Genomic DNA, 59,642 nt, shown 5'->3' with positions numbered 1-59,642 from the left:
GCTAACATGTACAAGTTCGAAAAATGCGCGTATTCAGCACCGTGCATGCAAATTGTATGATATGTGCTGAGTTGCCGCATAATTTAAAATTAACATACCTACTGCATTTTATTTATTTCGATTCTGAAGATTGATTGATTGACTGGTAGTTCAGAAATAAGCGTTAGGCACATAGTATTCTAAACTTATTTAAATAGTATTTTTCGTAAAAAAGAACGAATTAGAATTTACGTTTCAAAAAATTTCCCTGTTAAATATTTAATTTAATTAGTCGTTAATGTATTTTATGACATTTCTTTTTTCAAAAATAATTAAATTAAATTCTATGAGTAAAGCTTTTCCCTAACAAAAATATAATATTAAAATAGTGTGTGTAAGGTAAAGTTTGAGCGCCAGGTTCATCCCTCCGGTGCCGGGGCCTATATAAACTGGGGCTACGGATCACGGCACAGCATTCGGCGTGCAACAGGTGGACGAGGTGAGTGAATACCAGTGCCTCTCTGTAAAAATTTCTGTTCTTTTTTTTTCTTGTTTTTTTTTTTAGAATCACATTTTGAATCTAACTTTACATTTCGTGGAATCAGCTAGTGTTATTTTTCTTTTAATTTAATTCGAATATAACTTTTTTAAGTACAATAAAATTAATGTATCCAAGCTTATAAAAATATAAGCATTTTAATATAAATTCGTCAGCGATTATTGTATATTTTTGGCTTAAAGAAGTTATGCTAAAAGTAAAAATTTTTGCTAAAAGAAATATTAACTCTTTTTAATCTCGAAATAACACAAATTCAAAAGTCAACTTCTTTAACTAAGGTATTTAATATTTCATATAATAAAATTAATAATTATTAATAATAATCGACTCACACAATTAGCATACAAGATTAACCATTTATTTTCAAAATAATACCATTCGTCTCAATTTTATTAAAATCTCATTCTTGTATTTAAGAAAATATTGTAATCAAATATTATAGTAAAACTAGCTGACCCAGCAAACGTTGTTTTGCCGATTTTTTTTTTCTAGTTGTATGTATTTTAATGCCACATTATAAAAAAAAAATAAAACAAACAATTTCGTCCAAAAAATATTTTTTTTTTTTAGTTTGAGCAACCCTTATCGCTTGGGGATATGATGAATAGATGTTGTTCTATTCTCAGACCTACCCAATATGTATACAAAATTTCATAAAAATCGCTCGATCGGTTTCGGAGGAGTACGGTAACTAACATCGTGACACGGGAATTTTATATATTAGATTTCAAAACTGTCACCCCTAGTATAAACGGTTTCAAAAATGCAATGCGTCATAATTTAAACGGAGAACGGTCTTCCAAATTCAAAATCTCTATACTCATTCGAATTTGAAGAACTAAGGCAAAGGTTTTAATTTCTTTTTATTAACCGCAAGTTTTTTTTCCATTCGTATTTACTAAACTTACTAACAAGGTAGGAATATAAAGCTAGATTTTATATTAGTCGACAATAACACTTAGGTACTTAATAATAGAGTCGAAGTAACTTTTACAGCGCATTTTTTTCAAACTGTTCAACTGTGGCAATCTAGGGAACTATTTGCACCTTACTTCAAAACTTACTCTTCCGCAGAAGTTCTTTCTCCATGTTATTTAAATTATTCGTTTCAAGACTTCATTATCTTACTTTTTTTTAAGTTTTCAAGAAAAAGCTTAAGATTAGTCATCTAATAAATTTTAAAAATAAATAATAATATGAAATAACAATTAAAAGAATTACTTTGAATTAAAATTTCTATATATTAGATACTTAAATGAAATAAAATACAATACGCGACAAAGTAATAAATACGTTAAGAGAACCATATATTTAAATTAGTTATTATTTTGTTATACCATAATCGGTAAAAAAAAGGAATAATCATTTTAACGGACAATTCTACCAATCATTTTAACAATGGCAACCAACCCACAATTAATTTACTTCTTTTTCATAATCATTTGCATTCGATTTATGAAATACAAGTTATCCCAAAACAATCTTATGTCAATTTTGCTCTTAATATTACAAAACGATTTAAAAAAAAATCTGCATCTTCTCCGACATTCAAATGAGTCTGACTTACGTGCTCATAAAAATATATGATTCAATCTCCATCTAATTTCATGTGGATGATAGGCATTCGTTTGAAGGCTAAACCCGTGATATTTTAATAACAGTGTTTCCTTAAAATAAAATAAAAAAAGTATTAGCATATCAATAATAAATTTTCTGCTCATTGTGTCTATAAAGATGGCCAACGTTCACTAAAAACGTCGTGCTATGAAATAATTTACTAAATTATATGTCATGGCTTATAAAAAACCGTGACAATTGTCAAAATATTTTGTTACTTTTCCTGAAAGCTCTTAGTTATTTTGTCACAATTCTGTTAATTTATTTAGTCATCTAAGATAATTAGTGTTTTAAAAGATAGTATAAGATTAAAACTGGCTTTGACTATACTCCTGTTATAAAAAAATACTGGCCTTTTAAAACATGTTGAGGTTGAACGTTCATAAATTAGCGCTTGCTTTTGGATTGCCGACTGTCACTGTCACTTAAAATCTAATTTAAAAATTATAAGCTCCACACTCTACCAATACCAAATCAAAGAGAGCAAATCCATATTTTGTAAGTTCCAGATAAAATAAAACCAAAGGTCCTATCGACACAACTTAAAGTAATATTGCGAGTGTGGGAAAGAGATGCCACTCTACACCATGTATAGCACTGTCCCGCTTCCACAACCATAACAATATAACTTTAAAACGTAGTGATAGACCCTCAGAAACAAATACCATCAAACAACACACCAACATACTTAACTCATTAAACATTTTCTTTATCTGAACCTAACTTTAGTTTAAGATTGAAGATAAACGCCGCCGTATAACCTTTTGAAAGTTTCAACATGTTAGGTTGAGATCAAATGGATTAACCTGGCGCTGGCAAGTTAAGTTTGTGAATTAAGTCGCTTCGGGCGTTACGTTAGACCAGAAGAAGTTCACACTTAAGTAGGTTCTTGTTCGAGATTGTTAGGTTTTTATGTAAATAGAATTAAAAACAAAAAAATTAAAAAGACTTTAGGGAAAAACTACTGAGCCAAATTACAGACAGCATTTCACTTCACAACAGTTATTTTACTTCAATTAATGCAAAAAGTATCATCATGATCGAGCATTGGGTCACATAGTCTAAGGAAAATAAAAAAATACAGGAAAATTGAAAATCTTCCTCTGAGCTGACAATGAAGTGTTTAACTAAAGGATTATAATTACGTGCAAAAATTCTTGATTCTAATTTTGAAATAGTTAAACAAAACACAATCAGCTTGATAAAAATATACTTTCTATTGAAGTATTTATCGAGATTGTATTTAAAATCAATTTAAAATCAAAAGAATTTTATGATTTTCTGAACTTTTAAATAATAACTAAAAGCCATTTGTTTTAGTCCAGCAGGTACAATGCAGTCAACAATGAAGTTCGTCGTAGCCATGGTCATGCTGGCATCCGCCCTCGCCAGCGCTTACAGTAAGTAACACTCATTATAACATTAATACTAATTAGAATACAGACGATTTAATTAGAATATAGATGAGTTCAAAAAACTTCAAGAGACAATCATATAATATGAACTAACTTCCGAAGTTTTTTGTCGGTTTTCCTTATAGAAATGTCCTCTTGGAAATACGTACCAAAGTCAAATAACTGTATCTTTTCGAGAGTACTTACCTGAAAAATTCCTCCAGAATAAAACTCATGTTTTAATTATTAAAATAATTAACATTATCCTGAATGCGTTAATATAAACTCTCATTTTGGGAACCAAAAATCCGTGAAATCATATTTCTTTTTGCGTAAAATGTAATTGCATTGAAGAAGAGACGAAAAAAAAACCATCATAGTTTTATGCCTTAAACAACAAACTATCATAATATATGACATACAAATAAAATCAGTCCAAACTCAACCTCACAATTCAATAAATCACATACCCTCAGCGAGTAGACGAGTGATCCATTATTTATAATTATACACCGTAAACATCTCTTAGAGTGGAACTAATACACCTAGACGTTTCGCAGAAGCCTTTAGCATGAATAAGTTAAACATACACGTTGGATCTTCACATTATAAGGTGCTTATGTGTGCTTGTGCAGATTATTTTGTCTAGAGACTTGGTTAAACGATTTACTCTAACAAAAGTGTAGGGTTTTCCACCTGTTTCATAAGGTAATGTTGTTTGTGTATTTCTTTAAGAGATTCGGTGTTTGGTTTTATAACGCAGGAGTCAAAGTCGAGCGTCGTTATTTTTACTTATTTTCGTCTTTATCCCCTTCCACAATGAGTGAGGTCTTTGGGATCCCGGTCAGTGTATTGCCACTATTCCACTTTTGAAAATCGTTAAATTTACATTGAATTCATAAACTCGTAGAATTGGATTTGACAAATGCATTAAACACAAGATGATAAAACTCATCATTGTTTGAATGGACATGATGTTATACCACTTACCTTAACCATGTAACCACTTTTAATAGTTACGACTATAAAAAGTGTTTATAGTTTTACCACTAAAGTTAGCAGTTTAGTAGTTATTCCACTATGTCTTGAAATGTAACTGAAAGAAAAAAGTGAAAAAATATTTCATAAAAGTTTTAATATAAACACTAGAAAAGATAAGTGACTAACAATATCGATAATATTGATAGAACCTTCTAGGGGTATTTAAAGCTAGCTCCAGATGCCATTAAGATGCACTAATAAGATTTATCTTAAGGAAGTAGGCGTTCGAGATATTACTAGACAGTATAATAACTTTGAATATCTATTCTCAGGGATCTATTCTGTAGAAAATATGTATACTTTATTGCTTTCTATATTTAATAAGGATAAATAATCTCAGCAACCAAACCCAATCGAAAACAAGTCTAATGATTACCAAATCAGATCAAAATCATAGAAAACTTTCGTGATTGATGATTTTGACTCATATCTTTTGTTTAGAAACATCCTTAAAAATTAACAGGAAACAAATAACTCATTTGCATGCGAAGAGAACTTTCATTTTTGTACCTGCTGATCACAGCCCGCGATCTTAATGATAAGCTGAACTATATTCCTGAAATTGAGCGCTGCAAGCACACAAGTGAGTAGCTCAACAAAAGCAACAGAAGAATTTGAAAAGCTAAAGCAGCCCAAAGGTTCTGTGGGCCGAATTTGCTACAGGCCGTGCACTGGCTTAATCCCAATATGATAATCAAAGTTCTATAGTATAACTATAAGGCAAGTGCAAAAGTAAGCCGTTGGCTCTATTAGCTGCAGGCCCACGGTCCGAGCGTAATGAATTGCAATGTATTAGTGCACACACAAGTGTAGTCTGAGTCCTGCCCCGACTAGGATCTCTCATGAGCACCGGTGAGAATTCAATGGCCGAACAAAAAAGGATGTCATGATCAGAGGGGCAAAACTTGGAAATACCGAAAGAAAACTAAAACAAAAATAAAAATTTCCCTGTTGATATAATTCATTAATGCATCCAAATCGATCGTTACTCGATAAAATCTTCATACAGCGTTTACAATGCAAATGACACGCAAATCGGTTTAACGGATTACCGGGACATTTGTTCCGGACGCGATTCGAATACGTTATACAATATCGCGGTGAATCGTGAAAGAAGGTTGTATTCAACCTCAAAATGCTATTTACTTACCTTAATTTCAGGGAAGCAATTATGGTTTTTGAAAGGGTTGGCCGGCTATTGTGTTTAACTCAAATATCTCTCCTTTGTAGGGATAAATACAGTTTTAAGCGAACATTAGTGTTGGGCAGTCGCTGAAGATATTGTAAGGATCTGCGAGTTTCCTATTATATTATTTTTTCAATAAGCTCAAGCTCTCAGGAATATTACTCTTGTGTCGTAGGGGGTTTCGCAAATATTCAAGTCACATGCACGAAGGATCCAGACTCGGGACAAGTATTCGTGGATCACACAAACGCTTGTCGTACGCGGGGATCGAAACCGCTACATGTCGCGCAGAGTTTTGCGAGTCAGCCACAATTTCTGGTCTATCAATTAAATTGTTCACTTGTATTACTGAAGCAAGGGCCGACCATCACATATTGAAGGGAGATTATCCGAAAAGTAGTAAGGCACCTCCGATTTAAGCTGTGAAGTGTTCCTTTTTATAACAATTTTAAAAGCTTGAGATAGGCCGGCTAAAAATTATCATGTACAATTTCATTTTAAAGTTTAGTATGAATATTGGTGTCTATTGATAACGAAACCTTATTAAATATTGATATAATAACAATTTTTGGTTAATTACATGAGAATTTGAACTTTACTTATATTTACTTGTTAATTTGATTACTCTAGTTTTCTTCGTCTTGTGTTATTTTGATATAAATTGACGTGCACCCACGCGTGCGGTCATAGTTTATTAATACATAGTCCTTTATTAAACAAAACTGTTTAGTCAACATAACTTAATCAAACCGCTCAACGACAGCCATTTTTAAACTACAACCCAAAACAAAAAAGAAACAAAAGTTCTTCGCTTTTTTTTATAAACTGCCAGTACACATACGAATTCAAAAAAAGAATGATTACGTTCTACAGGGAGCCCATCTATTTGTGGATTCGGTGAAGTGCAGACTATCCATCAGTCAATTTGCGATATCGACGTACGACTTCATTTGACTAGTTTACTTGTGGTGTTCTATTTCCGAACTGTTTTTTTTTTGCAGGCCGTAAATAACAGTTTTGCGTCTTTTTTTATTTTAGAAAAACTTTAGTGATAAGCAGTGAATGTTATTGGGTATTTATTTTATAATCAGAAAGGTTTCAGTCAAACGAATTTATTAGTTTAATTTAATTAAAACTTATTTCTAGAATATTCTTTTGCGTGTCTCATATTCGCTGAATTACACAGTCTTGTTTGAAGCACCTTTAAACAGACTTTTAAACGGTCCCAAAAAATACGTAACTGCCTATTCTCATGCGTCCACTTTGGGAATAAGGAATCCAATTATTTCACCTTCAGAATCATCATGCATAACTTTTGCCCAACAGATAGCGACGTGAAGCTCCGCCGGGATGGCATGCTGAACCTGTACCCGTTCCCACGCGTGGGCCGCGTCTCCCGCAATACGTGGCAGATTCCCATCGATGACGTCTACAATGGTACGTTTAACATAAGATCCTACGACCACCTCTTAAAGTTTTCACCTGTTGATTTTAGAAGAGAGACGTTGGCCGTTCATTTAGGCAGCATGTACATAGGTGCACTTTAACAAGAGCAATAATATTATTTTAAGAGTTGGTGCAATGACTTTATCCTAAAGGTATGGTAAATTGCCGGATACGAACAGCCGACAATAGATCTCGATGGCATGAAATTGGGGAGGCCTATGTCCAGCAGTAGACGACGATAAATTAGATCATGATGATGATGAAGACTTGGTAGTGGGCTTTTTAATATTTGCATAACTGCTTTGGCTTTTAGATCCTGTGAGGAGACTCGTCAAACTCTGTGTAAACTACGACTACAAAAAAAATCCATCTTTTTAATTTGATTATGTGACTTTACAAAATTGTAATTCCAAACTTTTACGTTTTAAACGGGAACATGGAAGTAGTAGAAAATACCGAGATAAGGTATTAACAAGTTTTTTGTTTGGCTAAATAAAGCGCTCTTGTAATTAATTACGTGAAAGCTATATTTAACTTAGCCAAACCAAAATATCCTATTGCTATAAAATTGTATCTACCTATTTTTAGTCCTAAATGAAATGAATAACAATAGTTTGTAAGATTAGATCAACATAATGATGAGTCATTGCGTTTCACTACTAATTACCTAATGGAATTTATTCCTTACTATATTATCATCTCTATATATACATGTATAATTTACAATATTCGGGTACAAACACATTTTCTCTAGGTTTTGGAATCCATGAGTTTCTGGTACTTAGTAGACTTTTTCAGATGATAAAAGGGTTTCGCGATTTGTATTGCCTCACCTATTGCATAACCAATCGTGTTGTTTGTGAATGTACTATAATTAGACAGCATAAGATATTTATGATTGCTACACAGATTACGAAACATTCAGTGGTCGTCGCCAGCAGGAGAATCACATGAAACCGTTTCCCCGTAGCGGGCGCAGTGCCCTCCCCATGGGCAGCCCGAACGAGTTCCAGCCGGTAGCCGTGCGCCGCACCGAGAGCCCTGGCATGTGGTTCGGACCTCGGCTCGGCAGGTCCTTCAAGAGCGATGACGGTGAAAATTAAACTTTTATCCAATATTATTAAGGTACAGTTTGCAATTAAAGGTTGATGAACACAATCGAACATTAAACTCAAAACTATTAGAAACATTAACTCACTGTATCGCTTTAATTTTATAATTTACTTCTTACATACTCTTTGAAATGTGGCTATTTAGATTCTTAACCTTAAAACCCATGATTACACTCTTATAGCAAAGCAAACAAATTGATACTTACTAAAATAGTTTAATTACAAATGCAAAACTAGTACTGGAGCCTTCTAAATACAATTCTGTAAGCTATAAATAGAGACCAGGAAAGCAAAAAGGTATTTAATGAATTGGGTTTTTAAATTGTTTAAATGTTCAGATCCCAACGGAGTACGTATTCTTTTATGGTACATTTCTCACGATAACACAGCTTTTTAATTGAATAGATTCTTAACGATACGACTTTAATGTTACGGACCATGACATTCATGGAAAGACGTTTCAGTAATATATTGCTAGGTCACAAACTCACAAACCCTAAATCTTTATAATATAAATATAGACTTGTCTTTAAAGCGCCTACTTTTGACCATTAAATTTTGCCCGTAGACCTGACAATCCAGTCCTCCAATGACGTCAGCGAGCCCGAACAGACAGACCCCCTGCATGAAGAACGAAGGAAGAGGCAAACACTCCACTAGGCCCAGCAACGAACCGACACATGTTATAAGAAACTGCGCATATTATAGGCTTAAGTTCTAGAACATTCTTTGAGTTATCGATTCGTTTCATCAGATATTATGCCCAAATGATTTGGTACTTTCTTTGTATCTTGAGAATATTTATCGATTATTTGCCGTATATTATAATGTAATTAGACTACAGCTTAACTAGACTACAGCTTATCTTACATATTTATATTGATGATTATGGTTTCAGAATGTTGAATCAAATGTCCATGTAGAAATGACTGTAACCGCGGTTAAGTGGGAAGGAGTAATAGTTTATTATAAAAAATACAATTTATTTTAAAAGTAGTTTTCAAGACTTTATATTTCATGATAGACTTGTTTATTTTAGTACACGAGTCTTTGTTTAGGTAGTTATTTATATACTTATTATTTATAAAAAAAATAAAAATATAGTGTTAGAGTCTAGAATATGCGCTGATTCTTAAATATAAAATATGCCTATCTCCAAAGTAGTTTCAAACGAATTTGCCTACAGACCTAAGTAATTATTGTTTATATACTATTATTTAATTTATAACGAATAAACGTCGAAATTGTTGTAATTACTAGGTTATAAGTATAAAATAATAAATGTATTTAGGAATATTAGAGTGTTTATTGATAAAAATACTTAGATATTGCCAAATTTATTTCTGTGGCTGGGTGGGTTTTGTCTATGAAAAACCTGTGAAATAATTTTGGCGATTTATTATGAATTGTTTATAAAGTTCTAATTAATTGTAATAAAGGTCAGTCCGTAATTTTTTGTTTAATTTCTTATCTTATAACTAGTGATGTTCCGAGTATCCGCTGATATTTTTTTAATTCTCTGGTACGTCACTACTACATATACTCAACTCTCACAGAACTCAATTCTTTTCATATTTTCTCTTCTCTTCTAATCTTCCAAAAAAAAAACGGCTATTTTATAAAATCCAAAAAGAGAAAATACTAAACTCATTTGTTAAACCTGTTTTGTGCTCTTGTAAATCATTGACCGTTTTTCCATCAGTCTTACCGGCTTGTGAGCAATCCCTAGAGAGAGCAGGAGAGGGAATTAAAAGAACAACTAGTTAATTATTAATCTGTATACCTTGATCAAGATAACCTTAACAAAGTTGTTGTTAACGAAGATCAAGTGTGTATATACATAAGATCAATTCACTGATGCAAAAAATTATAATATCATGGTATAGTAGACATAAAAATGAATCGATTGTTCGAAAGAAAATGTCTCATACAATAATTGTAGACAATCTGGGGTCAACTAAATATGGGGGTAAGTAAAGCCACTTTAATAATCAACTCGCTGAAATGTTAACATACTCTTAGCTCATTAATAACTAAGTACATGATATTGCGCCTGATACTGTCAAAAAACGTTTTAAAACACCGACGTCATAAGGTTAAGGCTTGGCTAAAAATGTCGGAAATTGCGTCACGTGACGTCAGAACAGAAGAAATACATAATTATGTGATCAAACATCCGAACCTTTTACACTCAACGCACTATACTCTTGACTTTTGGGAGCAGGAGGATAAAGGGTAGTTAAAAGACAATCTACGTAGATGTATAATTTTCAATGGTGCCCTCTAACGACTGAAAGCTCAAGCCTCAGGAGTTGACGAACGTCTCCATCTGAAAGGTCAAACCTCAGAAGTTAACTAACACTTTCGCGAATACTACAAAACAATATCGGCTGACGGAATATTTTGGGATTACATGACGAAGTTTCCTTTAAATATGAGAAAACCCTAAGCCCACAATGAAGGAGAAAAAAATCTAAATTAAGGAACATTATTTGCTTAAGAAGTTGACACAGAAAAATGACGGTATCTTTAAATACATTTCATTTTCTTGTACTTATTAATGTTGTTCTATTTAAATAATAAGGGGAGGATAATCTCGCTGGCGGCTAGATGGCAAATTAAAAATATAGCAAGTACGACCCACAGAGAGACTCTGGATTATAGAGAAAAGGACAAGTGTGAGTTGTTGTCTGACAAACAAACACTTCTGTATTGTTTATGAGTAAGTATTGATTTGGACATAGACCACTTCCTTACGGTATCTTTTATCACAGAAAAGCAAGGTAAGTTACCTAAGGCATATTAAATTAAGTATTAACAACCTCATTACACTTAAATACATTTAATTGTAAGTGTTAAGTTGTAAATGATAAGGATGAATGAATTTTGCATACATAAAAAAGTCAATTGTGTGCATATTAGTAGGTTTGGCACGTATCAACACTTACTTTACTAGAAACATGTGTGTAAAGAGTTCTTGTTAGAACCTGTTTGAAATACTAGCCCGTAACCGACTGCTGGACATTAGATGACCCACCGCTGAGCACAGGCTTCTTTCCAATAATGAAGGTTTTTATAATCATCGACAAAAATCGTATTTTCCACTATTAGGCCAAAGGTAATAGATATATATTTCCTTTTTCCTTCCTGCCACTGAAAGTATCGGAAAATAAGTCTTCATCATCATCATCATCATCATCCACAGCCTTTATCCTCCCACTGCTGGGCATAGGCCTCCCCTTTTTCGTGCCAATTTCTACGGTCCTGTGCTAGCCTTATCCAGACTCGACCCGAAGTATATAATAAGTCTTAAGTTACATCAATCTAAGAAAGAACTCATGTGATGAGATACAAGTCTTCGTTTTCTAAATAATTCGGAAGTACTGAGGTTCAAGAAACATCGTTTATTATTCTCTTTTAATAGTATAATATCATATTTATCAGAATCTTCTATCTGCGTTTTAGTGCAACTGAACCTTATAAAGCGTAGCATACCACATTCGTAGCACGTAGCACCGTAGCAGCTACGAATGTTCAGTCCCTGCATTTATATTGTAATAGTTATTTATGAGCGTTTCAGTATTTTTTTTTAATTATCCTTTACGTATTATAAATGTATATAAAATTTGCTTATTCAGTTAATTTATAAGTGAGTGGATGAGGGTTTTGGTTTGTCAGTGCAGGTAAAGATTTTCGAACTTTCCCAAACATTTTTTAAATAAATAGTTTTTATAGCTACCATCTTATGATCATATGCTCAGCGGTGGGTCATCTAATGTCCAGCAGTCGGTTACGGGCTAGTATTTAAAACTTGTTCTTACAAGAATTCTGTACAAAAACAGTCTGTTAAATAAAATCTATTTTCATCTCCTCAAATTACATTGCAACTGACGTCACCCAACACCAACTGGATATTGGTATTCGCAGTATTTTACTAAATAAGTAAATTGTAAACACGGTGCCGTGTGCGCCGGCCCGGGCAGGGGCTTTTACCACCGGCACGGATTACGGAGCGTGTCATAACGCCGCCCTATTTCCGTATCGTGGTCAACTATCAATGTTTACAGAGTTGATTCACCGCGTCCATATGACCTATAAAGGGTGTTAAATAAATATGTCTGTGTTGTTGTTTTTATTTGAGGTTTTTATTGTTACACTTAAAATCTATAAATGCAGTTTTGTTTACGAGATGTGTAAAATGTGTTTACTTTATTTACGTAGGTACTTAATTGAATGTTAAAATTGCTTGAATACACAATGTTTGATTCTTTTAACTATTTAAGGTTATTTTTTATTCGTCACAGATTTCAGGAACAATAAATAAACTTTCAGTTATCACAGTACAGGGAATGGATTACAAATTGTTAACTCGTGGAATGAACTTAATCCACAAAAAATTAACGATAAAAGTAGATAAATGCAGTACCACCATGCTTGACAGTTATCCAAATTCTTCTAACTAGAGAAACAATTACAAAGAAAATGCTTGACACGTGGAAAAATCTTATTTATTTTCTTTATAATTATGAATGCATGTAATACAAGTACTCCACAACTTTCACAAAAAGCCACCTAGCCTCAAAACGAGCAAAGCTTGTATTATGAGTACTAGACAACTGATATACTTATATATTTCTAAATAAAGTGATAAATTACACTCAGACACAGAACAAATGCTCTTAACACACACATTCGTCCTGGACGAGAATCAAACCCACGACCTCCGATATTAACGATAGTAATAAAGACAGATTGCAAAAGCGACAAACAACGCCGTCGCAGTGGACGCGCTGACGTTGTCAGCGCTGTTACAGTGGTCGGTGAAGCACTGACAGACGGTCTCCAGGTGGTCGCTGTTGTCAGCGCGGTAGCACGGCTTCTCGTGACGCACCCAGCCGCATCCTCGGGTCACACGGATCTCCGAGTCCTTGCGAGGGTGGTAGACTGGAATAGACAAGATCATAACTACACTATTGTATTAGGTTAAGCCTGTGATGTTTGGTGTATGTGTGTTTAAATAAAGTTGGTATAATTAAAATAAACATCTCTACTAACACGAAAGTTTATAAAATATGCAAAATAGATACATAAATATTTATAAGATATATAAAACAGATTATATCCTAAAGCTTTCTTTGACTTAAAAATCAGTAAAAAATAGTTATACTGTATAGCTATAGATGATCTAATTAAAGTTGAGTAAAAAACCGAAATAAAAACATTGAAGTGATTTGATTAGGTATCTAGTTCGGAACAGATAAAGTTTTTTTTTGTTACATAATTTGATAAGGTGTATTTTTTTTTTCGAGGAAACAGCGTCATTATGTACAGATTTCAGTACTGACTTTTAAGTCACCAATGCAGATACCTACTTTCAATTTTTTCAATTATACTGAATCATTTTTTTTTTCATTAGATTAACAATAAAACCTTAAATTATATACTGTGATGCAATCGGTTAGAAATACTTACTGGTCTGCACAATCTTTCTGCAAAAGAAATCGTACTCAGCGACTCTGGGCACGGCGATGTCACAGTTTATGATCGGTATGATGCGCCCGCGCAGCTCATCGTCAAGCTGTGACGGATCGATGCATGCCGAGTTGTTCGCGCTGTTGCAGTAGAAACAGTGGATGCAGGTCGCTGGAGAACGAAAAAATAATCGTAATAAGTAGTGTCGAAAGATTTGGTTTTGGTATATTTTTTTTTTTATTAAAAAACACATACTACTATATTTATATTTGTTTTCTGACTTTTATCATTTTCATCTTAGTGTAGAGATCATAGTGGACATCATCTCGACTCATCATAATAATTGACAGAACGTTCCATAATAAATCTTACATTTAGAAAAAATACGAGTTTTTATTTTTACTTACATTCATAAACTATGGACAGCAATATTGTCACTGATAACAGAATTCCACTAGGCGTCATGATTCTGAAAAAAAAAACAATAAAAATGGTTTAAAAAATCATTTTTATAATATTCGAAACTTTGACAATCACATGAGGTTTTTACTAAAGGCCGCATGTGATAAAAGAACAAGCATTGATCGTTACTCGTTAAACGTAAGAACAAAGCTAGCAAATAATGGTAGCCTTCGTAGACAATCTAAATAAAAAATAAAAAATAATACCCTCTACTTATTAAAAAACATTCTAAACAACAAAAGTTCTATAAGTAATCATCAACCATTACTTATAAACGGAAAATTGCATTAAATCTATTCTAGAAATACCCGAGGCTGCTCAGAGTAGGTTCATCTAATTGTTTCAACGGAAAAAAACTACCATTTCATCGTTATTTTATCTTTAAAAAGGTCGGTCATGATTATTTAGTATTTTAAATGGTGACTTAGAAATGTGTAGGAGAGCTGGGCCCCGATTCTGCTATTTTACAATGATCGATGAATGAATGGCAATTGGATTAAATTTGAAATTATTCCTTTTCTCTTAAGCATTTTGCCAATACAATAATTGGAAGTTAATTGTATTGACCTAGAGTATACCGTCCTGCAGTGAAAAATTGTAATTTTAAGCCAAATTTCATTCATTCATCGGCCGTTGTAGATAGCAGAATTGGGGCCCTGTGCCTTCGCTCGCTTTTTTGGGATGATATTTACTTATAGCCAGACACAATTATTAAGGGTTTTTGTTGTTATTTTTTATCGGCTTAGTACTTCCTTACATTACCCCCTAAAACTACTCAAACTGACAAACAAATTTTCAAGCCTTGATACTAGTTTACAAACATGAATCAATTACTTTTAGCCCAATTACGTTAGTGTAGCAATCTTCGTAAGCTATTTTCCACAATTCCAGCCACAGTCAGACTTAAAGCTACTTAAAAGGCTGATGGTTTCATTTTCAATTTGGATCTTTATTTAGAAGTTCGCGGTCACTACGTAAAGTAGAGCGGTATTTTTGAAATAATGATTGATATTCACAAATAACGCAGCTTTTTAGGTAAATGCAAATTAGAATAAGCAGGATTCTTGATGACACAATATTTATCCAAGAGTGCTCTTTTCAAGATGTACTTTGTCTATTCATATCACTTCAAAATTTAAAATAGATTTGATTTAATACTAAGAATATCGCCTTAATAATAACAGATATGTATAATACCACAATTAGTTACAAAAAAAAATATATGAAAATAATTAAACAATACCACGCACACTTACACAATTAATTACCTAAGTTACGTAAATATATATATTAATTTTAATTATTGTTATCGCACTATTATTTAAGTGAACCGTACTTCTATTGCTACTGGTGATAACTGCCCGGTCGGTGCCCATTCTGTGTGTGTACGAATATCTTGTATGGACATGTAGTACGACTGAGCATTCTTGATACTTAGTTTTTTTTTTATATGTTTAAAATACTTTGAGGTTTGCCTTGCAGGTAGGGTTGGAAATGATTTCAATTGTTACTTAAAATAATGTCTGGCAAGTTTTTACAAAAAATGGAAGATAAATGATTTCTTATACAGTCCAAAAAAAAATCTTTATCTGCAACTGAACTTCAATTTATTTCATATTCTTCAGTCTATTTTAATAGCACTTTAACAAAGCTCTAGTAAAAAAATAATTTACGTGCTAAAAATAAGTGAATTTTTTCAATAGTTATGTTTAGTGCATATGTATTTCACTTGTTTTCCTTAACGATAAGCCCCAAGTTGCTGAATGTGCGAAAAACAACAGACGACCGAACGTGTTGCGCGAATGTGAATAAATTACTTCATAATATTTAAAACGTAAATAAAATAGAAAATGAGTACTCTTCATGGAAGAAATAATTTTATACTATCAACAAATACTTTTTTAGGGACCAATGACGCTATTATTTTTTTTCTTTAATATTACGTAAAACAAAACACATGTTTTGAACATTTTCGTCTATAAGTATGTCGAAACATTTGTTTGTCAGTTTCGATAGTGTCAGAATGAACTTATCTGACCCGACCTCTGGCTCGTCGTATCAGAAATTGAATTATATTGCGTCTAATATATGGACGAAAGTTTGTACATGTAATGTATAGAATTTTGATAAAATATTTGGAACGGTACGTGACTAACGTGACTTGCCAAGAATTATTCAGGAAATGTTTATTTTTAAGAAAACTCATTTAAATTGAAATGATGATGATGATGACAGGGTATAAAAGTAAAAAAACTTAGAAACGTATTTTTGCCTCGTATTCACTGTAATTTAATCAATTAATGTTGGGTTACATACTAAATGGGTTCCATTATTTAACACTAAACTACATGACAGGCACTAAAAAGGGAAACCGAAGTAGCAAGAATTAAAAAAAAATCTCAACTCGCAGCACTTACTAAGGAATACAGTCATATTAAATGTTAGTTATCTAAAATATACATTTTAATATATGTGCTTATAAGTTCAATAGAATACAATCCTTTAGTTCTGAAACGCGATCCTTGACTTTACAAGGTTTCTGGAATTATAGACACACTATAAGCGGACTTGATACTTGATGAATTTTATACTTTTTTCCTACAAATACTAAATAAACTTTTTGCTTTTGATTGCAAAACATGAATTATCCGATTAACAATAAAATAACTGATATAATGTTATCCTATCACAAATCGCCGACGTTGGTCTGAAAGTTGCCCATTTAAAATGGGAATGGGCCGGCCACGTTTGTCGCTTGCCCGATAACTCCTGGGCCAAAGTCAGTACTCTCTGGGTTCCATCAAACATAAAACGGCGACGAGGACGGCCTCGAATGAGATGGCGCGACGAACTGGATGCGTACCACAAACAGTGGATGGCAAAAGCAATAGACCGGACAGAGTGGAAGAATCTATGGTAGGCCTTTGCCCTGCAGTGGAAAAGTAACGGTTGAAAAAAAATAATAATAATGTTATCCTACTGATACGGTAGTTTGTTTCGATAGATGGATGACTGAACGCATTTGGACGACATTTGGTACCCAGATAGTTTATAACCTGGATACATGGGATGGTTTTTAACACGATGTTATGTTCCGTAGGATTATTTTTTATTTGTAGCTTGCGAAGCCGCTGTAAAAAAGCGAGTTAAAATATAACATTACTACCGTCAATGTTTGCATCCTTTAATCGTGCCACTACTCATACATTACTAAATTTGTTTCAGGCCTTGTACCATTTAAAGAAAGATTAATGATCCTTTCATTTAGCACAAAATATCTATAAGGTTTTCATATTGCAAAAATCGCATTGGATATAATGGATATCTCAAAAATCTCATAGTCAGACTTGTACCATTGACGTATGTTCCTTTTACACTCTTTTAAAACAATACAACGAAAAATACCCTTCTTCAGGAGTCAAAAAGTAAGGTAACTTTTCATCGATTCGTTTTGAAAACCGGCGGTCACATCAAACGGTATAATTAGATCTAGTTTATTATTCCATCCGTTGTCTTTGAAGTCAGTCTTTACCGGCAGGTTAATTAAATACCATCAGATTAAATACTGACAGATTTTTTAACCCTCTTCCGTTATACTTTTGAAGTTTCAGAATTTACAGTTTTTATCTTACCTTATTTTGAGATCAATTCTCAAAATGAAATGAGAATATATACACTAAAAATAAATAATATTGTTATACTGCGCGTATATTTTGATAGAACCCAAGAATTGTGAATGATTTATTAAAAAAAAATAATCTTGATATTATTGTATCACTCTCAGAATTACGAAGAATTTGAGGAAAACTCTCAAACGAAACTCTATAAAGTAATCTAGGCTTTAGAACTTGACATATTACCCATATACAAAAATATACAAGACCAAAATCTTCTTCTTATCGCAGTACGTTAAATGTTCTGTATTTTTAAGATACTTTCCTGAAAGAGACAATCTACATGAAAAACAATAATCAAAATCAATATAAAAGTCGTATGTAAAAATATGTAAATACATACTCACACGCTCCATAAGTTTCGCCCAAGGCTACATATTCCCGTTCCAAGTTTTAACAACTAAAGAAAATATCAAAGTTATTTTTCTTCTGACTTTTCCATAAAGATAGAAAAAACAATCGACGAACGACTTTCTTTATATTGCCAAAGTTAATGTATGACTTTGGCTTGGTATAGGTCGCTGTGCGATTGTAATTTTGCGATGTATTATAGGATCGATAGCCGAGTGGTACAAATATTTGTATGATCTATAAATATTTGTGAGACTATGATTCCTTTAAAGGATTCCATGTTCCAAGGGTCAACATGGTACCGCATTACTTATCCACCGCTATCCGTCTGTTTATTTGCCATAAGGCTGTAGAACCGATCGCGATAGTATAACATGTTGCTTGTCGGTTTCTATTTTAGTATTCTAATATTCTGGCTATTTGGTTTGCTGTTAGAAAGTAGATAAGTACCGCCACGGGAGAATTTAACTTACAATAATATATTCTTCATATTTCGTTGTTCCATATGAAATATTGAATATATTATAACATTTTTGTTTTTAAAAAACGATCCGATGGACTAGTTATCAAATACCCTATCCTACACCTACAATTGACTCCGTAAACGATTTAATTAATTCTGTATAGTCTAAGAAAATTAGTTATTCTAAGTACTTTCATTATTATCATGATTTTCATACTTGAAATGTTGGTTATTTTGACTGAGACAACATAATCTTTAACCTTTGCATGACTAGAGATTATATTTGATAGGTACTTATGAAATGTAACGTGTGTGAACGAATTAGGTGTTGTTAAAAGGCTTTATCTTATAATGCTTGGTTCTTTAATAAAGAAATAAGGAGAAAATAACGTTCATGTAAAAGATTGAGAAAGTTGAGCAGTTCAACTTCATAAGTGAATCGATCACAGGTTAAGCTATGCTTGGCGCGATTGGTCCGTAGATGGGTGACTACCTTTGTAATAACGATTTCCATGAAAGGCACGTTCAATTGAGGGTCCCGGCTGTTATTCATACATCTTTGACAGTCTTTACAGGTAGTCAGAAGCTTGAAAGTCTGACAACCAGAACACCTATGTATAGTGTATCGGGCAGTCGCTAATTGTAAAACACTGGTATTTAGCTGAATCCGGTTAGACTGGAACGCAACCAAAACATAGTTGGGAAAACATATTTATCAGTGCCACCTATCATATATTTACCTACGATAAATTGATGTACTAAAAACCGAAAAAAACAATTTAGAATTTTAATAAAAACGTCACCTTAATGACTACAACTTAAGCGTTTCTTGATCAATTATGTACCACATTTTGTTTAATAAATAATGAAGAAATCGACTTAATTAAGTGTTTTTAAATCGAATAAAAACAGCGTTAAATATCGGCAATAGAGTTAACAGCGAAATATTGATGGTGTCATTTGTAGGATACTCGTTTTTGCTGTGACTCTGGCTGCTGGCAGCTGTTAAAAACTTGGCAATGAATAGGTAAATCTTGCTTGACATGGGTATCGTATTTTGATATACCAAAAATTACGCCTTAAATTATAAATGATCTTTAAAATATATCAAGATTATCGCAAGATTAATCTTCAATAAGATAATATTATTAACGATAATTATTAAAAATTATTCTCCTGCAGAGAGAAATGTATAAAATGAGTTTTTTTTTCTGGTATATTATTTTAGCTAGCACCGAAAGACTGACAGGACAAAACAAAGGATGTTTACTAAAAAGACCAACAAAATATATTTAATATTTTTATTTTTTAACTGAATGGTGACGTCTAGCTGGTAAAGGTTAAAAATATTATTTTATTATTATCCATATCAAACTCTTTAAGTAAAGAATGATGCGCGTCAGTTTGTGGTACAGAGATTAGCTTTTAAAAAGCGATTTATCTGGTATTAGCATCTTTAATGTTTTATGTCCAACCCCTAGCTCAAAAATGTCTTAATAATAATTAGCCTCCACATTAAAGAGCAACTCAAATATTTTATTACATAGTTTGGATAGTGCAATATTATTTAAAGTAAGTTTGCAGCACTGACGAATTCAGATATTTACTAGACCAACAAACAAACATCCAAACACACCAGTTTATTTGTCAATGGTGCACTAATAGCATTTACTCCAATTAATACAAGTACCGCAATACCATTAGTATTGGATCGACTAACAATTCCTCCATTCGTTGCTCACAATTGATCAGTAAAGACCATGTAAAGACTCATTTAAAACGAAAAGCTAAAATGTTTGAATACCACAAAAATAAAATCAACGAAATCCACAGCATCCCAAATAATTTGTCTGTTGAAGAAAATCTTTATTTCAGAGATTATTATTTAAAAGATTTCAAATATATAAGTCCAGATGTGATAAATTTGAATAAAAATAAGATTATAAATAAGGATGTTGAGAAGCCAGTGATTAGTGAGGAAGTGGAAGCGAAGTCAGTGCTCGAGAAGTGGGTCAGCGAAGTCATGAAAGGGCTGAAGCAGTTCTTCTACCAAGGATCCTTGCATGGAGTGAAGTGAGTACCTTTCATTTTCTTAATTATGTTTAAAGTATTTTTTTCATGAAAACCTATTTTGTTTGAGTCTCATTCATCATATTCCAATAGTAAAAAACTTACAGTGCTTAAAGTAGTCAGATTGCTTTTTAAATGTGTTATTAATTTGTGTTGTGTTTAGTAAACTAAAACAGCACAACCTTCATCCACATCATTCATTAACAAGTCCAACACAATCGCTTAGTTAAAATTACAACTAGGAACCCCATTTCCTTAAGAGCTTCTATTGACCTAAAAACCTATCTCCACTCTACCAGATACATCTTCGAGCCCACCTTTGGCAGCAAAGAGAAGGCGACATGGGTTATTATCATGTTCATCAGTATCTTCATCTGCGCAGTCGTCATCATCCAGCTGTTCTGCAAGTGGACCTCGACCCCTTTCGTCAACGTCATCGACTCTGTTCCCACGCCCATATGGGCAGTTCCTTTCCCAACTGTGGTAATTTGCCCCCATTTGCATGTGAAGAAGTCGCATGCTGACGTGTCGGAGTTAAAGGGGTAAGTTTCAAATGATCTTTGGGAAAAATAAAAACATAAATTAAAATGAACGAAATAAGTTTTAATGTAGATGTAATTTTTTCCTAAATGAATAAAATTCTGTTTAATCCACGTCTTAAATTTCATTGATACTTTATTTGGGCTGTCAGCATTACAAAAAAAATGTAGATATATGTAGAGCTGACAACAAAGAAGAAATAAACGTTTTAAAATGAATAGTATTACAAAACACTTTTTCCGCTATCACGATTGTTTTAACAAGACATTACATCATCTTCATTCACAACTTCCAAAGAATTCAATCTCCAATCTAACAACTCCTTACGTTTTTCATTTACCGAGCAGTGCACTAATAAATCAGAACAAATTATGGGTAGGATAAAAATTACATTGCCCTGGAATTTTCTATGAAAATATGAAGTATAAAGGTTTGCACAGACTTGCGTGTAACGTTATGGGTTACAAAGTGAACATTCGGGCAAAATCTTACGTAAAATAGAGGGCGAATACAGTTTCTGCATAAAAGCTACAGCTTGACGACCTCCGTGGTCGAGTGGCGTACGCACCGGTTTCAAGGTGTCGCTAGCTCTGAGGTCCCGGGTTCGATCCCCGGTCGGGTCAATGTAAAAATTCACATTTCTACATTGTCTCGGGTCTGGGGGTTTGTGGTACCTTCGTTGTATCTGAAATCCATAACACAAGTGCTTTAGCAACTTACTTTGGGTTCAGAACAATGTATGTGATGTTGTCCGCATTATGACGCAACGGTTTATTTGGACTGTTGGCATAAAAGCTCAACTTACAACTTGTTACTTTAATTGACTAGTTTCGGACCCAACCGGACTCCCTCGTGGGATAACGGTGGCGAGATAGTGAGTCAAACCTGATTTGTCACGTCTCGCACCGCCCGGTCGTTACCGATCAGTACCCACCCTAATATGAATTCGTTAGTTTGCAGGAATTCTTTGCTTCCCTAGTATGCCCCAGGATGAAGAATGAAAACAAGTTTATGGAAAACAGACTAACTGACGACCAGTTTATTAAACTCCGAGAATTTGTCACCAAGGTACTGGTATTGCTTAAATTAAATAGAACTGTAAGCATTTTTGTTAAAGAACAGCGCTGCTGTGAAACAATCTGTTTCCTGAATTCTGAAAAGAAAATTTTATTTTTAAAATTATATTTTCAGTTAGTTTTTAAATTGTTTTTTTTTTTGTATTTCATCCTATGTTGCTTGATGAATTGATTTCGGTCCATAGCTAGACAATGGCCTCTCCCAAGTAGCGCCATAAATGCTTGTACTGAGTCTGGGAGTCTTTGTGCATGTGACTTGAATTCTTTTCAAGGCCCCGCGACACAAGGATTGAAACTTAATCCTTACGGGAGCCTTTTTATAACAATAACAAAGAACTCCAAGCGTTGTGCTAGAGCACAAACAAACAGCCCTTATAATGTCCAAAAATTCCAAATGAGTTGTTTTCAGGGTGCGCCAACATGTTCTGACGTCATCAAAGCCTGCAACTGGCCAGCCCTGCATGACTCCCGCTGGGAGATCGATAAATGTTGTGAGCTCTTTGAACCAATATTCACTAACTACGGACTGTGTTACGCATTTAATAGTCTGCCGCTGAATGCCATGTAAGTTAACCTCAGATAAGTGGCAAAAAATCTAAGACCAAACCGTCTAATTTTTTTTGTCATATAAGATGTCATTCGTTTCAACTTCGTTGAGATGAAACATGATAAACAATATTAGGCAATTGGATAGTAACTAGTCTGAATATTGAACAATTGTCTCAAAAACATTTTAAAGACACCCAACCATGTAACCGTTGAATAAAATACTAAAATTTAAATAAAATATTTAAACGTTTCCCTTCCCTCGACATGGACACGACAATAAACAAATTATTGATGTGACCATGTGGAGAAGTTTAAAATGAAAAATACTGATGACAGTTTCAACATTTACAGGACAAATGAAACCTTATCTTGGCATAGAGTTTTCAACAAGAACGCTACACCAGCAGCCTTGGAATGGGGCCTGGATATCGGCTACCCGAAGGTCTTCCCTCCTGACCTGACTATGAAGCCGTTGAGGGTCATGGCGTCCGGCGAGTCTAACGGTCTGGGAGTCGAACTGTTTCTCAATAATAGCGAACATCAGTACGCTTGTGAGGGGAATAGCTTGGGATTCACTGTAAGTTTCTAGTAAAACCTGCATTATAATTTCAAACATGCAAAGCATTTTTGTTAACCTGTAAAGGACTTTTCAATTCAGACTGCATCGATAGCCAAGTGGTTATAGTAACCTCGAAAAAACGACTTTGCGTCGTGTTTCGGTTTCCATCCTCGTGTCGGATAAGCATTAGTGTAATAATGCCTGGATGTTTGTGAAACCCCCAGCAACACAAGGATTCGACATCATAGGAGCAGGAGTAATTAAAAAAAAAGAATATGGAAAAGTTCATTCATAAGCCTGTAATTTTTTACAGCCATAAATTTCCCTTCAAATATACTCAATATCACATTGAGCATAAGACATATCCTTGATTAATTTATTTTTATCTTTCTTATCTATTATACATATATTTTTCCTAGATACTAATAGCCTCACCAACAGACCACGTCTACACAAGCACAGTCCTCCGCCTCCCAATGGACCGCATGACGACAATTGAAGTCACTCCTCTCACTTACAAGACCGACTCGTCCCTCCGAGCCCTCTCGCCGTACAAGAGGCAGTGCTTCTTCCAGAACGAAAAGAGGCTTCAATACTATGAGTTCTATACTGATAGTAATTGTAAACATGATTTGTGGGTGCAGGAAGCAAGGAATAAATGTAACTGTGTGCTGTTTCATTGGCCAAGTGAGTTGATCTTATTAAACTCTTTTGAAAGTGTAAACAAGTGACAATTGCACAAGAAAAGTGTACATTCATTATAAACGCTGAGCTGTGGGTTCTCTCACCTCTTGCATAATCGAGTCTTACAGTTGTCAGACTTTTCAAGCTTCTGAATAACTGTAACGACTGTCAATGATGTAAGAATAACAGCCGAGACCCACAATTTTACGTGCCTTCCGAAACACGGAGGAACTCGTTATGATAAAGAAGGTCACCCATCTACAACAGCGTCAAGCATATCTTAACCTGTGATCGATTCACTTATGCGGCTTAGTCACGAGCTCAATTTCTGGGACTTCTAATTGAACGGAAAGTTGTAAAGTTTGTTCTACTTAAAATTATTAAATGTATAAACAGTAAAAAAAGAACACCCTTTCGGGATACTTTTCGTACAATGTTTCAGTAAAATATCATCGGTATTTCAAAATACAGGAAACAAAGCTAAAACTAACATTTCACAATAATTTATTGAAATCTTTTACATTCGCTGTTATCGTCCCACTAGGGGCCATAAGGAAAGAACAAATCGTTTTCCTGCTTTTTGGGGCAATATATCTGTAAATAAATAAGTACAATTGCATTATTTCATGCGCCTAAAATGTTGTGCATGTTTTTTATGAATGTTTCAGGGCAATACATTTCGGAACCAATCTGCACAACGAAGGTTGATTTTAATTGTATCAGTAGTGTCAAAGGTGAGAATTAAATAAGCATTAAAGTATCTTGAATAATAAACGTGTATTTACGAGTAAAGTATCTACGAACTTTTAGTATGCTACCAGTTACCATTGAAACTAACGTCGAATTTACGAAGTTGTGGGTTCGACTCCCAACCGAGGCCAATGTTTGGATGATGGACATAAGGTTATGTTACGCCTGCGTGTTAAAATCTACCAAATACTTATGCTGCTTTCTTGTCTAGGTAAGGACCAGCGAGCCAAACCTACTGAGCGTGACATGTCGCGGGTTCGATACCCGCGTAGGACAAGGATCTGTGTCTCGCTACTCGCGTCCTTTAATAATAAACAAAAAAAACTGACACAAATTATATTTTCTTCAGCAAAAGTAGAAGAGCAGTTGATTTACGCGTACTACGCCGAGAGCGAAGATGAAAGAGGGACACAACACGAGTCCAAGTCGTGTCATCCATCTTGTAATGACGTCATCTATGCTAATCAAGTCTTCTACTCAGACCTGACCAGAGAGAATACCTCACATAAATGGGGTACCTTTAAACTGTAAGTACCAATTTCTCCCTTTACCCAGTTGATACTGAAGCAAGTACTTCTTGTAGACTAATGTGACACCTAGTTTAAATAAATTTCTCGCTTTATCTGTTCATAAAATTAAAAAAGAACACTCCCGCACAAATTTAATCCTTGTGTCACGGGGGTTTCACTAACATACAAATCATGCGCACAAAGACACCCAGACTCAGATACTTGCACAGCGAGATTTTCGTGGTGACCTCGACCACTCGTCTATCTCTGCCTTCAGTTAACACAGGCCATATAAGGCTGTTTTTGTATTGGAGCGAGACAGCGCGCTATACCATGTAGAGTGATGTCCCTTTTTAAGTTTCCCCCTTACGTAATTTCCCATAAACATGCAAAGCCTTAGTTTAAAAGTTAAACTAACCCCTCTATTGCAAGCAGGGGAGAGGTGACAAAAATCAACGTTCACTTTTACGACGACATGTTTCTTGGACAACATCGTCATGCGCAATATGATGATTATTATTTTGTCGGTAAGTAATTCAAATTATTGTTAGATTAGTTAAATAAGTAAAGAAAGACTTGGTACCAAAGGCAGGTTAACTTAATTGCATTACAAATCTTTTCCAATGCAATTAGGTCTTAGCAAAGGATTAGAGATTTTGTTAAAAACTGCCTGTAACAAATAGAAAATTGTGATTTAACATAAAATATAATAGTAATATGATTATTTCGATATTTCTTTTGCTATACAGTATGTATGAAAAACCCTGTCAGATCCTTGAAGGATATATAAGTGACTTGCCAGACGTGCTTAAAAAAATCTAGGTACCAAATATGTGTGTTTTAAAATAAACTCTATCACCATACCATAGAGTCGTGTATTGTATTTCAGGTGCCATCGGTGGACTTCTGAGTCTGTTCCTCGGCTTCAGTATCATCAGCGTCGCCGAGCTGATCTACTTCGTGTTACTGAAGCCTGCTTACGTCATCATGATTGATATTAGCAGCTATTCCTAATTTTGGTAGCGTTTTAATTAGATATGGAACCTTAGAAGTTCATTGCGAACTAGTTATTATAAATATTTAATCAATCATTCAATTAACTACTATCACGGTCCACTGCTAAGCATGGGCCACCTCCAAGTTGAGAAACGTAATTGGTGCGTCATCCTGGAGGGCCTCCAACACGTCGTTTGTCAAAATAAATCTTACACGCTTATTTTTGTCTTAGCCTTATTTCAAACGGTTTCAATAAACTTTTATTTTTCGCTTCGTTGACTCTTTTTTTTTATTACCTCTCATAATTTGCTATAGTTTTTGTTTTTACAAAGAATGTACTTTGTAAAAAAAAATATCTTTATGAACACTCAGTTCGGATTTGTTCGGATTTTCCACTGTTCCTCACACAGTTATCCACACTAACCGACTATTACAATCCCCAGCCGATCGCGACGAGAAAATTAAATCTTCAGGTTTCTCGTCTTTTTCATAGAGTATCAATGGCCTTATAATAGTAAACAGTACGAAACATCCGTCCAGTTTATTACTTATCTTCTCCAACTCTGAGAACACGTCGAATATTCTCACACCAAATATCTCAAAATAAATACCAATAACTTCGTAGTACTTCGTAGGTTGTAACAGATTACACCAACGTAGGTAATCCCTGTGGAACGCCTGCAATTCTCCACGTTTCATAATTGTGTTATTATAAATTCATAATATCCTATTGCAATCCACTTTAGTTGAAGCCTTCGCTAAAGCTCCATAGCAGAGTATAAAGTACTTACACGCTTCTGTTGTGTGAATCTTTTATAAGATACGTTAACTTCAATTAGATACGTTAACTACAATGTACTGGATTCCAAAATTCCTAATCTGAGTTAGTTCTAAACGGATTACATTTTAGTCTGCTATCAACTCTTAAATACACCAGACAGGTAAAGGTTGTAACTTATAATATAAATGCTAAAGGTAGGTACAATACCAGTATGAATTGAAATACAAGACTGAGTCTGCCCGTGACCATGATACCTGCAAAGGTTTCGAAACGTCGGGAACTAAAATCTAAAATTAAACCGTAGTTTCATTTCAATGTCTAACATTCGCGTAAACCTAAGAAACCACTATGAAATATACGACTTAGTCTTCTTGGTAATAAAGTTATGAACTCTTGCAAATTAGTGAAGAGGTTTAGATAATGCCCACGGAGTTTACACACTTTTTATTAGCTGATTGTTTGATTGGGTTAGTGATTTACGATATACCCTCCTTAAAATAGTAGTACCCGATAGTTTAATCAGGCCAATGTGACTCTCACAAAGGAACGAACAACTTCTTACACAAACCTTCTTACATTAAAACTCAATTTGACAAAATAAATTTGACAACTTAATAACATGTCAAGAAACACTAAAACACAATACACAATCAAAACAAACTTTTAATACTCTCTATAACCAAATCACAACAAAATTGAAACCATGATTGCCGAGAACTCTTACCTGGGTTGCCCTTATGGGTTTGAAGACTTGAAGAACCTGAACGACAGGCTGAGTGCGAAGGTAGTGGAACAGGTCAACGATACCCAGGAACTGGTGATGCTTAACAATTTTGCTCATGAGAGCAATGAGTATCAGTTCAAGAAATGCTTGGAAGACAGGTAAGAGTGAGATGATTCTGAGTCTCTGAGGATAGTTTCGCGTTTAGTTTGGCTAGTGTAATCACAACAATTTACAATCAATGCTTACTAAACTAAGAAGAGGCTTAAAAAATATTAGGAAAAAAAAAATTTGGAAGCAATTTTTACAAGTAGATATCTTGTAGCAAAGAAGTGGATCAATGACAAGGTGAAATTAATTTCGTCAATTCAGTTAAATTCTATGTAATTCTTCCTTGCGTACCATAATGCTACATGCTTTTTCTCAGGATTTCCGACATTGCCTCGTGGCGCTGGGTACTAGATGACCTAACGAAACGCCTTAAGGACGCGATAGAGACCCTTCATTACGAACGCAACGCTCTTCAGGTGGTTATCGAGAGGATACAAAACGAAATAGTCATACATTCCCGCGAAGCCAGCCAACCGGGGGCGCTGAAGCCACAAAGTGATAATGTGGAAGAAGTTATTTTGCAAGTAAAGTATACTATTTACTTCTTTCTACCTATTTTTTTCTATTGTGAATAGGCACGGCACGCCGTACAGGCGCGTAGGGATATATCGAAGATAATTCGAACATATTATTCACTAGTTACACCATTTCTTGAAGTACCATCACTTTTTCAGTTGTCTCTGATCAGTGTCTTTCTAATGACCGCAACTGATCCACTTTGAGACGTAGTGTTATGCCCTCATCTTTAAATTTTGTCGTTTGTGACAAGGAACACGACCGCACGTTGTTTTATAATAGCAACTGAATAGGGTATATACCACTTTCAGGAATACGATTTTCTACGCGAAGAAAAGAAGAAATTCGAGAACCTACTCCTGATATTGGACAAGCAGACAGCTGGTATGGAGAAGACGAGGAAAAAGATATTGGTCGACATTCTTCATAAAGATCAGGCACTTTCTATTGAGGAGGCTTGTGCTAACATAAAAGGCCCAGAATCCGCTTCCAGAGCAGGAGATTATAACAGAGGGAAGAAGAAAAAAAAGTATGTCTTTATCTTTAACCACATCAAAGCTAATGTTATTCTGTCTTTTATAAATCATCCTTCCACCCCAATATCCGATATGAAGTGAATACTACACATGCTTAGACACCCTTCTTAACAGCATCATGTATAAAACTGCAATACTAGATCTTCCAGACTACAAAATCTGAAATTGTACTTTCGATTTGTCTAGGGCATCACCAGTCAATCGCTGGGAAAACCGATGTATTGCGTTGAAGAAAGCTGGCCTGAAAGCACTCAGTAACGCAATTGTTACTAGACAACAGGTACATTAGTTTAAACTAGATAGGTCACCTTAAGAACATGTAAATGGCTTGAGATGTTTGGCCGTACATCTAACGTAATAATCTAATTATTCTGTGTCCATCACAATATATTTTTGAAAAAGATGGCTCTGCGTAATACTCAGGTACTTACAATAATTATTTCGCTAAGGTAAGAGGGGCCAGAGTCCACCTGTCAATAACAGCCCAAGCCCATGGTGCTAGAGTGGACTCAGCACTCAGAAGACGGCTCAATACGAACAAGGTTAAGTTGCAGGATCTTTACTGGCAAAAGGAAGAGGTAAGCAGTAAAAAATAGATTTTTAGGACATGCCATTTTGGGACGTCATTTTATGCAATTCTTTACAAATCACTATCGTCTAAATCACAAAAAAAACTTACCGTTCAGGGACAGATAATAGATGTTATAACTTATTGTTATCTACCATTATGGTATTCATGTCAAATCTCACAGGCTGTTAGAGATTACAAATCATTGTCTGAAGAGCAGACGGCTACAGAACAGAATCTCATAGAAACTATGGAGCAGGAGCGTGTTATAGAAGCCAGGCTCGCCGACCGCACCCTGAGGCCGGTTGGTGAGCTCACCAAGGATGAAGTGGATAGAAAGCTGCGAGATGAGCTCGGTAGACTGCGGAGCTTCAGCAAGGAACTGAGGACAACCCATGATAGGATAAGGTATACTTGGCTTGGTTTCTTTTTCTATAGGGGATGGTGTTGCAAGGTAGATGGTGAAGGATATTGTCAATTTTAAAGAGGGTCCCAGTTATTTTATGGCACATACCCACCCAGTACCTACTTCAATCGGTTTCTTCGTTACTTTTCGCTTCAACTTTCACCACGGGTACAATTGTAGTCCGACATTTAAACTTTGATCCCTTTTAAGTGGAGATCTACATTCAGCAGAGACGAGCTCATAATAAATATCAAACTAATTATTCTGATGATCTGTTTTCGTTTAGTTCCCTCCAGTGCAACCTGACTGACAGCATGGCCCGTCTGGACAACTATGCCGAGGATATTATAAAGGTAGTCCGTTTAGATGAAGAGCGAATAGCAAATAGGCTTGGGGAGGTGGCCTCCAGCCCGCCTCCACCTCCACCCGACATATACAACATGGGTCCATGCCCCTGTGACGATAACTTCAGGGGGCGAAGGGAAGCGTCCCTTCAGTCCATTCAAGAAGAGGATGAAGATGATGATTATCCCTTAGATGATTGATCATGTGGAAACGTTAAATCCTTTCGCTTTTTTTTTCAGTAATTTCTGAACTGATATTTTGATTCGGCACCATAGTTCTAACTTTTACGAATAAATTCAATTTAGCTATTTCATACTCTTGATAGAATGATGAAATTGGGATTGTAGTTATACGAGATGTCAACTATCAGCTTTGAAAACGTTGTACTTTGAGTTTGTTTTTCGTTTTTGTTGGTGTGAACATAACAATGATGTCTTTGAGGGTTGGTTCTCGCATAGTTATGTCCAAACAATATGATTTTGATGCACAAATGTATATAGTGCAAAATGTTTTTTCCCCCTCTATTACGGGTCCATATCTTAATTTTTTACGTATTCTTTAAAATCCATGTTTAAATATTATTTATTGGAATTTTTTTATAAGGAAGTTTGATGATTGGTAAAATCCAATTTCTTGTTTTTTGATAAGATTTATTTAAAAAAACGAAACTAATAACTATTGTAACAATATCACAAACAGTTTAACTTAATCGTCCCAATGCTAAAACAATGAATCTCACCAAAAATAATTACAAATCTAAGTCGATACTATAATTAAATTAATAATAAACACAGAACAATAATATCTTTAACAAATTAGTTAGAAATTAGAGTTGGGACGTCTCGTTAAATTTTAATTGGCAAATAAAAATACTTAGAGATATTTTTACAAGCATAAAAATACGTCAAAAAAAGGTATTAATAAATATTATATTTCGATTATTACTATTACAATGAATTGAATAAATGTTTTAGTTCTGTTTCTATAGCACAGATCTATAATTGAATATTTGTAATTGAATTATTATTTATGAATAAAGTATAATATTACACTGGTTTTATGTTTTATTGTATACTTTATTATTGAAGTTTGGGGTGCGCAAAACGAGAAAACACTAAATTGAACACAAAATGGTGTAAAACATAAGGAATGTCACAATGGTTAATAACAATTTGAAATTTTGGACTTCACAAATAAATAAAACATAAAAATATGTTATTAATGAAGCGTGCTATCATTAAATACGATACAATAAATTACTTATTCATATAAACACCGATTACTAACAACACGAACTTATATATAACAGTTTTCAGATCTGTCTTCTTCACCAGAACAATTTTCAATTATTCCATACCCTTGTGTAAAATTACCAAAAAAATATAGAGCAGTAGACTAGATGGGTTTTAGAAGAAGGTTATCCTAGTACCACTTTTATAATGTACATCGGGAAACTTCGTATATTTTCGACAATATAGACTGGAGCCGATTGTCAATCAATTAAATACGTACCTTATTTCAATTTCATTAAGGTTTTTATTCCATGAATGCCACAGATAGTAATCTCGCTTGACTGATCGATGTAAAATGGCGGTTAAGCAGCAACCAGTTGTACTTAACAAATGTGGTACTACTATACTTAACAATACAATAAATTATCTGCTATCGATAAGTAAGTGTTGGTACATCTAAAATATCTTATCTAATTTACTTGTGTGATTAAATATTGATATTAAACAGCTACTGCAACAAGCTCAAGATTCTCCATGCAATTCATAATATTACAAGTTTTATAATACAGGCCATATTATGATGTTTTAAACCCAAACATATATCAATCTACCATTGGTGTAAATGTTACTTAGCTGGTGTAAAATTAGCAACAAGTTAAAACTGTAACTCCTATTTTCTCAGTTTGAAACATTATATATATGTCTTCAATTGGGTATCTACCTAAACATGTATTAATAAATTACATTTCTATGCATATATGAAATACATGAAAATGGCACAGTTGACTGAATTCTTAACATTATTCCATTCCTTTCTCCTTAGTAAGAACTTCGGCTTACTTACATAATACAATATCTGTAGATCAACTGCAAATACATAGGATGCAGTATCCAGTTCTGCAGTCAAACTGTGGCAGTCAAACTAGTCTAAATATTTATGAATTCAGATTAGAAAATGTGATTGGTACCGCTATTAGTAAGGAGATCATAATATACACGGATTATATGATTGATGATTAAATATTGATACTATTGACATAATATGCCTATGACTAATGCCAACAACATTGAAAGATTAGTCGCAGTGAGTTACGTCGCAAGCTCTTGTTAGATGAACAATGTTGCGATATCATTAAACATTCGTTCGTGAGATTCATTTATCAGTTTTCATGCCCCATTCGTTTTATCGTGACTTTCATAAAATCATAAATTACAGAATGAAAGAATCGTAATCAACTTCACGAAAAACTAAAAGACATGTTACTTATAGAAATAAGGACCAAAATAATTACAATACTACAGTAATAAAATATCTTGAATTTCGCGTGTAATTATATATTAAGTTAAAACAAATCTAATAAGAGCTACTTAACAATGAGAAATGAGATTCAATTAAGGAAACTATAAAATTAATAGTGAATAGAACTAAAAATAATCAATATGAAACTAGCCACGACTGAAACGATGGGGGGCCGCTACCTATAAGCCGAAACGATCTAAGTGCACAACACTGTGGACGTGGCTTTCAAGACTCTGAGCATTGCAGGGAATTTCAGTGTGACATTTGCTGCAATACGCAAATTTCTCATGCTCATTCGCCAAGTAAGCCTCAATAGACACCTCCTGGCTCTCAATCAGATCTTCAATCTCCGCAAACCACTCCATGTGCTGCTCATCATCGTCAATGTGGCTCAGAATGCTCGGGACCGAGCTATCAATGTATATGTCGCAGACCTTGCACCAAACTTCATCTTCGTTCTCAACTGGGAAGATGCCATTAAGGGGCCTTAGACGGTCAGTTATTTTGGACCGGTGACTGAGGTGGTTGACATGTTCCTCAATGCTTTGCAGGGTGCAGAGGACTTCGCAGTGGCACACCTCGCAGAAAACTTCATCCTTCTCGCAAGACAGGAAAGCTTCAAGTGTAATGAACTCACCGTCAACTAGATCTTCTACAGCGGCCATCCAGTTTGCATGATCGTCGCCATCAATGTGTCTAATGACGGACTCCTCGTTCGGGATGATTCGGTTGCATGGCTTGCACAGAAGCGTCTCGTTTTCGAACCATATGCCATTCTCGTTCATCAGATCGATGTTCTCCTTGTGTTTGGCGCCGTGCGAATGCTGCTCGATACATCTGGTCGCTTTGGGGATGTGCACCCCGCAAAATACGCAACGTACTCGCGTCTTCGAACTAGCGACTATACCGTACAGTATTCCGGTTTTCATTTTATCCTTTTATGGTTGTTGTAATGTTTCACACAGATGAGTAGTAGTTTTAGCAATGGATTGCAGTTTTAATAGCAGTAACTTGAAATTTCGCGAATTTTTTGGATTAATGTGACAGTTTGACTAGTGACAGATGTTAACAGTGTTTTTAATCGTGTCTTTGCCGTCTCTCTTGTACTCAATCGATTTCCCAATAATTTTGATAGGGCAACACTACATACTATCGCGAAAGGAGAACATAAAATATTAATCTTTCGTTGAACATACCCCCGACAGGAAAGCTAGTTTTTTCTTTTTAATTTTCATAAAAGTAATCGGTATTCTCATCATATTTAGCCGTAGACTGAAACGTGCAGTTATCTTGTCTATGATCGGGGAAATCCCATTTGAATATTTTTACTCAAGGCTATTGACCTTTTCAGATAACATTTAAATTATTGAAGATGCTTTGTATGATAGCCTAGTAATAACGCCTAGGTTTATTGAAAACAAAAACAGCTCTGTATTGAGAAGCATACAAGAACGGGAGGGTAGTTATTCTAACTTTCAAATTATCTACCTGTGTGCTGGCAGCTTTTCAAGCTATCATCTTCTTTTAAAACTAAGGGCGGGGGGTTTTGAAATTGATGACCATTAATTAATTCATAGGTTTTTTATTTAAACAACATTGATTAGTAATCGTTTAATAACATAGTTAATTATCATTACGTACATAAATAAAATACTCTTACAAACTAATATGTATTGCCAAAATTTTCAACAATAAGCTTATGTGCTATGTTTCTTGCCTTTAATATGCCTTTCTAAATTATCAACATTACAGGGAACTTCAATATCACATTTCTTACAATAAGCTTTATCTTCTTTAGGGTCATACAAGAACTTCTCAATACAGATATTCTGACCGTCGATCAACATCAATAGCTTTCCAAGTTTCTTTCTATGCATTGGGTCTTCATCCACATGTTCGAAAATAACTTCAATATAGTTTTCGAAATACACTTGACAAATTTTGCACCAAAGATCATCACTTGAATCCTCTACTGAGAAAATTGCGTTCATCGGTTGAACTGCGATGGCTCGAGCTCTCCTATGCTTAGCAGATTCTATATGGGATTTTACAGATGGAAATTCAAAGTCTATAAAACAATCGCAAGCTAAACAGTTAACTTTAGAACCAACGTTGGTAACGTTTTCAGGCAGTATTAGCAAACCTCCGTCATTTTTTATTAATTCTTCCACAGACGCCTTCATATCTTGATGTCGAGAACTATTAATATGATTATTAATAGAAGAGTAATCAAACATTTGATCACATAAACCACAAATATTTTGCCTATCACTCTCTGCAATGTTATTCTGTACCATAAGTCTTTGCATGTTCATTTTTACGTGATTCTTATCATTTAAATGCCGATCTATTTCTCTACTACTATCACAAATAAATATTTTACACAATCCGCATTTAGTTTTTCCACTTCCATCCACCACAATATCTGTATAGTACGCCATTACACTTAACACCAAATTTTTTTTAACAATTGATCTTCAAAACTCCTGTGAGCAAAGTTGCATTTATTCTCTTCGGAAGGAAATCTTTTGTTGAAGACGTTCGTCAAGGTCGTTTATTTTATTGAACGCACAGGAACACGTCATTACGTAGTGGACAGATACAGACTGAACTTATAATTATCATTCAGTCTCACTACTTTGTCGATTAAAAAGCAAAAATAGGTATTGAACCATCAAGAAGCTCGACACGATAGACCATTAGTGTTGCCATTTTTTGTAATACTGCTCGGGAAACAGTGAAATAAAAAACTTGAAACGAACTTCGAAAGAACAGTTTTAACTAGTTAAGGAAATCCGCTTCATTTAATTAAGTGATTTGATTTATTTTATATTCATAGATTCTTTTATTTCTCTTCTCGTTTTTCCCTCATTTGCGTACCCTCGCATTCTCTAACGTTGCAATACACTCAGGTTTAGATACAAATCAATGTAGAACTATACATACCTATTCAATCGCCCAATGCAATTAAAAATCAATAGGTAGTCCATCATAGACAGAGATTCTAGACGTTTAACGTTTCTGGTTCCTAATTGTTCACATTTTTGGCGTTAAGGTATTGTCTTTCTCTCTCACTCCTGTTAACACATATATCACAGTACTGCTCTTTCGCCGATTGCTAAAAAATAAACCAGCTCTGTTTATGTTGATCCTTGAGGAGTCGAGTGTAGTGTATTCGGAAATATTACAATTTCAAGTAAATGTGAATTAAAGTGGTAATAAGTACAAAATGTCTTTAAAAACAGATGTGGAGGCAGAAGTGCCGGAAGATGTTACGGGATTACTGGAGACATTATCTGTAAGTGGAAAAGTTATGGATTTTTCACCCTGTTGATAGGACACTAAAAAATAATAACATTGAGAGATATTTTACCTATTGTAATTATTAAATAATTTGGCTCTTGAACATACGGTCAGTTGGTCATCTTAAGGGCGGAGTATAACTATGTATTTGATTCTGAACATGCAACAAACGAGGGTTTATTAATACCTTCCTTGAAGTAGATATATTATGTATTTTTTTTACAGGCCGAGCTCAAAGAGATGTACTCTTTTAGAGACTTATTTTTCGAAAACCATCCCATTGAGATGGCTACGGAGAAAAATAAATATGTAGAAGAGAAGAAACAAGCATTGGTTGAGAAGTTTGAGGCCATTGATGGTAACAACAACAACATACTTATTTAATTTCATTTACTATTCTTAGTTATATAGGTTTATTTGTATTATTTAACAAATAACCCCATATAACAATAAAATAACTAACAGACAAATTTAATAAAATTAATTTAGACATTATTCCAAACTAAAATCAATTTCAGTGGAAACTCAGATTCCGTTCGCTCAACGTGCCAAGTTCCTTTACATGAAGGGCCGTTGCTACAACATATGCCCTACATACGATTCTAGAGCCTCTCAGTACCTGAGCAAGGCTGTAAAGCTCAACCCCCACCTGGTTGACGCTTGGAATGAACTCGGAGAATGTCATTGGAAGAATATGAATGTAAAAGAGGCAAAATCCAGTTTTGAAGGTGCTTTAAAACATGTAAGTTGTTCTGTATAGCTATTTGCCTAATTAGTATCCTTGCTGTGCCTTTTCTGTTTAAGTTGTTAATACAAAAAGAAGCCTACTGTTTAATAATATAAACTGTTTTATAATTCCTTAAATTTTAAGATGTTTTTATTTTCTAAGAATATGCTGCTGCTGCTGCTGCTGTAATGTTAAAGATAATATACAAGTACTTTATCCTAGCTCGAACAGACTGATCCATTGCTGAGCTTGCAATTAGAATTTCTGCCTTAGAATAAGATGGTGAAACTTCTATCGTAATTGTATCAAATTATCCACCCTAATGCTGAACATATTTATTGAAAAAAAAATGTCCAATCTGATTCATTTAATGTATATTGCATTTAGGTTTGTTGTTGCAAAAATTAAAGCTGTCCCTTTATCTTTTAACCTTCAACAGGAACGCAACCGTCTCTCTCTCCGTTGCCTCTCAATAATCCTGCGTCAAGAAAGCAGTGATAAGAAGCGATCCGAAGCTACTCCAGCCATTTTGAAGAGTGTTGAGCTTGCCAAAGAGGCTGTAGCCCAGGATATCAAGGATGGAGTGTCCTGGTCGGTCTTGGGAAATGCATACCTATGCCAATTTTTCATGGTAGCTCAAGATCCATCTACTTTGAAATTGTGCATGAGTGCTTATAAGCAAGCATCCCTAGATCCTGTTGCAAAGGGACAGCCAGACCTGTATTATAACAAGGGCATTGTAAGTATAGTTTCTTAACTGTATTTCTAAATTACAATTCGTAATATCTATATATTTTGCCAGAATCTTAACAACAGCCTTATAAAAAAATCTGCACTGCCCCAATTTTGAGTGGCAATTCATCATATTTTTATGTAAGATCTGGGGGCCGATTATAGGCTTAATTATGAGTGCTGCATGCTATCACAACTGCAAAAATCTCACTTTGGTGTTGGCAGGTAGTGAATGCCCCTGAACTTGCCACATTACCTGATGCAATACGTATCATCTAAAATTCTGAAGTGTCATGGAATTTAATGCTAGTCAATCTTCAACTTAGGCCCTAAAATACTCGGAATACTACGACGAAGCAATCCAGAACTTTGAGTTCGCAAGCCGGCTGGACCCTCCATGGCAGCCGCCACGTCAAGAGCGCTCGCGCCTGGTGACGTTCACGCTGGCCGCGCACACGCTGGTGCGGACGCGAGGCAAGCTGAAGGCGAAGCGATTGACGCATATGGTGCAGGTGAGGATATATGTGGAGTTATGCTGTTTGGGACTGGTTTTTTGGAGCAACGATAGGAAGTCTTTATGTCTTACTCGGCTGGAATATTGGGTGTAGGAATAAAACTTGTTTGTTTAACAGATTTTGAGTTTCTTATTGTAAATGAGTTGATGACTTGTTTTTCTTAAGTAATTTCCTTTGTGTCTGCATAGAAAAGCGACATTTTTGCAAAATAGTCATGGCATTTATGGGAAAGGATAATCATTTCCGTATGTTTAAACGATTCGACGCTCTAACGCCATATAAAGTGAAATGTTACTTGTCTATCCATCTCGGCTACAGAGAAAAACATTCAAAAACTAAGTCTAAACTTTTCCCCCAGTCAATTGACAAGAGAATGTTGGGTATCTACGCTGAAGGCACCATTCATACATTCGGGAAACGTGAAGTTACTCTCAAAAAGACTCGGTTAGATCACTTGCAAGAAGGAAACAACGAGGGAACCGTCGTCGTGGGCAGAGTCATCGGATCCATACATAACGACAATGCCGTACCTTTGTAAGTACTTATAGTATTATAATTCATTAATTTCGACCTTGGGCTAAACTACATTTTCCATATCAAAACGTAGAAGTCATTTGGATGAACGTAAGATTTTTACTTGATGGCTAGTCACAGAAATACTCAATTATTTATTATGGTATACATGCGGCGTCTAGTTGCCTCCTGAGGTATGTGAACGGTGGGATAGGAGAGGAGTGGTGCGTGATAGATTGCTATGCATTACAGCGCATCGCCTAAATGCGGGAGAGGTTGCACGGCAGTTCAGGTGTAGACAGTAAGAGTCAGACTCTCTCACTACCTACACCCTCAGGAGGAGGTCGGTCTCCATGAGTTTTCTCCTGCCCAACGAAAAAAAAAGGAAATTGCTAAAAGACAAAAAGCAATCTTCATAGTCGACTGTGTTTTGTCAATGTTGCCCTTTTCCTGTCTCATCACTCAAATACCTAGGGGGTGACTGGTATATGCGCTCAAACTACATCTATATCATTCTGAAGAGCTCAAAATACATAAACGGAAGTAACATTTGCTCCATTAAACATTGTTTGCCGTACATAACGCTGCACATTGCCGCAAGCTTGAGCGGTTCATTTTTCATGTTGGTTATTTGGTAAGCTGTGATCCAATCGTGCAAGACTGGGCTTAAGGAGCAGGGACAGCTAACGAATAAGTGCTAGTTATTAGATTTGCTAGTTTTAAAACAGAAACTTATTAGACGTGCGATTACAGGTATTCCGTATATTGTTTCGAGTTTATTCTAGCTTTTGATTAAGTTCATATTGATGACAGTTTAGGGATGGAGTATGTTGACGCTTCTCACTCATTTTCAGTCGTGTGTTCTCAAATGTTTGTTTCTATAGCGAAATAATGATTGTCGAAAATTATAGGATTTGTTCCGATATATGTACAATGTAACTAAAACGAGTCCCTAAAGGTGCAACTTTGGGACCTGTTCTGTTCACCCACAAAATTAAAGATTTCTGATACTATGAAAGTACAGTTATAATTGCAGCGTAGTAATAAAATAGAAAATAGTTTTTTTTTTGCAACGTGATAGAAACAAATAGGTAAAATAAACAACCACAGATAAATAATACGTTAAAGGATACCTAAAAGTAAGTTTCTGTTTTAAAAACGCACGTTTTTTCTTGTTTGAATGCTTTCCACTTGGAATGGACACTTAGTATTGATGCTTGGCGCACTGGCCCCGAAACTGAGAGCGACTCGGAGGATGAGGACACACACCGGTGCTCAGTTTGGTACGTCTCGATGTCCATTGCGGCTTACGTACACGATGTTAATCTCTTTTAACATACATCACGCGCCATGTACTTTAAACATTTGTAAATTATCGTTTATTGCATAAAGCTATGGGCCTTGTTTTGAAAATCTACTCTGCTTTGTTCAATTTATTCATTGCTTGAATATTTGAAATTGGCAAATGCGAAAAATACATCTGCTGTCATAGTGAAAGCTATATTGAATAACTATAAACTCCATAGTCGTTCTTATTGACTTAGTATTTGGATTTTTGCTTCTCAACCATAAGAACCTTTTACATTCGTTGTCGAAATTTAAAAATCACAAAATGTGTCCAGAAAACTGTTATCTAACTGTATTTCAAACAAAAAAGCGTAGCAGTACATTCTAACCAATATAAAAAGTCGTGTGCGTAAGCCCGTTAAACCGAAAAATATCTGTGGATGTTCAACAAGAATATTAGTTAATGAATGTTTGTTACGGAAACTTTAATTTTCTAATTCAAGAAAAAATGTTTTGTCTCTAATAGATTCATAGAAGTTATATTTTTTTCTCGAATGGTTAATTTGAATGTTATAATTTAGTTTATGAACGAATAGTGATTTAACACCAGTTTACCTCTCCGTCCTCTACCCTACACTACCTCTTCCTTAATAATTTCCAAGGGTGTGTTAAATAAAACTCTAGTTCATATTTAAACCTTTTTTTGTGTTACAAACTATTATTTCCTTTCAGATAAAGATTCCTTATGAAATAAACAGTACCCTTGTACATGTTTTCTTTTATGTTGTGTTTTATTTACAGTTATGTATTTCAGTTAAAGAATCTTTATATGAAATAAGCAGCACCCATTTTACATCTTTGTTTTTATTTTCTGTGTGTTTTTTTTTACCAGATTGTGTACATAAACTATTAAACAAATAAATAAATACAATGCATAAATTTAAACACCAGCCATTCTCTCTCTATAACACTCAAATCCACTACAATTTCCACTATTCCTACTTCAGATTTTTCTCCAACTTATAGAGGCTATACTCAAATCTTTAAACCCATTACTTCACCCATTTTCCAGTACTTTCGCTCTGGTGGATGACAGCATGGAATGCGTGCTAGTCACTGTGTACAACTGGGCTGACGGTCGCGGCGCCATCATCGGCGACTGCATTGCTATACCGGAGCCCCAACTGCGATCTCACAAGCATGAGTCTGAGGAATTGGTAAGTTGGAATGAGATAGTTTGTTTAAACGATTGTTTTTTAAGAGAATCAGGCTTAAATGAGAATTATAGTGATATTATCGCAATTTTTTTTAAATAATATGAAATGCAATAGTTTACAGATTCGCTGATGTTTACACGATAAAATAAAATGACTTTTTTTTTGTTTAAGATATGTTCCCATTTTCTTTGCTCGAGCTTTTACTATGAGGACTTTAAAATAACATTTTTTTTAAACAAAAACCACAATCAATTGAATAAAATTTCACAAGTAACAAATAACATTTCCTCGTATTGTTAAAATTCTCTGAAGAATTTACAGTATTTTCAAAATCATGTTTTTATTTCAAATAGGCCGTTTCTGAGGCACTTTAAAAAAATTACTATATGACTCTAGTTCCAAAGTGTCATTCTTATGGAGAAGAACAGGCAAGAAACTACATAAGTTACTCTTTTCAAAATAAAATTTTCTACATTTATAACCCCAAAACATAACCTATTCCAGACTTACGACTTCAAATCAATCCGCGTGAACAACCCTCTACTCCTGCAACTGAACGGTCGCCGCGTGAACCGCAACCAGTTCGCCTGCACCCGCGTAACCTCCACCTACGAGATACACTGAAGTTATGCAAGGTGCTGGTTCGAATTGCCGCTACTGAGACGGGTATAGTTATTATTATTATTTACTTACTTGATACTTTGCACTGAACAGTTTCGATAGAGGTGCCAATTTGTTTGTTTTTAACGATTAAAGATTATTGTTCAAAAATAATTCTAATTAATAGATTTGAAAATAAAAAATCCCACGTTTTTCAATGTCACTTCATTCAAATTTTATCAAAATCGGTAAAGTCGTTTTTATAATTGTAAATTGCATTGTCATCGGGTTTGAAGCTAGCTTGAAAATTTCAGTCAGCTAGCTTATCGGGAAGTGTCTCCAAATTGAGTTATAAAAATTCAACCGGAACGACAAACAAGAAAGTGAGTGTATAAAAAACGTGGGAAAATAGTTGATTTTGGAAGCTTTTGAAATAAAATTTTGTTCTAACAAAAATGAAAAGTATCTCAGACACTTATTTTTTCTTTCATATGGTACCAAAAAGATATTATTCAAAACGTCGGCCTAACTTTGTTTGTTAGTAAGTATATTATTGTTCTATCATAAAAAAACTCATACTCAAAAATATACCCATTCTAATCGGTAATACCAGCACCCACCCTTACTGAAATTCTATCGAGCTTCATAATAGCTATCAATTTTAAATACATTGATATTGATATGACTGAAATCCCTCTGTATATAATTTGCTGAAATACTTATCCCGCTTGTTATAACGAATTATATTTCCAAAACACATCCTCCACGGTAATCAGTCGTAGTAGTTAAACGGATTCAAATCCAAACTCTATTCTATTCTATAGACTTTGTAGTATATTGCCTGCGTCGACAAAGAAGTGGTATACCACCTTAAGGTTGAAAATCCCTTGCGCGTCATAGAACAACAGAATTGATTTTGCTCTAAACGAATATTGTCGACTACTAATGTCAACCTTATGGCTATTCTACTTAGACATACAAAAATGATAAACCACTTTCTTGGCCGACCGTACGATGATATCTTAAAGAAGGAGTAATGCCTTCGTGGAAGCGAAATAGCACGATATACTAAGGGTATCACTATCTCGCTTCCACATACTCGTAAATTAAGAGCTATTAGTACAGTTGTAGTACTCTTGACACAAGATTTTAATTTATAGATGTATAGTTAAAATTTTTGGAAAATATTTCGTAGATTCTGTATCTAGTGATTGGAAATTGGGCCAATGCTATACTAAGGCAAGCGTATACCTATTATACATATTACTACGTAGATAAGATCATAAGATCGATTTTTAAAGAGATTATTGTCTAAAAAAACTATTTAAACCTGTCTCTTGGACTATAGTAAACAAATAGATAATTTAAACTTACTTCTTTGTGTTAGATAATAAATTATCAATATTCAAAACATATATAACCATTTAAAAATATATTAATATTAACCAAAAAGTATGCAAACCATAATTATAATCACGTCGTCAAAAAAAAGAAAATATGAAAAAAAAACAATGTTTGTGTAACTATAATAGTGGTAATCTCATAATCAGATTAATAATAATAATGTTTTAATATATTGCAAGTTTTACGTCATAGTTAGACGCCATTGTTGTATTACGTAACTTTTATGCTGTTTCTGTTGAATGCAAGTTGTATATGCAGTTCATTCAGACGATTGGTTGATTTATATTCCTTAAAAAAATATGCTAAATAATATAATATATTCAACATCTTTCACACAACGCCATATAGTCTAAAACTAAGTAAAACAAATGGTCTGTATGAAACAAAAGCATCCGAATTTGTCCATCTATATGTGTATAAACTACTCAAGCATTATGCATAAACTTTAAAATTGCAATCTTTGAGAATCGTTTAGTAATTACTTTCTGACAATCTACTTTAGTAATTTTACATTGGAAACTGAGTTGCCCATTAAAAATAATTTTGGAAATTCTGACCTAAAAGTTTCTATAGTTGAGGTGTAGTTCCTTGGGAAAAGGCTAGAGATACAAACATAATATAAATATAATAATCAATCGTCTGATTTGAACTTCAGTAGAATTATGTTAATAACTGTCCTAAGGTCTATTTATAATTTAAGAAAAAGATCTCTTTTACCCCCTAAGGGTAACAAAAAGATATTTAAGTTTTTTATAGAAACCATGATTAGATCAATCAATTTTATATGTAAATGAAGGGTTCCCCTTGCCATTACAAGGTTGGATGGATATGTATCACATAAATATATATTTTATATGGATTTATAGATTGTAGGCTAAAATGTAGTGGGGATGGCAAAGGTAATCCTTATTGACTGAGGCATAAGATCGATTTTTAGTAAAACGACATTTCGATCTGTTATGTATTAAAATAAATTGTATTGCGCACATTTAAAGTGTTTTAAACCAAACCAATCGTGCGTATAGTGTATTTTGAGGCTCTATTTGATCTAAAAGTCATTATTGTTCTGTTTTGAAAAGGGATATATCTATTAGCCCTTATACTTACCCTGTGCATGTGATTTGAATGACTGTAAAAAAACCCCGCGACACAAATATTGAACTTCTTTCATAAAACTTCCAATTTTATCCCTGTCTTAACAGAACAATAATGAAGAAAAAAGGCCTCTTTTCAAACATGTTTCTTTTTACAATAAATTTCTAATGGCAACACTGTTTACTAAATTACTACCATAAACGAAATAGCTAATGTTTTAAATATATCTACGTTTTCACAGAGCTTAGTAGAATTTGAAATAACGCTTTTAAACATTATTATATGACAATTTGTTGTGTACTGTAGGTATTAATAAATGTTAAAAAGACTAAATAAAAGAAAATTTAGTATTTATTTTGTTTTATTTTTATTGAAATACTGGTTATGTTTGTTTGGGGCCGTTATAAGGAAGTTTTTGAGCCATCGTTTTGCGATGGGAATTCATAAAAGATTGGATTGTCTCACCCTAGAAGTCGGATATTGGATATGGTTAAGATTCATAATAAAATGATCTTATAAGTCCTGAATTATATTACATAAAACCTTTGTTAAGATTTTGACCCGCAAAGCATGCTTTGATATAATTATAATAAATCTTAACATAAATATGGTCTTTGGTGAATATTATTGTTCAAACTATTTTTTAAGTAGCAACTTATTTTAACAAATATATTAAGTATGTTCACATATAAGTGTATCTTTACAAGTAGATAAGTACTAAATTAAGTCTAGAATATCATTAAGAGGAATGTCGGTCTGTAGTTATAAACAAAGCAGACTCACCACGAAATATTAACATTGAAAGTTGCACAATATAACTAGTCTTGGGAATGTTAGTCTGCCGTATCAAACGGTATCAAAGTTGGAAACGCAAATACGTTAATTATTCTACGCGTTGATCTCCCATAATTGCAAATCATTTTCGACTACCTCCGCAAATTTATCTGCCTTGCTTTTATCCTTAAATAACGGCCTTAAGGTCTTTAGATTAAGGCCTATTAGCGCCCCGTTGTCCATTTGCTTGTGTAGTTGGTGAACTAATGTGGAGCTGTAGTGCAGTCTCAAAAGGCTTGGTCTTGAGTACAAATATTGTATGTCTCGTAAGTTGTTCCGCGCCCAAGTCTCCGTGGTTTTGTTGCCGCTGGCTATCTGTTGATAAAATATTATTATATAAACGTAAAAGTATATGTTGCTAAATTTAAACATAGCTTATGAAAAAGACTGAAAAAAACTGCCTCTTTTTCAAATAATGTAGCCACACTGTCTGGACAACTGACAAATTGTCTGTTAAACTATTAGTATTACTAGATACAGGTTATTTTTTTGTTGGCAATACCTTCTAATATTTTATTGGTTGGGAAAGTGCCAGACATAAATAAGAGAAAAAGTGGAGAAGCTTATGCTCAGTATCGAGCAGTTCTGGAGTCAATAATTATGATTGTCCTTACCTTAATATCACCAACTTGTTTGAGGAAATATGAAGAGAAGTAGAACCTAAGGTTTTGTAGAGCATCAGGCCTTCTATTGGTCAAATTGATCACGGATTTAAGCAAGTCGAACCCGCGACGCTTGTATTTGAATACCTGAAATTAAATATTAAGTTGTTTACGTATCGCTTGACCATTTCGTAGGATACTGTAAATCCAAAGAAAACACAAATATTTTTTTGAGTGAAATGATACGTAATCACTAAAGAAAAAGGAGTCTACCAACCTGATAAATAAAGTTGCCAGTTTTATACGAATCGATGTAATGAGTTCCATAGCTCCGCATAAACCTCCTTACTTCAGCCGTGTCACTGACGTTCAACTTGTCAATAGCCCTGACAACGTAGTCCTTCAGAGCCACTCCTCGCAAGTTCCCGAGCTGCTCAGACTTGTGGGTTTTAGTCAGCTTCACCATCACGAAGCAGCAATCTGGTTTAGACTCGTAGTCAATGCCAAAAGTCCTCATAATCTCGTCTGGTATCCAGTCACCCATGAAAGCTTTCCAGGGTTTGTCAGTTCTGGGAATTTAGAGTTCAGAGGTCAAAGGTTAGGAGATATTGTTAAATTAATATTATGCGATGCATGTGAATAAAATTGACTATCCTGTTCATAATTTAGCTAAAGACTAAAAACTTGTAAGACTTATGCGTCCAGAGGATCGAGTTTGGCAATTTAAACCAAATTTTATATTAAAAAACGAACTTCTGTTTATACTGAAGTACTTAATCACAGGTTTCCTACATTTGATTCAAGATAAATAAACACTTAGGAACTTCATTTACCCAAGTGTCGTTTTGGACTAGCAAATTACCTGCAAGAGAAGTCCTAGCTATCGTACTAAGAATAAATGACTAAGACTAGGCTACTTAAAATTAAAATAGTTTTCATCCAAACCTACCCTTCAATCTTAAAATTCTTGAAGTACTCATTAAGTAGACTGTCAAAGGTCTCACAGAGAACCATATCCATGTTCGTGATGCTGTTGACTTCTCCATTGGTCTCTTTACTGGTGATGTTAGTAAATACTCTAATGTTTTTCTCACTGAAGGGAACTATTTCCTCCGTGCTTTCATCCCCCTCATATTCCGCAGAAATGACTTGAGTAACTTGGGACAGGTCGCCATAGCTGTGGAAATGGAGGGTTGAATTATTTTAGATCAGGAGCTCCTACCTCTTAATCTTAAAGTATTAGTATTGGCAGTTCGGAAGCGTGACAGTGTATAACAGGACGCAGAGCGACATCTGTCTGCCACGAATGTAAAAGGGTTAATTGAGGCAGTGGTAGGTCTTCCGAGGGTCAAGGCACAGTCAGCAATGGAAACTTCTAATGTATGGAAAAGGCATATCTTTCGAGTCGTGACTTGACCTTAGTTCAATGTATTTGAGTGATCCGAAAAGCGTACGAGCTCGGAGACATGGAACTTGTCTACAGGCGCGAGGTCGAAAAATTAAAGCTTATTGCCAAAAATAACCCCCTTTTTGGTTAAGCAGTAAATTCTCAGGGAAAGCTTGTGGAAGTCCAAGTCTTACTGACTTAACCCGAACCGCCGTATCTACAAGGTTCTCGCGTTTGGTTTTTCAGCAATCCATCCTTATAAAATAACTTAGCTCATTATTAGTCTAGTTTCATTATGTTTTTCAAGTGATTTTAGGATTATGTGGCCTCACTCGATAAATTAATTATTCACGGGCCTCAAACGAAATAGCTACGCCATTGTTTCAGGAGATGACAGATTGTAACAGAAATGCGTTTTATTTGATTTGTTTGAGTCATTAGTTTGATGAAACAAAAGTAGAATTAGCAATTTATTGTGAATAATGAGTCCATCTACTTGTATTTCTGTCTATTATATTGATGTTTTTTGTAATTAAGTTTTCTTTTGTAAATAGCATGAACAACAGGTTGTAGACAAGATAAATTTTTGTATAATTACTTATGAACAATAACAAGAATTCCTAGATGAATAATACTAATACGGATAGGAATTTTTTGATGATGTCAGTCTAAATCAAAAGTTGGGAATTACAATGTATACTGTCAGTAACTAAAGTGTATAAATACGACCAGTTTTGTAAAAAGAAACAAGCTTTAATGTTTTATGCGATCAGTATACAAAATAACCTTATCAAGAACAGATAAACATATACAGAAGCTTGTATTAAAAAAAGCAACGACTCCTGCATAGATATTTAATGCTTTATCGCGGGGGGTTTCAAAAACATTCAAGTCACATGCGCAAAGACACCTAGACTCAAGAGAAGTATTCGCGGATCACACAAATGCTTGTCCAAAGCGGGGATCACCTCCCGAGTTAATAAATGAGCGCAGCTTTCCGAATGAGTTAGACAAAAGACAATCAATGACGTCGTATGTGCGTGTGCCTTGTCAAAGTGACAAGTACTAGTGCGCACACTATGGCATATTCCTATTTGACGGAGTTTCACAAAATATTTATAATAAATGTATAGATATCCAAAATCCCATTCTAATTTTATCGAAATCATTCCAGCCGTTTTTATAGCTGTATATTGCATTGTCTCCGGATTTAAAGCTACCCTGAAAATTTCAGCCTGCTAGCTTATCCTGAAAGTGAAAATCAAAATCCCATTCAAATTTTATCGAAATCGTTCCAGCCGTTTTTATAGCTGTATATTGCATTGTCTTCGGATTTAAAGCTACCCTGAAAATTTCAGCCTGCTAGCTTATCGGGAAGTGCCTAAAATTGAGTTGCAAAAATCCAACCGGAACTACAAACAAAAAAGGGCGAATAAAAACGTGGGAAAATAGATTTTGTTGAACTTTTGTTGCTGACTATACCTATACTACCTCCCTACGTGCTCTCAAATGTTTTGAAGCAGAAGTCAATCGGGCTATTCCTGTGTACATTTATGTATAAATTTGTTTTTTGAATTGCGTCATGTGATTCTTAGTGAAGCAACAGGTCAAACGCGGGTTTTGCCCTATGATTAATTTGGAAGACTCCTGTTTCCAAATCGTAACCATATTGCTCATTGTGAATATAGCATATTAAGTCATTCTTCGTCGTGGGTTTGACATTGCCGACAAATAAAAACGCCTTTTTATTTTTACCTAGAACATGTTTAAGAACAGCCTAAGTATTTTAAGTATCACTTTAAACAACCGGACTGTCCAGCGAAATTAAAATTGGGCGTCCTATTCAAAATGTTTATCAGTTGATTTAAGCATTTTTAATGCCATTTTTAATTACAAAAGATAACTCAAAGGCGCTTTTGTTTCCCTAATATACCGGTCTGGGTATGAATACTACTGCCGTGATTGATTGTCACTTGATAAATCGTTATTCAACTGCTAAATACAAACTACATGCAAAAGTCGACAAAAATCGTTAAAATAAAGCTTTTTTCTATATTTGACACAAACATTGAGGTCAACAACCTGAGATCAACAATTTCAACCATATTTTATCTTCACAGACACAACATAAAAACAAACACCTACCTTCCATTTCTAAATAATAAATCATTATATATTTATTTTTACCCACAAATAACATTCTAAATATCAATTACCTACGTTTTACAAATGATTAAATAATCGATATTATTACAGAAACATTTCTAGTAAACGTTAACCGTAATTTCACTGTTTACAACACAAATAATAATTAATATTACATAGTAATTATAAACTCACTTTGCGAAAACATCAATAGCATTTCCAATATTCAAATTGTAACCAAGATCTTCACTATTGCACAACACGGCACATATTAAAACAATGAAATTGAACAAAAACATGATTTACACAATTATGTTATTAACCGCATCGAGGCGGCTAATAAACTGAGATTTTTTCACATTTTGCTAATAACGTGACAGAGTCAACATCGTGCGAACTTGACCTAAGAGATTAGTTCGCTTCGACTTATCAGTTGGACAGGGATCGTAAACCTTTTAAGACATTTTGGGGCATACAAAAATAATAATTAAGTTAATGATTTAAGAGTATTATTTGATACAAATAATGTTGATTATGTTTTATATTATTACGAAGTAAATATTTGTGAATGTGATAGGTGTGAATCGGTAGGTACAGGACAAAAATGAGTATAGAATAGGTACTAACTATAAATATTACTGTTTTAAATTAAAGCATGCAATAACTAAATGACGTTATTTATGAATTATTATTAGTAAATTAGGTATACTACTTTATCCTTCATTTGGATACTTAAATAAATTATTTATCTATTATAAAACAAGTTTTTCAACCATCTCGTTTTGCGTGGATGCGTGGAAACTAGGCAGCTTTTAGTATTTTCTAAGGTTACTTCAGAACCTAAGTTCTATCCATACTTGCCTCTATTTTGAAGTGCAAAGTGTGTGAACCAATTAATTATTTCTTCTTTTATACAAAACTTTGAACACGAAAAAATAGATTTGGTTTCAAGTCTCCATATTTACCATTATTTTGATTTTGATTTTACAACCCGTTTTCCGACCCACAGGTTACCAACCCCGTCACATGCATCTCACAACTACGCTTGCTGCAACAGATTGGCACGCATTTCCTGTTTGCCAAGCACTGTGTGATACTGTGATACTGTTTTTCTTAACATCGGGATACGAGTATACAACGTCTTAGTTTTGTTATAAATAACTACAAGCTTAACGTGTAAATGGGGTAATGAAAGATGGGAACTTTTTCGTACATCATTTGTTTTGTGTAATATTTTCGGATAGCTTTATTATATATGTATGTTGTGTTAAGTTTTGGGGTGTTTTGAAGTGATCGAAGTAAGTCTTCAATTTTCTATCAGTTTCTAGACACGAAAACGATTTTTTTTGACTTACTAGTGTTGATGCAGCTAGTTACAATCATTGCTGGAGGTTTTCAAACAATGATTTCTTTCTTCTATTATTATTGTCTACACAATCCTATAAACCTAAGCCTTAGCTAATGTTTGCCTTGACAAGTGTTGTTTGAAGTTAAACAACACTTCAGAAGTTTGACAAATGCTTTTCTGAAAACCGTGTACAAATGGCTTTAGCCAAACGCGAGATAATCGCGGACTAAAATACATACAAACAATCAAATTGATAACCTCCTTTTGAGTCGTTTAAAAACCAAATATAATGATCGATGGCGAAATAATGCCTGTAATGCAACTAATTCAAACTGTAGTTCTCTTATCAATTAAACGAACTTAAAGGAGATTACTTTACCATCTATTAAAACAAAGAATAATCCTCGATTTATATTCATCTGTTATCATGATAAGGAAAAACTATGTCTTCGGGTTTCATCATTCGTTGTCAAGGCGTGTTGCGTGATTAGTCTTGGCCTCTATAACTGTTTTTTCCCAAACCCTGAGGGCTAATTAATCTATATCTATACTAATCTATACTAATATATAAAGCTGAAGAGTTTGTTTGTTTGAACGCGCTAATCTCAGGAAATACTGGTTCGAATTGAAAAAATATTTTTGTGTTGAATAGACCATTTATCAAGGAAGGCTATAGGCTATATAACATCACGCTGTTTTTTCCACATTTTCCATTGTATCTTCGCTCCTATTAGTCGCAGCGTGATGGTTTATAGCCTAAAACCTTCCTCGATGAATGGCCTATTCAACACAAAAATAAATTTTCAAATTAAACCAGTAGTCCATGAGATTAGCGCATTCAAACAAACTCTTCGGCTTTATATATTAGTATAGATTAAAAAATCGGGGACAAGTTGCGTGCACACTAAAACTTCCTATCCGATTTTTAAAATTCCTAACTTATATCTACATAACCATGCGGACGCAGTCACGGGAAACAGCTACTTACGAGGCCATGACGTTTAGACAAAGGATAATCAATGTTGATGTTTGATGCTTGTACCAGTAAAAAGTAAAATTGTTCCTTTGGAGGAAGCGAGATGGCACGATGCACTGCGACTTTTGGCGTCTATTCCACAGCATTTTAAGTACAGAGATTGTTATTAATGTCTTCGCAAGACAATTTAGGCTCTCGGAGTCTAGAGAAATATATTTTAGACTTAAAATGTAATTTAATAATAGTTTCACGTATTCTAATTCACAATAACTTGATCAATAACTGTATCTATTGTAATACTAAATATAAATCATTTTAACGATATCGACAAAAAATAGTTTAATATGTCATGGCTACCATTATCAGATTGTCATTACTTAACTAGTTTAAATTAAGAAGTCGTTACTATGTCATCGGTAAGTACCTACTTCATAAATGTCATATGCATTTATGAAACATTTTTTAATATTACACGTTTTTCTTAACGACACAATTAAGTGACATTCTTAATCCTTCATTGACTTTTTCTTACGGTTTCAAGCAGTCTTGCCATGATTTTGCTTTGAGGTCACCACACGAAGTCACCCAGACTCAGAACAAGCATAAATGGATTACACAAATGCTTCTCTTACGCGGGGATCGAACCCGCGACATGTCGCGCTCAACGAATTGGCGTGGTGACCTCAACCACTCAGCTAACTGTGCATTCTAATATTTACTTATACATGTACATGCCAAACATGAGTTAAACTTGATTGAACATTATTTGATGATAGGGAGTGGTGTCAACGTAAAAACTTCTTTCCGTATAACGTAATTTGATACAAAGAAAAATGCACGTGCAAGCCATCAAACAAAGACGACATTCACTTGTGTAACTCACAGTTCCAAATATTAGTGAATTGCGAACAAAAATCAAGGTTTGTCAAGACGTGATTGTCTCATTCACGAATGATAACCCGACGTCACCTTTTGTGTGAATTAACCCTTATCTGTGGCAAGCGGTCGGTGGTATAGTTTGTGAATTCGACTGTCGACTGTTGATTTATTAATAGTAGGTTTATTTATTTATTTATCGATTCGAGACTGTTGTTTAAGTATTGTTTTTGTGACTTAGGTTTTATTGCTTAGCGAGGACGTTGTAGCGCTCAAAGAAGGTGCACGATCTACAAGGGAAGGAAAGAGATCTGATAATTTCCATCATCAGCTTCTATAAATGGCTTTGGGTAGAAAGTGCGGGAAATCTGGCGTCCTTAATTGCAGATTATAGGAGGTGCGCGCGGTGCTTTTGCCCTGCTTCTCAATAGGCCGAACTAAGACTAACTCCCAATAAAAGAGGAGTGTCCCTGACATGAGAATTTCCGGATAAAAATGGGTTTACTGAGAAGTTCGTGGTGGTCGGCGAAAGCGTTGCCGTTGGTACGCGACTCTAGGGGGTGGATAAGCAGTCCAGAGGTTTTGGCTGGTAGGAGTCCAACACGGCTCTTCGCCGTAATCATGGCAAAGGAAATCCATGAAGACCCATTTCCTCCGGGTAAAAAAAAAGATTTTATTAGTGTCGTACGGAAATAAAAATAAATATTCCTACTTGTATTGAATATGTTCCCAGCCTATATTTTCTATAGCTACAACGATTCAGACAAGCTTGCATTGATAACTGAGACTTGATTTACAAACGACCTCATTTTAAAGATAAGAGAATTTGGAACTTGATTATATTAGGATGTTGGAATACGGATACGTGGTTGAAGATTTTATACACAAAGTAACAGATATAATAGGAAGGAAGGATAGAAAACATAATAGGAATGTAGAAGAAGTTCTTGGATTCGATTCCGTTTCTCAATTCACGTTTTTTAAACTTACCTATGTTTTGATATTTAACTTAAAACCTACCAATCCTATTTACCTACAATGGGGTAAATAGGATTGGCAGGGTTAAGAGATTTAACTCTGTTTACCCGGAAATCTGTTTTATAAAGAGATTTTTAAGGGTGGCGGGCGGGGACACGGTAACCCTTTCTGACAATCCCGGCTGGCGTCAGTCCTGATAGGCTGATAGATAAAGATTATTATAATGTATTTTTAAGTCAACACAAACAAAAGACATCAGTCACAAAATAACTTTATTTTATCAAAATACGAATATTTACACCACCTAAATCATTCTTATAATTTATTTACTTACATCAACTAAATGCATATCATATTTTGATCCCGCCTTTCGCGCGCGAAACCGGTAATATTGCACGTTACGACTACTTATATTTTATTGTCTTTTCAAATGGTCAAGTCTGGACATTCTTGGACAGTATTGGCTATTTTGTAAAGGTGGTCTTTGATTCAAAATTTACTATAGGTTATGAAATTGGGAAAAATATGAAATTAAAAAAAATGAGTGTCATTTTTATAAAATCAATGCTATGTGGAATATTGTAATCGATTCTAAAAATCAGAAGATTTATTGATTTGCTTGTATTTGTCTAAATAATTTAATCACAACTTTCACCCAACGCCATCTAGTCTCAAGCTAAGCAATTATTGTATTATAAGTACCAGACAGCTGAGTAACAATCATTTCTAAATACATGCATATCATAGTATAAATGATCGCACTAATCATATAAATTTTTGTCGTGGGTGGGAATCGAACCCTTGATCTCTTGTATAGCAGTCAGGACTACACTTCACGCGGTCAGTCAAATCAATAATTATGAATAAGCGATTTAATTTCAATATTGCAGGAAGGACCGTATTTTTTTTTAATTAATTAAATCGATAGTTTTAAAGGCACACTTATTCCAAAGAAAATAGGAAAGGAAGGATGAACAAGCACCTAATTTCATAACCTATTGTGAAATCCAATTGATTAATATAGTTTGTAACACTTTACACTTTTGTACCCTAGTCTTCTTAATATGTAAAATTGGAAGGAATCAAGGCACTTCATCAAAATTTTATGTACAAAAATATTGATAACATATTATTATTATTAAATACAAGACGGTTTTCCTGATCGAGATTTTAAATACAATTTTATTAATATAGTAACATCTTACTGAATTCCATATTATTGTACTTAAAACTATATATTTATTCAAAATTCACAATAAAATAAATATGTTCGATGTTTAAAAGTTGAAATACAACTCTATGCATTGTTTTGTCCGTTATTTTGTTAATGGCCGTTCAGCATTCTTCAATGGCAGGACTCGATACATTAAAAAAATATCTACTTAGTCTATGGATTAACTTAATACGTCACATGTTGCTCTCCCAGAGTTTTAAATAATTGTCTATGACTTCTTCGAACCATTTCTTTTTTTTCGCATCTTTGAATGCTGGGGAGAGGGTTTTTAATTCTAATTGGAGTAAGGCTTCATTGCCTAATAATGTGTCTAGGCTTCTGAGAAGTGATGGCTCCCCATGCAGCTTTAATAGGCTGGGGTATGAGAATATGTAATAGTGGACTCGTAAGCGCTTGGTGGCCCAACTTTCCACAGTTTTGTTGCCGCTGGCTACCTGTAAATATACAAATATCGATTAAAATGTCATTCATAACTTAAAGAGCTTATAAAAAAAATGAATTGTGATAAATGGCAATGGGACATGCAATGATTTGAAATGTTAATTATGAATTATGATAGAAAAATTCCATTCGAATCATGATAATGATGAATAAGAAGTAAAAATGAGATTTTTCATTGTAATAATTAAGCTAGATTTCAGAATTTTAGACATGCTCTTTGGATATGTTTTGTCCTTTGATCGAAAATGAACCATTTAAACAAATGTAATACTGAGAAAATTAGGGACCAAAAGGCCTTCAACCAACTCTAAAAGTGAAATTATTACAATTGTGAAAGAAGGATGCCGTTTTACGTCGTGAATAGCGCTGTCACACTTCCACAACTGACATATTACTCAAAGGGGTTAGGTCTTCTGTTATTTCTTTTTGTAAATTGCTATCAATAAAAATATTTTTATATTTTCTTTCCAGTGTTTACCTTGATCTGGCCAATATGTTTAGCATGCCATGGCGAGAAGTATCCTTCTAGTTCCTTAGCAGTTATATCAGCTACTCCTTTACTCTTAAGCCTCTCTTTGATCATAGAGTACGCGCTTCTAGAGAACACAAACACCTGGAGTGAGAGCATAGACAACATTCAAGTTTATGATTTTTATTTTTTTTATTGCATTTGGCGTACACTCCAGAATTCAGTTGTTGATTTTGTGTTCAGGTTTGGACTGTTGTGACTTCTTTTCATTATTTCGTTTTCTTTTTGGAAATTTAATACACGTTCTCTCTTTCTATATAATAGGTCAAATTGTAATGCTTACTTTGAAATATCCTTAAAATATGGTTAATTTCCTTAAAGTGGCAGGTCAATGTTTCATTTCTCAGAATTTTCACAGAAAAACTTTTTTATCGAGTATACCTACTTACCTTACTTATCTGTGCCCGTCATGCGGTAAGATTTGATTTTGGTTTGATGACAAAATGACAAAGAAAAAATGACCAAATAGAAATGATAGAAAGAGAGAAAATGCGTAGTGTGATGATGTACCATGCTTAAAAAGATGATGGTTCTGTTTCATATGAATGAAAAGAAGTTTTGTCGGTGAAGAAGTTATGCATAATGACATCCATGATACTGAATGATGGTGGATGGGTCATGCACAAAATGGCCAGATTCTACATAAAATATTACGATTTCTTTTGTTATTAAATGGTTTTTGTTTGGTTTAACAGTTTTACTTACAATGATAACGTATGAAAACACAATAGGCGCATGACATTGTCTGTTGTCTGTCTATATTTAACTACAAAGTAGGTGAATTGTTCTTAACTAGGTAAATAATGATTAATATCCATTGTTTTACAAACGAAGTGATTAACATAACTATGCAATTTCAAAAAGAATCGAACTTTAAACTGCTCCCGCATTAAGGAGTTGAATCCTTTTGTCGCACATGCACAAGGACACCCAGACTCGGAACAAACAAACAAACACTTGTCCTAAGCGGGGATCGAATCCAAGTCATTTCGTCGACATACTTGTTTTAATATCGTTTCTAACATGTATCGTTATTTTTCTCTTCCAAAGCATGAGTAAAACTACAACAGTACCTATATAGTCATGAGATTCCGATAAATAACCCTTCAGTCATCAAGTAAAACTGCCAAACAAAACCATATTAATCTTATAATATTCACAAATTCACGTAGAATAAGGCCAGTAACACACAGTCCAAACCTTGACAGCGCCAACATGTTCAGCGAACAGCGGCGAGAAGAAGTTGTTCATCTCTGCGATCGGTATATCGGTGATGCCTCGCGACTTCACTCGCTCTTTAATTCTGGAGTACACGCCACGGGTGAACACAAATACCTGGGATTAAGGTTATGTTAATAAGTGGTAAGTATAAATAAGCCATTAATAGTAATGTATAATAACAGGTTTTATTTGTATTTTGACTGGGGTAAAGACATCTTTAAATATGGAAAAATTATTGTGCATTGATGTCCACGCTTGGTTAGCGTTTCCCAACCTACATGTTGATCTAAATTAGTACTTAATATCAATTCTTTTGCCTTTATGGATATAAAGATAAACTAATTTAGTATAGGGATCGCTTGTATTCCAAGCAAGTTATTTCAGTTTTGGTTCAGCTGTTTTATGATACCTCATTCGCACTTATCATTCCAAGTCAACCTGCAGGTTTTCACATCTGGAAGACTACTGATTTTGTCAAAATTTAATATACAGCTGGCACATTAATCTCTAACAAACTATTATCTATATCTATATGACAAATTTAACAACAATATCCACACCTGATAAAGAGAGTTCCCAGTGATATAAGATGCGATGTAATGCGATCCATATTTCCTAATGAAGTCCGCGATGGACGCCGTGTCTCCTATAGTGGACTCCTGTATGGCGTCATACACGACGTCTTCCACCCCTATGTTGCCCGGCAGGTCACTCAGTTTCGCTGTCTCGCGAAACCTGGAAAGAGGGTTGGAAAGATTGGGTGGAATTAATAACTAGCATCTGTTCTTAGATCTTTCGCTTGAAGGGTTTTTGTGATTCGGTTTGACGTGACTGTTGACTCCAAGCAAGTGGTTACAGCTGAAGACTTCAACAACTGATTATAATTTACCCTTCAAAATACTCCTTATAATCGCTTCTAAGATTTTTTCAGCCATCTATATATTTTACGGAATATGTGTCGTGTAATTTAGCTGTATGTCATCTCGTCTAGTACTCATAAGACAAACTTTGCTTAGTTTGAGACAGATGGCGTTGTGTGCGAGTTGTAAAACATTATAAGTGATTATAAATTGTTAATATTTAATAAGCCGCTAGCTGTTTTCAATTTTTTTTTGATTCAAGACATGACGTGACTTATATCTGTATACCGATTTTACCTGGATACCCTAACGAGGACGTAGCAGTGGTCTCCGTTGATGAATGAGGAGTTGATGCCGAGGTTCCGCGCCATGATGTCCGTCGGCCAGCCGGCGGTGAACGCTCGCCAGGGGCGCTCCAGTCTACAAATATTGAAGATCAGTTAATAATAATATGGTATAGAAGACCGGAGAGTTTGGTGAGGGTTTATCTTATAGATACTGCAAAGGTTTGACTGACTGTAAGGATAGGCGAGGAATTGAAGTCACTGAGTGGATTTGTCCGTGTAGGACAAGAGTTTGTCCTACACGGACAAATCCACGTTGTATTGTATTGACAAAAATAATAATTTTAAATCACATGCACAAATATCTGTACATGTGATTTAAAATACAGCCGGTGATAAGCTTTAGGTAAGCAAATAGATTAACGAAATCATACGTAAATTACCACAGCGTATGTTGCTGCAGTTACGATCCCGCTCTAAGGTATATTATATTTCATTATGTCGAACATCTGCATTAGCAAAGCTTAAGAGTAAGAAGAGGATATTTGTGGGTCACACAAATGTCCTATGTGTCATCCACAAAATACTTGATCAAGTTTTACCTATTAACAATAAAACGTCACAGAATTACATCTTGAACCATTCAGTTTGCTTTGTACTGATTAAACGCTTTGTATGAACTACATCGAGGCCATACAACTAACAATATATTGAATGGCTCACAAAGACTAGGTACTACTGCTACATGCTTTGTTACTTATGTAAATATGACGTCAGCAGCAAGTGACCATGAGACGTCAGCTCATGATTAAAGTCTCCGTTAAGCTGCGAAACTAGACGAACGAACCCCAAAAACACTGTTTACGCAGGGTGAGTAAACTGTTATCAAAATATATTGACGGATAGTCAAGTGGTTCAGGTCAACACGCCAAGCCTACTGAGCGCGACGTGTCACGAGTTCTGTCACCGCGTAGGACAAGCATTTGTGTGATCCACGAATGCTTGTCCTGAGTCTGGATGTTTTGTGTATGTGAATTGAATGTTCGTGAAACCCCCACGACACAGGGAATAAATTTCTCACTGCCACTTGGTTCGAAACCAAGCTTTCAGTATATGCCAGGGTGTCGCCGTCGACGGAAACGTCCAGGAGGACATCATCATCATTCCTTACTGCGAGAGCCGTCAATTAAAAAAATAATAATTAATCACTCTTAAGAAAATTACACTTATATGATTAATCAAACTCACCTTTCAAAACTAAAATCCCTAAAGTAAGCCTGGAGCAACTGCTTCAGGTTATCGCAGAACTCCATATGGAAGTCTCCGTCGAAGAGTGTCTTGGCGTGGCGCGGGGTGGGCGCGATGGCGTACTGCTCCACCTCCCGGAACACGGAGACCGTCGGCTCCCGGAACACCCAGCCCTCCGTGTCGTTCCGGGGCACCACGCGCATGCAGATGCTGAGGTAGCCATACCTGGAATATCATGTGTTTCATTATTATTGGTAACTAGCTGTTGCCCGTGACTTCGT

At 34.6% G+C, this 59,642-nt stretch overlaps 8 protein-coding genes across 11 annotated transcripts in view; 4 read left to right on the top strand and 4 right to left on the bottom strand.

Moving 5' to 3' along the window:
* Positions 1–335: 335 nt before the first annotated feature.
* Positions 336–9,785, top strand: LOC113499819 (CAPA peptides-like). 3 transcript variants are annotated; one of them, XM_026880360.1, is made up of 5 exons: positions 336–478; positions 3,481–3,555; positions 7,103–7,213; positions 8,132–8,314; positions 8,903–9,785. In XM_026880360.1, the coding sequence occupies exons 2-5, from the start codon at positions 3,489–3,491 to the stop codon at positions 8,992–8,994; spliced, it is 453 nt and encodes a 150-aa protein (XP_026736161.1). In that variant the 5' UTR covers positions 336–478; positions 3,481–3,488; the 3' UTR covers positions 8,995–9,785. The 3 variants fall into 3 exon arrangements, with proteins under 3 accessions (XP_026736161.1, XP_026736160.1, XP_026736162.1); XM_026880359.1 differs by having other exon boundaries at positions 3,476–3,555; XM_026880361.1 differs by having other exon boundaries at positions 3,476–3,555; positions 8,132–8,347; positions 8,903–8,991.
* A 3,040-nt stretch (positions 9,786–12,825) lies between these two features.
* LOC113500086 lies at positions 12,826–15,627 on the bottom strand. 2 transcript variants are annotated; one of them, XM_026880756.1, is made up of 4 exons: positions 15,525–15,627; positions 14,214–14,275; positions 13,807–13,977; positions 12,826–13,278 (listed from the first exon to the last, which is right to left on the bottom strand). In XM_026880756.1, the coding sequence occupies exons 2-4, from the start codon at positions 14,269–14,271 to the stop codon at positions 13,064–13,066; spliced, it is 444 nt and encodes a 147-aa protein (XP_026736557.1). In that variant the 5' UTR covers positions 14,272–14,275; positions 15,525–15,627; the 3' UTR covers positions 12,826–13,063. The 2 variants fall into 2 exon arrangements, with proteins under 2 accessions (XP_026736557.1, XP_026736558.1); XM_026880757.1 differs by having other exon boundaries at positions 15,537–15,624.
* Positions 15,628–20,134: 4,507 nt separating this feature from the next.
* Positions 20,135–26,507, top strand: LOC113500212 (pickpocket protein 28-like). The gene is made up of 11 exons (XM_026880921.1): positions 20,135–20,829; positions 21,126–21,368; positions 22,195–22,240; positions 22,327–22,434; positions 22,852–23,006; positions 23,343–23,568; positions 23,970–24,237; positions 24,903–24,968; positions 25,334–25,511; positions 25,929–26,020; positions 26,383–26,507. Exons 1-11 carry the CDS (start codon positions 20,549–20,551, stop codon positions 26,505–26,507), a joined length of 1,788 nt encoding a protein of 595 aa, XP_026736722.1. The 5' UTR covers positions 20,135–20,548.
* A 1,373-nt stretch (positions 26,508–27,880) lies between these two features.
* On the top strand, positions 27,881–31,368 carry LOC113499911. The gene is made up of 7 exons (XM_026880516.1): positions 27,881–28,152; positions 28,419–28,626; positions 28,930–29,147; positions 29,341–29,434; positions 29,604–29,732; positions 29,907–30,130; positions 30,415–31,368. Exons 1-7 carry the CDS (start codon positions 27,974–27,976, stop codon positions 30,671–30,673), a joined length of 1,311 nt encoding a protein of 436 aa, XP_026736317.1. The 5' UTR covers positions 27,881–27,973; the 3' UTR covers positions 30,674–31,368.
* Positions 31,369–31,398: 30 nt separating this feature from the next.
* On the bottom strand, positions 31,399–34,102 carry LOC113499910. Its single transcript, XM_026880515.1, has one exon. The coding sequence runs from the start codon at positions 33,932–33,934 to the stop codon at positions 33,185–33,187; it is 750 nt and encodes a 249-aa protein (XP_026736316.1). The 5' UTR covers positions 33,935–34,102; the 3' UTR covers positions 31,399–33,184.
* Positions 34,103–35,768: 1,666 nt separating this feature from the next.
* LOC113499909 (tetratricopeptide repeat protein 5-like) lies at positions 35,769–42,113 on the top strand. Its single transcript, XM_026880514.1, has 8 exons — positions 35,769–36,303; positions 36,534–36,666; positions 36,827–37,050; positions 37,475–37,774; positions 38,094–38,279; positions 38,641–38,816; positions 41,155–41,299; positions 41,804–42,113. Exons 1-8 carry the CDS (start codon positions 36,235–36,237, stop codon positions 41,921–41,923), a joined length of 1,353 nt encoding a protein of 450 aa, XP_026736315.1. The 5' UTR covers positions 35,769–36,234; the 3' UTR covers positions 41,924–42,113.
* A 2,137-nt stretch (positions 42,114–44,250) lies between these two features.
* On the bottom strand, positions 44,251–49,876 carry LOC113499908 (torso-like protein). Its single transcript, XM_026880512.1, has 5 exons — positions 49,562–49,876; positions 46,784–47,011; positions 46,112–46,403; positions 45,847–45,981; positions 44,251–45,547 (listed from the first exon to the last, which is right to left on the bottom strand). The coding sequence occupies exons 1-5, from the start codon at positions 49,663–49,665 to the stop codon at positions 45,287–45,289; spliced, it is 1,020 nt and encodes a 339-aa protein (XP_026736313.1). The 5' UTR covers positions 49,666–49,876; the 3' UTR covers positions 44,251–45,286.
* Positions 49,877–54,684: 4,808 nt separating this feature from the next.
* Positions 54,685–59,642, bottom strand: part of LOC113500146 (torso-like protein) — a gene marked incomplete at its 5' end in the record, with an annotated part of 5,647 nt that continues 689 nt past the window's right edge. The window contains 5 exon segments of the mRNA XM_026880843.1: positions 54,685–55,212; positions 55,698–55,832; positions 57,530–57,704; positions 58,127–58,249; positions 59,362–59,586. Of these exon segments, the coding sequence (XP_026736644.1) occupies positions 54,952–55,212; positions 55,698–55,832; positions 57,530–57,704; positions 58,127–58,249; positions 59,362–59,586 (919 nt within the window). The 3' untranslated portion in view covers positions 54,685–54,951.

The sequence above is a fragment of the Trichoplusia ni genome, chromosome 13 (assembly GCF_003590095.1).
Source record: "Trichoplusia ni isolate ovarian cell line Hi5 chromosome 13, tn1, whole genome shotgun sequence".
NCBI classification, from domain to species: Eukaryota; Metazoa; Arthropoda; class Insecta; order Lepidoptera; family Noctuidae; genus Trichoplusia; species Trichoplusia ni.
The sequence above is the reverse complement of the archived record's forward strand: the minus strand, read 5'-3'. Positions and strand labels throughout refer to the sequence as shown.

Bases quoted from the DNA above. Each gene is read 5' to 3' on its own strand.
- LOC113499819 (XM_026880360.1), top strand. From the start codon at position 3,489: ATGCAGTCAACAATGAAGTTCGTCGTAGCCATGGTCATGCTGGCATCC. The intron at 3,556-7,102 runs GTAAGTAACACT...TTTGCCCAACAG, and splicing joins CGCCCTCGCCAGCGCTTACA to ATAGCGACGTGAAGCTCCGC. The intron at 8,315-8,902 runs GTGAAAATTAAA...TTTTGCCCGTAG, and splicing joins GTCCTTCAAGAGCGATGACG to ACCTGACAATCCAGTCCTCC.
- LOC113500086 (XM_026880756.1), bottom strand. From the start codon at position 14,271: ATGACGCCTAGTGGAATTCTGTTATCAGTGACAATATTGCTGTCCATA. The intron at 13,978-14,213 runs GTAAGTAAAAAT...TTCGTTCTCCAG, and splicing joins GCTGTCCATAGTTTATGAAT to CGACCTGCATCCACTGTTTC. The intron at 13,279-13,806 runs GTAAGTATTTCT...TGTCTATTCCAG, and splicing joins CAGAAAGATTGTGCAGACCA to TCTACCACCCTCGCAAGGAC.
- LOC113500212 (XM_026880921.1), top strand. From the start codon at position 20,549: ATGTTTGAATACCACAAAAATAAAATCAACGAAATCCACAGCATCCCA. The intron at 22,241-22,326 runs GTGAGTCAAACC...GTTAGTTTGCAG, and splicing joins GGGATAACGGTGGCGAGATA to GAATTCTTTGCTTCCCTAGT. The intron at 24,969-25,333 runs GTGAGAATTAAA...TATTTTCTTCAG, and splicing joins TTGTATCAGTAGTGTCAAAG to CAAAAGTAGAAGAGCAGTTG.
- LOC113499911 (XM_026880516.1), top strand. From the start codon at position 27,974: ATGATTGCCGAGAACTCTTACCTGGGTTGCCCTTATGGGTTTGAAGAC. The intron at 29,148-29,340 runs GTATGTCTTTAT...CGATTTGTCTAG, and splicing joins AGAGGGAAGAAGAAAAAAAA to GGCATCACCAGTCAATCGCT. The intron at 29,435-29,603 runs GTACATTAGTTT...TATTTCGCTAAG, and splicing joins CAATTGTTACTAGACAACAG to GTAAGAGGGGCCAGAGTCCA.
- LOC113499910 (XM_026880515.1), bottom strand. From the start codon at position 33,934: ATGAAAACCGGAATACTGTACGGTATAGTCGCTAGTTCGAAGACGCGA.
- LOC113499909 (XM_026880514.1), top strand. From the start codon at position 36,235: ATGTCTTTAAAAACAGATGTGGAGGCAGAAGTGCCGGAAGATGTTACG. The intron at 38,280-38,640 runs GTGAGGATATAT...CTTTTCCCCCAG, and splicing joins GATTGACGCATATGGTGCAG to TCAATTGACAAGAGAATGTT. The intron at 38,817-41,154 runs GTAAGTACTTAT...CCCATTTTCCAG, and splicing joins AACGACAATGCCGTACCTTT to TACTTTCGCTCTGGTGGATG.
- LOC113499908 (XM_026880512.1), bottom strand. From the start codon at position 49,665: ATGTTTTTGTTCAATTTCATTGTTTTAATATGTGCCGTGTTGTGCAAT. The intron at 45,982-46,111 runs GTTGGTAGACTC...ATTTAATTTCAG, and splicing joins CTGGCAACTTTATTTATCAG to GTATTCAAATACAAGCGTCG. The intron at 45,548-45,846 runs GTAAGGACAATC...TTTTATCAACAG, and splicing joins AACAAGTTGGTGATATTAAG to ATAGCCAGCGGCAACAAAAC.